This window comes from Mya arenaria, chromosome 8 (genome assembly GCF_026914265.1).
Source record: "Mya arenaria isolate MELC-2E11 chromosome 8, ASM2691426v1".
Lineage (NCBI taxonomy): Eukaryota > Metazoa > Mollusca > Bivalvia > Myida > Myidae > Mya > Mya arenaria.
In genome coordinates this window covers 3,017,923-3,090,011 of record NC_069129.1, presented here as the reverse complement: position 1 = coordinate 3,090,011, position 72,089 = coordinate 3,017,923, and the positions used below count along the sequence as shown (strand labels likewise).

The 72,089-nt window shown below is 36.8% G+C and overlaps 2 protein-coding genes across 2 annotated transcripts; one reads left to right on the top strand and one right to left on the bottom strand.

Moving 5' to 3' along the window:
• Nucleotides 1–15,447: 15,447 nt before the first annotated feature.
• LOC128242984 (uncharacterized) lies at nucleotides 15,448–15,900 on the bottom strand. The gene has a single exon (XM_052960442.1). The coding sequence runs from the start codon at nucleotides 15,898–15,900 to the stop codon at nucleotides 15,448–15,450; it is 453 nt and encodes a 150-aa protein (XP_052816402.1).
• Nucleotides 15,901–61,978: 46,078 nt separating this feature from the next.
• Nucleotides 61,979–65,327, top strand: LOC128242973 (uncharacterized). The gene is made up of 2 exons (XM_052960433.1): nucleotides 61,979–62,752; nucleotides 65,274–65,327. Exons 1-2 carry the CDS (start codon nucleotides 61,979–61,981, stop codon nucleotides 65,325–65,327), a joined length of 828 nt encoding a protein of 275 aa, XP_052816393.1.
• Nucleotides 65,328–72,089: the final 6,762 nt, after the last annotated feature.

The following is a 72,089-nucleotide window of genomic DNA, read 5'->3' as shown; positions in this document are numbered from 1 at the left end:
ATCATGACATATATTTCATACTGAATTCTGAAAATCAATGATTTCTGAGTTCATTTACCATAAAAAAATTCACACATTAGGATGTTGATAATGAACTGGAACAGGTAAAAAGAATTTCAAAATAAATAAATATTGGGATTATTTTCTGAAGATTGGGAAAAATATCTTATATTTTGCTTTGGGAATGGGTCTGAGAGTTGATAATCTGATATATAGGTACTAAAGAAAAAGCCCTGTACATTTAATATAAATATAAATTCTCTTTGTAAGTCCAAAGAATCATGAACAAGTTTGTTTATAAGAACAAATGACCCAAAGGTCAAATTAAGAAAGGAATATTTGATAATGGCAGCATTTTGTTTTTCAAGAGGACTACCTAGCAAGTAAAAACGGATTTTTTTATCATGTAATTTATCTCCATTTGTTCCCAAAATTAGGTTAAAACTTTTATTTTGTCATCACAAGCATATATAAGAACACTTACGGGTAACTTCGATTTCAATTTTTTTTTGGCTGCCAAATGTTGACCTATGTTTCAGGAAACATATTAGCTTAACAATCTCAGCAACATGTTATATATTACCTTTTGGGACGTGTTTAATGTGTAGTAAACATCAATTTTGTTTTTAATTATCTCCTGAATTGTCAAAAAAATGTAATGGCTGGCTAGATAGAGAGGTAATATTTTATATTGAGGCCATTTACAGTTAACCAAAAATGAAAATACTTTTTTTAAGGATGGTATATTCAAGGATAGTCTTTTTATATATAACCAAAATCAATGGAACTTGAAAAATATTTGTTCCCAGAGACTTCTATATATATGCACGTATCTAAAAACTATGGTAAGAATTATTCAGTCATGCTCTTTTTTCAAATTATGAAATGTAGTTCTGCTTTCCATAACCATAATGTAGATGTTCACTGCCCTAAAAACATTTCCCAGAAGTAAAAATATAACATGTTTGCAAAACTTCCTTAGCTCAAAGAAAGCATCGGCTTACTGTTACAGTGCTTCTGTTTTTGTTAACAAATGATGAGTGAGAAAATGAAATAAATATATTCCTTCTCATGAAATTTATTACATAAGTGTTAATTTGAAAAAATAAAACTACATTGAACCCACCTACCTTCACTTTTCTAGGGGTACTGCTTTTCCTTGGCGAAAAACATTTTTTTTTATGCAGGTGAGGGTGTTAAGAATTTTCCATCCCTGATAAATCCTGTCAACTTTCGTGTATGGCTAGCTAACTCGGCCTCATCACTTTTCACTTTAGATGACAACACTGTCACCCTACTTATTGTTTTAAAACACACATCGCATACATTTCGTCCAGGTGTAACATCTACTTTCAAAGCCTTCTTTACACCTTCTTTTACAGAACACTTTATTCCATGCCCATGCACTTTGCTTTCAACTGTTCTTTTCTTTTTACTCCAACACCCTGTGAAACTACACCCACATGCTCTACATACATCCATTACTTCTGGATGTGGGATTTGTCATAAGTCCAAGATTACTTTAGAATACCTTATTATTAAATGAAGAAAAAAAATCTACTCACCTTTTTATATACCTCTGTAATGTGCTTGACAGATGTCATGACAGTTGACAGTCTTTGACATCTGTCAATGTCAATTGACACTTAGACACTTAGAATGCCTTACTTAATAAAGAAAAAAAACGGCTACTCACCCGTATATATCCTTATTTAGTCTGTGATTGACAGTTGTTAGTCTGTGACATCGTGTCATGCACAAAAGCGACACGACTGACACATTCTTTGTATCACTTCAAACATCCATTTCCGAGTTGTTGTCCTGTTTTGTGTTTACATGTATCACGTGTTACCAAGTCATGTGATTCGTCATGTGACATTCAAGTCTCGCGTTATTTAATTCAAGATGGCGGCTGTTGGTACCGAAGATCGCGAAATGTCTTAATAAAAGGGTATTTTTCGATGTTTAATTGCCGTATTAGTTTACTTTTTTTTGTTTTTTTTTAAGAGAAAAACTATTTATGTGTACAATCATGTTGATTATCTTGTCACGATTTACTTATAACACCTTATTCGGTCTGCTGACGTAAGGCTGGTTGACGTTCATAGTAGGCTTCCGCCATAACTTTACGTCGCGCAAATGTCAAAAAATTAAAAAAGCGACTTTTAAAGTTATGGAAGCCAGAACTAGTAATTTGTCTCCCAATTGATTTATTGCCATATTGAGTACCTAACCAAACATCTCCAGGGACTATTTTTCCTATGTATTCCTTCATTATATTTTCTTTTTAAATTTCCATTAGATTGATATCATTTTGTTTCTTAACATATACTGGACGTAACTGTAACTCTATAGTGGCCTGCATTGTCATATCGTTTTCTGTCATAGGTTGATCTCTAGAGTCGAATTCACATGCTGATAAAACATTAAGAATTCCCTTAATCAATATAGGTCCATGTCCAGTCCATGCATTTCTACAATTGACCAGTCCTGGTTCGTTGGTACCTTGTATGTTACATGATGCATTTCTGATGTTTTCTATGAAATCAGGTTTGTCATTCAATTGGAAACATATGAATGCATTTTCCTGATCTTGATATGGCCAAATGCCATCCTTTTGAGATATCTGGAATTGTATATGTTCCTGTCTACCATTCTTACATAGGACATAGTCTATGGGCATTGGATCTCCATATTCTTTGGACTTCTGCCAGTCTTCCAAGAATTTTCTTTCTGATCTGATACTATACAATGGACAGAACTTGTTAGACAATGCAAGTACCCACGAGAATTTTGAATTCTTATATGAACATGGACTGAAACGAAGTCTAAATGATATCAATTCCCATTCAATACCATAGCCTTTTTTCTGGTATATCATCTGGTTTATACAACTCATGTGTTACATTACAATACTCCTGATTGGGAAACATTACTGTAGCATATTTTACCATGTATTGATCTGTGTCTGTGTTTTTGACTGGTACATATGTGTATACTTGATGATTTTGTATACTTGTAGCTTCCCCTGATTTGAAGATTTTAACATCTTCAAATGAGTCAAATAATGATGTATCATTTAATAGAGCGTTCAACTCCATTTGTTTCTGTATTGTTTCTAATGTAGCTTCTGGTATATATTGTAATGGGTCTAGTCCCTGTTCAAATAGGAATGAGGTAGCCTGTTCATGTAAAGATGAACTACTTCCACCAGCAACATAATCATTATTATTTTGAAATGACATATTTATGTTTTTTGATATAATATGTTTGGTAGGATACAATGTATTATAAACCTTATCTAATACTTCCTTTACTTGTACTGGATTGCCACTTCTTACGAAATTGACAACTTCTAATAAACCAAATTTATAGGTAATAAACTTATTATGAATATTACCAGATAATTGTGCAGTATCTATTTCGTTCTTATGAACAAAATGTGGTATTTGATGATCTATAAATACCTTTCTATATAAATGTTGATGATTTACTAAATATTTAGTAAATTTAGATATTTGATGATCTGTATATGTATATGTATTTTTATTCAATGAATAATTGTTATTTATAGGATCCCACCTATATCTATCAGGTCTGTTTATGTGGTCTTTATGAAATGCCCATCTAAAATCAAATGGCCATTTGTTTTCCATTTACATCATCATATCCCATGCCAGAAATCTTCCACATCTAATAAAATGTATCAGTTTATGTCTAATTAATGTTGTAGGAGGTGGTGTAGCTGGCGGTGTTGTTGCTGCTACTTTTTTGTATGACTGTAATAATAATACAATATATATATATATTACAAAAATATATTCAATTTAGCTTGTACATTAACATTCTTTGCTTTACTAATTATAGTACCAACAGTTTTACCTGATGGTACATTTTTATTTAACATCATTTCTCCAGCTGCCATTACTAGATTATTAGTTGATCCACCAACAGATAACCAATTAGATTTTGAATATTGTCCATCACTGGACTTACAATTGACATTCCTGTTTGATTATTATTATCATCACTGCCAGCAATTGATTCTCCTATACCAAAACCAGCACCAATAGCAGTTGCAGCTACAGATGATAATACTTGAATTAATGTTGCAGTAGAAACAGAAGCAGCACCACCAGCGGCAGTTGCAAAAAACCTAATGTAACAGCTTCAGTTGTGGCTTCATATACAGCACCTGGAGCTGCACCTGCTGATGTTGCTCCCTATAATATATATGAATTTAAAGTTGGGAATGAAGATAAATATGATGCTGTTGTAGCAGCAGATGTTGTTCCCGCAGCCGTAACACCTCCTACTTCACCTACTGTGAAAGCTGCTGCATCTTCTGCTGCTATTAATGCATTGACATTGGCTAGTCCTGCTTGCATTGCAGATACTTCTGCTGTTGTTGGTGTCATACTTGATACACCTGTTAATGCTGTTTCGCCTACTTCACCAAGAGCTGCTATTGAACTAGTAGATGATAATCCGGCAATATCTAGACCCCCTGTTGTAACTAGAGTAGATGTTTCAGCCGCTGCACCAGTATCTATTAATGCTGCTGCAGCACTTCCAGCTGCTACAGTTGTTGTTTCAGCAGCTACACTTGCTGCAGCTGTAGCAGCACTTCCAGCCACTGCTAATTCAGATGTAGCACCAACTGCAGCTACTGTTCCAGCTACTGCTTCAGTTGGGGCAACTGTTCCTGCAACTGCTGTGGCTCCTTCTGTTACTGCCGCAACAACCCCAGCTACTATTAATTATGCCATTATTGTGTCTTTGTTATTTTTATTATTTTATAATAGTCAGTTATATGTTTGATAATATACCTTCTTGTATTTATCTGAACTGATGCTGAATGTCTGGACTTTTTAGATGGACCTGCTACTGACTGTGAGTTGCTCTTCCTTTTTTTTGAAGGCATTATCATGAGGGGTCATTACATCATCAACGACCTATAAACGGTTAAAAACATTTATTTAACAATAACAATAACATAACGTATGACACAATTATATTAGCATATAACAACTAATATAATGGTATTATATTAGCATCTCACTAATATAATAAATATTGCACGTATTGGCAATGATATAAAAGTTATTGATAAGTATTATAAAGGGTTTAGACGTCCGATGTGTTTGTAATATATTTAATCCTGATGACGATTTCCTCCTGCTACATCTCCAGACGGGCCTGCCAGATCACCATGTTCAGACATTGTATGTCCCATGTGGTCATCTTCATCTATGTGGACAGGTGGTCCATTTGGTAGGACTCCAGTTTCTTCCTCTTTCAGCAAATCAACATACTCAGTATTACGGGCAGCCAGATAATATACCATCTGAGGGTGATGGTCAAATAGACCCATGATGAACTGGTTACACTTTGTTTTCAATCTATTAATGGCAAAAATTAGTGGACCCAATTTTTGCCTAGGATATGTCTGCAAGAGACTGTACAGCTGGCAATCCATCAACTGCGTAATGAAAGGCAGTTGAAAGATTGCCATTGTATTCCCTTCAGTCATTAAATGAGGTGATGATGATGATCTAGCAGACATTCTGTATAATATAAAAAATTAAATATCTTACTACACAATCCAACTCATCTTCGTATACATCATCCTCGGGTTTATCATTGTTGGCAGCTATCCGTACTGTCCCAATTTTTTTTGGCAACATTAATGTAGGTCCTCTACACATTATTCCAATTGTTAGCCATATTATTGTGTCATACAATTCAGGGCTTTCACCATTCATTTTTTGAATCACGGAAAAGATAAATAATGCAAGAAAAAAATAATAATTCGCATAAGTAAATTAAAACATGTAAATACGAAGTATTTACCGTTTTTTTTTTTGGTATATATTTATTATATCTATCCATTATTATAATTTATAATAAAAATATTTATTTATAAAATGATATAAAGCAATTATTGACCTTTTTGTTCTTCTATAATTGGTGATAACAGCACCTGTATCGTAAATCTGTTGTTGATATGATTTTAATTGAAGGAAATGACGTAGTAGTATACGTCATCAAGCGCGCGCTATTCACGCGCGCGTTACCGATGGCGCGAAACTTTTGGGTAATTCTATTATAGAGGGTATACAGGTAAAGTTTAAGTTTTTTAGTATTTAAAATGCTTTAAATATAAAAAGTGCATTAAATGACTCTTATTTTTATTAAAATAAAACAGTTTTCAGATTTAAAATCGGATAAAAAATAAAAAAGTTATAAATATTTGATAGTAGTTAAACTATGACCTCGTACTCGTAGATCTCGTAGAGTTACAATTACGTCCAGTATACGTTAAGAAACAAAATGATATCAATCTAATGGAAATTAAAAAAAAGAAAAATATAATGAAGGAATACATAGGAAAAAAAGTTTTATAGCCGGTATTCGGTCATGTTTCCAATGGCAAAAAGTATATTTTTTCCCAATTTCCAAATAAAAATTCCCAATCTGGAGTTCCAAAAAAGACGAAAGAAAAAAAGAGAAAATTGACGATGAAAATATAAACAACACAGTTATTTCCCCTACATGAAAGCGTCTTTTCACAGAGACATAATGATCAGTGGTGTAAGGTGAAGTCTTTATGAAGATGCCACCTATAATCAAACGGCCACTTTTTGTCTTCCATTTACATCATCATATCCCATGCTAGAAATCGTCCACATCTAACTAAGTGTATCAGTTTATGTCTAATTAATGTGTAGGGAGGTGGCGTTGCTGGTGGTGTTGTTGCTGCTACATTTTTGGTTTGACTGTAACAATAATGAAATATATATTATAAAAATACGTTCATTTTAGCTTGTATATTGACTGAGGTTTCTCTGCTCGTTATGGTACCAACAGTTTTACCAGCTGGTTTATTTTTGTTTGACATCATAGCTCCAGCTGTCATTACAAGGGTATTATTTGATGTACCAGCAGATAACCAATTAGATTTTGTATATTGACCGTCACCTTGACCTACAATTGTCATTCCTTTTTGGTTGTCATTATCATCACTACCAGCAATTGCTTCTCCTGCATGTGTGGTTGAATGAAAAGAAAACGGAACATGTGAACAATAAGCAGATTTTGAGAAAATGTAAAGTTAAAAATATTAGTTGATACTTACAGGTGAAAAAAGATACAATATAAATGCTGTGCAATCTAAAGAAGGACCCGGTACAACCTAAGGTATGCTTAGGTGTTTCTCACTGTATAACGATTGCTTGTTTATTGTTATCGTATAGATGTTAAAATATTGTTATTTTTATTGCGTAAATAAATAAAAAAAAAGATTTTTTCATAGTATTGAATGCGTCATGTTGCGAACTGTACGATGTGTGTTCGGTTACTATGTTCAATAAAAACTCTTCTCTAGCGGAGATAACGTAGCAAGTAACAAACGAGGTAAACAGGACTTTCTTTAACGAATCAAAGAAATATTCGCATTCAGTAAATAATCCCGCTAGGTTCGATATTTTCGAGGCTCGAAGTATTTTGGCCGGTCACTGAAATATCAAGCAACCGGGTTTCGACTGTATTACAATTAATATGTAACATTTTTCTGGTTGCCAATTAAGTAAACACGAATATCATCTGCTATGTAACTCATGTAACTTGTATTTAAGTGAAAATTAATGTTTTTGTTTTTTTAAAGAATGCTCCTATTTTATAATAATTTTTTTTGTGTTTGAAAGTCTAAAAAATAACCATATATTTTAGAATTTTTTTTTTCGTTTACGATTTTCATTGTCACGTGGTACATTTACAAACAAAATAGCTGTCATTTGACATTTCAAAAGAAGTAAGGAGCGAATTCAATTATTTTATGTGCCTTCTCTTGCAATCCGTCTAGGCCACAATCTGTTGAAAAGTGCAGTGATAGAGGGTTTGCCACAAGGAATAGAGATGAGGTTGTGAGAACAAATAGTGGTGAATAGCCATTGACAGAAGATACGATGTAACTGTGTTATTTTCTATACAAGAAACTAGCATTTATCATGAACAAAGTAACTGAGAGCATGCTGACTGAATTACGGAATTATACGAAGCGGAGTGGTTGCTGAAATCTTGTTCTATTGAAGTTACCTACATTTACAGACCAGACTAGACGAAGACAGTTAACGAGGAATTTGAGCCTAACGCCAGTTGAGAATAAACTTCTTTATAGGTATTTTCATCAAATATATACTGTTAATTTATCACAAACAGGAAAAGTATAAATAATGTTGCAGAGGATCTAAATACAAATAAGCAAACAAGGAATTAACAGGAAGTTATGCTTAAGTCCTCAGAAAACTCCAATATATGCAAATGTTGTCAAACTTGTGGTCTTAACAGTAGATCGACAGTTCCTTATTGTATTAAAGACAACCGAAAATGCAGCGGCAAAAACAGAGTCTAATTTCAACAGAATCCCATTTGATGTACAGGCACAACCTATAAAATATGTAGTATGTCTGTATATTGGTTTATGACATATCAACAAAAACATGTCAGACGTTTACAGTAGCTCACCTCGGGTTAAGATGAGCAAAGATTGAAACCCTTTTTTCTTGAATTAACTGTATCATGCATCATTTTACAATAAATCAACTCACAATAAAAAGAATAGCCATACAAGAATAGCGATGTCACAAAGTGGCACAAATAACCTTTATTAGCAATATTTATGCCAAGAACATGTATGAAGATTAAGAAAAAGTTACTATATGAACCAATCTTGCTTGTTTCAGACTTCAGCTAGTAGAAACATTTGGAAAACAAAACAAAAGAGTTCCAATCTTGCTGACACCTATAAAGGTAGTCTCTAGACAGTCTTTTGAGCAATTTCCTTTTAGCAAGTATTGGTATACAATTCAGATATAACTTTCTATATTAAGTAAGAAATAAGCTTACAAATTAATATTTCATTATTTACTTTTTAAAACATGTCTTTGTTAAAATATGTTAAATGGGACAGTTTCGCGGCCAAATTGGAAAAATAAAATCAATTTCACAGCGAAACTGTACCAATTAATTTCTTTTTTGAGGTTAATGAATAGTTTGTATATGTTAACATCATCAATAGTTAAGGGCATGTTCATATGTGCATTTTTCAGATACTTGTCAGTTAGAACTCTTTCGCAGTTTAAGAATTATAAAAAAAATCTAACTGCGAAACTGTACTATACATTTTTTAAGATACATTATTCAATATATAGCTCTAATTTTAGATGAAATAAAGCGATATAGGTGTCCACCTCTCACTCAGAGGTTGCAGATTTAATCTCCTACAGGAGTACTGTCTCATGGCCTTTCAAATGTACACCTGAGTGCTGGTCAGAAATCATTCTTCCTATGAAAACGGACAAGAGCAGCATGACTTTATTAAGCTGTCATCTTCCATCACTTTCAAACAAAAAATTAAATTATAACAAAGTTTGCAAGAACTTCTATTCAATATTTCATTGGGCAGTCTTGTCACTGTTTTTAAAATGGCTTAAGTCATGGAATACAATTGGATCAATTTCGATTCAATGAAAACGCGGGATACATTGTAAATAAAGAATGAAGCTGCTCTGAACTGTAAAGTTTATTCTCCATGTATGTGCAGTGGAAATATCATATCCTTATGACACACTCATTGTAGAAACAATACTGGACTGATAATTTAAGTAATGTTATTAAATATACAATACAAAACACAGCTTACACAACATTCCACAATAAAATAATTTGATTGCATAAAACGTTATACAACGCTCAAAAAAGCTTCTGAGCATTCCCTATTACTTATTAACACTGCGGCCATCTGAAGAATCAATTGAGGATCATTTTGTATAAAAAACAAATCATCTGTTTAAGCTTGATAATAGCGCTTAATAGGTTGGCTGGAAAAGTAACACTATATGTTTTAAGAATATGTATGTTATTTCATACATGATTATTCTTTTGTGAATTTCGCCATGCATTCTGAAAAAATCTTTTGATACTTAATCATAGGCACATTGGTAAGATGGCTTCACAATCGTAATGAATCGGGAAAGATCAGAAGCATAATTTTCCTGAGCAACATGGTAATATAACAGTACATGATTATCATTTTGCTTACAATATTGTCTCACATTGATCCTTTTCGTTACATTCAACAATGACCAAATTATAACAAATGCCATTAAGCAGCAACAACTCTTTTGTGTAAATATTTTTCTACTAAATTTGAAATTTCAGCGAACCTAACATAATCATAAACTATTAGCAAAAATGTTTTTTATAAATAATTGACAAACTTTTTTTTGAACATCATTATATTATTATATATCAAGGGGATAATAGAATATGCATTAAGTATTAATTATGGCTTTTTTGATATCTGAATTCTAGTACATAAAATAAGCATATAATATGCTGTTATATACAAACAAAATATTAATTAGAATTCATGGTGAAAGTCTTAAAACAAACACTAAAAACATGAATGATATAGTTGAAATATTGATATACTGTATAATTTTAATATTACCCAGATTGCCTTTATCAGCCATTGTTTTACTTTCAGTGAAACTTCATTATAAAGCATTATTATTATACATGCATAACATACAATAGGGACAAAACACTCTCTAAGATAAATAGATTGTACCTTTATTACCTCCCAAAACTCTTTAGGATAACACCAACATCATTAAATGGGACAAAGACTAGAACAATCCAAGTCATAGAATATCATTGAACAGTATCACTTTGAAATTTGATAATTGTTTATATATATTTCACTAGCTGCCAGAACAGTTCTGTGATTTTCCAGACCTGTAACATTTTATTTTTTGTAAATTTATGTGCAATACTTTGGAAAGAAATTCAATAGCTATGACATTACTTCACAAGGCCTTGAAGAGTTTGTTTCAACCAGAGGATAGTGTTAATGTGATAATAGAACACACTTTAATGATTATATCTCCAGAATCAGTATTAGTCTCGTGTTAAAATAATTATAACACAATAAATTATACACACATTAATAAATGCATTAAAACCAATCTCCAAATAATTATATTTACACATCAACTTCCATTTGTTTAAGGAACTGCATTTCAGTAATAATATTGCGAATATTTTCTGATGATTGTAACATCCTTGAAAATGTTATGATTGCAAATCATCAGATATTGATAAGCATGTAAATTGAAAGTGTTTATCTTAACGTTATTGTGACATAATCTGATAAACAGTTTCTGGTAACAGTCTGGTCGTTCAATTATATTGGTGAGAAAGAACTACTGTAAGTTATCCTAAATGAAATGAAGCATTTCTTAAAACAAATATTGAAGTATTGATGTAAAAATGAGTGATGAATAGTGGGATCCATATCATTATAAGGGATATGAAAACACTTGGGCTCGTAAAAGTATGTGCGTAGTCCAAAACAAGCCCAACAGTTACTGTGTTAATACCCTTATGATAACATCAATCCAAAATCAATTCCTTTACTTAAATGAGCAACCAACATGTTCCAACACATTTAAACCAATGTCCAAACAATATCAACATCAGTAACTAAATTTCTACTCAAATCAAATGGCATTTTCTGGTTTTACCATTATATGCTTTTATCCTACCACAGTCATAATACTTGTGTGGGGCAATAGTGCAAAAAACACATGGTTTGGCTTTGGAACAACACCTGATACACAAAGTGATATTAGGTCATTGTACTTGTCCAGAGTGATTGGAATTAGACTTGATCTTAGTTGACGAAGGTCTATCTCCTTTGGGTTTGGGCAACAGTCTACTGACCTTCTCAGACGGCTACGAAGATTCACAGAGCCAACCTCTTCACTGCCATGATCATATTTGAAGCAGTACTTGAATGGGTAATCTGAGCTCATTGAGAAACTTTTCATTTCACTGATATAAACTTTACATCTATTATCATTAAGGTCAAAATTTCTTAAATGACTCGACAGTTGTTTGAAATCAAAAAAGTCCTCAATAGACATTTCATGTACTATGTATGTTTTTTTTGACCTTGCAGCTCTGATAATGGCTGCCCACTGGGCTGTTGTGTAGACTGAAAGGTGTCGTGAAGTAGTTTCAATGCCGGCATGAACACTGTCATTTTTATTGAATGTATGTCCTTTTTCAAGGTATTTGTGTACAATTGATGCCAAGTTAAATTTTTGCAAACAATACCAAATCATCGTAATATAAAAGCGATTCTTGTTTTGAGATGCACAATTGTCTGAGTAGAAAATAAATTTCTTGTATCCTTTTTCACTTCTTTGTTTTTTGAAACTGTATACAGCAGAGGCAATTTCAGAGGCACCTCTGCTGGCTACAGTTTCATTCCATAAATAAGAATGAACTTCTGAATTTCCCAAGTTATATATGGTGAAGTTGAAAGTGTTGAGACGGCGTTTGTAATAGACAGAAGATTCAAAAGCCTTTGGCGTTGCCAGAACCTCTTCCAGGTCAAAACAGGCAACAACAATATTGTCTGTCTTTGCAAGACTTTTATCCGATTCCTTTTGGTTTCTGGCAAGATCCTTGTTTCTTATGTGTTTTTCATACTCATCTAACTTCTTTGCTTGTTCAATATTTGTTGCATGTTTAAAGAAGTTACAGATATCACATTGGTCCTTACGCGGTTGGTGAAAACCAATGTTAAAATCTGTATTGAAAATTGTCCTGTAAACCTTTTCAGATACCTTTTCTTGATTCTTTGTTTCACATTCCTTGGAATAGAGGTTGTACATTTTTACCAAACTAAGCCCAGACTGTAAATATTGTCTTTTTGAATTTTTTCTACAGTAGTGGGACTAAATAATTGGGAATGAGGTGATGTGATGTCTAACATCTTGTATACGATCTGAAGATGTTGAATTCCATCGACTGGAATCTGATTTACCTCTCAGGTCGTCTGAAATTACCCCAGGTAATCCATTTGAGGTCGCCTTGGTATGTGCTGTGTTTATAGATGTTTGAGAAATACCAAATGTGTTAAGGAAGTTTGCAAACACGCGTTGAGCCTGAAGAAGTTGGCACTGTGTATCTCATTGAACATTTTCGTTTCAGATTAAACTTGTTTCGTGATTTCATTTTTTTTATTGAGTACTTCGCAAGAAATTGCCTTTGTTTTGATAAATTGCCAATGTTCCAGAAATTATGGAAAATCTTTTGTCTTTCATTCTCTTGCACATGAGTAGTACATTTGAATTTGCATTTCAAACCACATGCTGGTTTAATTTCGCGCTGGCGCATTTCTTTTCAATATCTGTTGATGTAACTCTTTCCTTCATTTCTTCTTTGCTTTCTCTTATTTCTTTTCCATTCCTCTTCATTTCTTGTCCGCTTCCTTCCTCTTCCATGCGTCACTAATTTGGGGTATTTGTCTGTTTGTCTAGTTATGGTAGGCTCTGACTCTATATTAACATTAATCCTATCAGCAAAAATACTTCTTTGACTTTTCCTTTTTTGACTGAATTTTGATTGTTTTGAAATGAAGCTTAATGGCATATCATCATCGGTGCTTACCTCATTTTCAACTTGATGAAGTTTTTCAGGCACATCATACTTAATTGTAACATAACTGTCATCTGACTGTTCTAGTGCATCTAGATGAATTCACTGCTAAAATGTGGACGAGTCATTAAATGTAGATATCAAATCATCTATCCCATCTAGTGCTTCACATTCTCTATTTTCAAAAGTCCCTGTCTCATTACCATATTCAACTCCACTGTTTTGAAATGCCCCATTTTCATTTAAAGATTGACCTTTGCTATTTTCATTAGCCGCGGACTCATTTTGAGAAAAGCCTACTCTGCACCCTACAACCCTAGTCTCATTCAGAAATAGACCTTCACTCTTTTCAATAACCTTTGACTCAAGATAATTATCTTCTCCAGCCCTAGCCTCAAATAGATCATCTTTATCTGTCCCACTTATCACATCATTAATATCCCTGGTTAAATCAAATTCCTGCATTGAATTATTTTCCTGGTCAGTTTTAGACAAATCACATGAAGAACAGTCACTGGACAGCGATTTTTGCAATTGTTTTTCTAACTCATTTTCCCTCTCTTTCAACAAAAACAATGTACAAGAATACTCACCATCACTTATCTCTGAGAATCCTGAGAATTCACTACTTGAATTTGAAGACTCCCAATCTACAAGTTTTTCACATCTAATGTCATTGATGGAGACATGGGTAACCTCAAAACAGACATTTTTGTTCTTATCTTGAAAAAGGCTTGCACATAAATGCATGAAAAAATGACATACGTTTCTAAGACAAGTATGCCTGGTCATGACTGCTGTACCATTTGGAAAAGGCATACCACAGTCTTTACGACTGTGAGGATCAAATACATAAAAGAAACCATTGTAATGCATAACAGCCACAGTATAACATTCAGCTGATATAAAACAAAATGTGTCAATGTCTTGAACAGCATCAATTAGGGAGTAAAAAGGGCGTTCAGTAACTTTTCTATTCATTGTGCCACAATATGTCCTATTAACCTTAATATTAAAGTGTTCAAACTGTTCTGGTAAGTCACTGATAAGGAGGAAGCTTGATGATCCAATTTTCTGATATAAACAGTCACCATTCCTTAATATTGTGTCTTAATCATTAAATTGCCATTCAACTGGTGACTTTTCTAAAGAGAAAAGCATGGCACATAAACTGTTTGCAGTGCACTGTTTTCCTGCATTTTGGAAGTGGCTGGCGCCCTGATGTGAAGAAGCTTGTAAACACTGCATCCTTGAAAATGAAAAAAAATGTATGAACAATTTGTCAAATGACTACTTCTGGATACAATTAGTTGATGTACCTTATTTGCCTCGTTCAGAACAGCCACTTTCACTCACACTCCAACCAAATTCACGTAAGGGACACTCAAGTGATCACTTGAGGGGCACAAGGAGAATGACACTCAAATGATCAGTTTATTATCAGACATTCACATGCCTCCTAAAAGTACTTCAATTCATCAAGTGACCAATATGTACAATTTCATGTATATTAATGATCAAATTGGATTTTCTGTTTAATAGTGGGGTTGTTTATAGTATATTATGTAAACATAATTATGTTAATATGAGATTTGAGTACCTTATTGTTATAAATGGCGACAAACTAACGACAATTTTATTCTAAAACTGAAATTAACTAATGAATATTATGCACCAGTCAATTGTAGCCATGCCCCCAATCCGGCCCCCCCCCCCCCGGTCCGGGGAATAGCGGGGACTTTGACTTTCAGTCAAGCCAACCCCGGGTATTTTGGTACTACAAACCTCAAATGACGTTTTGGAAAAACTCATCGCCTCCTCTTTCGATAACTTCTCCTATTCCTGCAAACTCTCCGTTTAAATGCAGCCTTTCTACACTTCCTTCCATACTTTTTCCGTGCATAAAAGCGTTTTCTAGCAGCATAAGCTCTAAGCTTAGTGGTGGACCGCCCAATCCTGCCAAGTTTTCAGCTCTACGTTGCCCTCGCTCATGGCTGTCTTCAGTCTCTTCTTTTCCTGACATTGTTTTATTGCTCCCACTGCTTCGTCGATTTTTCTTTTATGTGCGACGTAGCACCCTCCGTCTTGATCATACAGATCCTCAGCGTTATGGCCTTTCAATGCCATGTCAGTTAAGTTCTGTAACTGTCCAACACCTTCTTGTGACATGAACCCTCTCTCGTACCAAGTCTCCTCGTCATCTTTTGCCGTGTAATCTCTTGCTTCGGGAGCAGTTCCTCGCCTTTTCTCAAGATGAGCGCGGTCGAATGGCTTTATTTTCTTAAGAGCAGTCATCCTGATTCTCTTCTTAAATTGGACGAATCCCTGGAGGTGGGGGGTCCCACTAGCGCCTACCTCTCTTCCCCAGCAGATATATCCAACATCCATCTCACACAAAATGTCAATATCCGTTTGTGAATAATTATTTATTGTAAAACACCAGTCTTTTGCCGGAGCAGCTTGAACTACACGTCTACATAAGCTACATAAGCATAAGTCCTCCTAGCATAAGAGCTAACGCCCTTAGAAAATGATTAATTAGCGGCAGGGACACAGCAAACCAAAAGGACGACGGACTAGAACAACCACCCGTCAGTACCACCATCCTTGCCGCATAGGGCCGGAGAGGCAACATTGATTATCTCAAGGGATGTGCAACAACAAATAAATCGTTTAACTGTACAATCATACTATATGAACCAATCTTGCTTGTTTCAGACTTCAGCTAGTAGAAACATTTGGAAAACAAAACAAAAGAGTTCCAATCTTGCTGACACCTATAAAGGTAGTCTCTAGATAGTCTTTTGAGCAATTTCCTTTTTTTTTCCTTTTAGCAAGTATTGGTATACAATTCAGATATAACTTTCTATATTAAGTAAGAAATAAGCTTACAAATTAATATTTCATTATTTACTTTTTAAAACATGTCTTTGTTAAAATATGTTAAATGGGACAGTTTCGCGGCCAAATTGGAAAAATAAAATCAAATTCATTTGACAGCGAAACTGTACCAATTAATTTCTTTTTTGAGGTTGATGAATAGTTTGTATATTTTAACATCATCAATAGTTAAGGGCATGTTCATATGTGCATTTTTCAGATACTTGTCAGTTAGAACTCTTTCGCAGTTTAAGAATTATAAAAAAAAAATCTAACTGCGAAACTGTACTATACATTTTTTAAGATACATTATTCAATATATAACTCTAATTTTAGATGAAATAAAGCGATATAGGTGTCCACCTCTCACTCAGAGGTTGCAGATTTAATCTCCTACAGGAGTACTGTCTCATGGCCTTTCAAATGTACACCTGAGTGCTGGTCAGAAATCATTCTTCCTATGAAAACGGACAAGAGCAGCATGACTTTATTAAGCTGTCATCTTCCATCACTTTCAAACAAAAAATGAAATTATAACAAAGTTTGCAAGAACTTCTATTCAATATTTCATTGGGCAGTCTTGTTACTGTTTTTAAAATGGCTTAAGTCATGGAATACAATTGGATCAATTTTGATTCAATGAAAACGCGGGATACATTGTAAATAAAGAATGAAGCTGCTCTGAACTGTAAAGTTTATTCTCCATGTATGTGCAGTGGAAATATCATATCCTTATGACACACTCATTGTAGAAACAATACTGGACTGATAATTTAAGTAATGCTATTAAATATACAATACAAAACACAGCTTACACAACATTCCACAATAAAATAATTTGATTGCATAAAACGTTATACAACGCTCAAAAAAACCTTCTGAGCATTCCCTATTACTTATAAACACTGCGGCCATCTGAAGAATCAATTGAGGATCATTTTGTATAATAAACAAATCATCTGTTTAAGCTTGATAATAGCGCTTAATAGGTTGGCTGGAAAGGTAACACTATATGTTTTAAGAATATGTATGTTATTTCATACATGATTATTCTTATGTGAATTTCGCCATGCATTCTGAAAAAATCTTTTGATACTTAATCATAGGCACATTGGTAAGATGGCTTCACAATCGTAATGAATCGGGAAAGATCAGAAGCATAATTTTCCTGAGCAACATGGTAATATAACAGTACATGATTATCATTTTGCTTACAATATTGTCTCACATTGATCCTTTTCGTTACATTCAACAATGACCAAATTATAACAAATGCCATTAAGCAGCAACAACTCTTTTGTGTAAATATTTTTCTACTAAATTTGAAATTTCAGCGAACCTAACATAATCATAAACTATTAGCAAAAATATTTTTTATAAATAATTGACAAACTGCTTTTTGAACATCATTATATACAACATTATATATATAAGTATACTACTTAAAAATATTAAATTCCTTACCAAAGGAAATTATTTAAGCATATTTTTTTTATTTCAATAAGTATGTTTTTTTTTTTTTTTTTTATAAGAATTTGTCCATACAGAGGAGTGAGACTTTGAATATGCTTAAATTACCCCTCTTCTTTCTGATTTGTCATTGCTATGCAACTTTTTCAATTGACAGTTTTGTTTAATTATTTGAAGAAAAAAAAGTTTACTGTTGTTAGTATTTTTATCCCAAAAACTCACTTGTAGAATCTGAGAATTCAGGAACTTAAAAAAAAATATGGTTTCTGGTTCAAAAATTATTTTCTGCATATAATCGCAGTAAATTAGGAGACTCCTGATAAGACCGATGAGAGGGGAAATAGCGTTGTTCGCTTAAAGTAGGTGTCGGATGTTCCTTGTTAGCTAGATGTAAATCACCACAACCATCAAGTTGGGGAGGTATTGTTTATTCCTTCTATTTTAAACTTGTAATTTCTTTCTTTAAACAATAAAGAAACAAAATAAATTCCATCAGCGCGAAGGTAAATGACTTGAATATTCGATAAAGTCCAAGATTTACCTTTCACGTTTTTACCTTATTCGAGAATATTGGGATACGATTAAGCTTGCGCTAACTAGTTGATAAGCTCAAAGTAAATTATCATTTAACTGACCGACTATGGCGTATTACAACACTTTATTAACACGCCTATTTGTTTAACTTAGTATATGTGTAAGGTGTTGTTTGTGTATTTTTGAGCTGTTATACCATGTTTCTTGTACGTGATTGTGTGTGTTCAATGGCTCTGGCGTTATTCCTTTTCATTAAATGCCACCCCTGTGTGTATTTCTCGGCAAGAGTGCCAGAATCAAAAGAGGACATACAGAAAAAAAATGGTTAAATGTCACCGGCTTTCATCGCCAAAAGTTTAATGAGAACAAAGCAAAGCTGGCGAGGTCAGGAAGCACGCCAGAAGGCTTTGAGTGATTTGCACTTCTGCCTACCAATAAAATCTACTCCATACTTTTTTTCTAATAACAACCACCATCGTACTTAAACTGTGATAAAACAAACAAAATAATAATAAAAGTAAAAACACGACATGTACAGTATCAACTTTCTGTTACCTACGTGTATTTTTAAAAGACAGAGACTTCACACGGGAATCATTCTAGCTAGCCAAAAACGGTTTTAAAGAAAACTCAATTCTGCAGAAGTTTCATAAAATTAAAGGGCTGAAAGTTTAGTTATGTAAGGACGCTTTATTAATTTATCTATCGTTTATTTATGAGAAAATCCGAATGATAACCTTTCGCAAAAAAATTAAATTGACAAAACGCCTTTGTTGCTGAAACATTAAACACGGTTTTAAAGATAACACGATTCCACGTATTTGTATTTAATAATAGGATAGATAGATATCTTAGATATTATGAAGGACGAAATAGTAAACTATATATTTTTATGAGGAAGTAATCATCAAAGTAGTTGCTAGATGTCAATAAGTTAATTCTAAATTAATAATTATGGGCGGAGTAAGCGTAGTTTCCGTTACACGAGATTGAACTTCTACTGCACTAGTTGAACTACATAACCCTATTGTAAAAAATGATTGTTCCTTGTCCGATTGTCCGAAGTCCATGTTAAGGAAGAATTTATGCAAGCACTTTCAGAGTGCATATAAACTGACAAAAACAACAGGCGAAGACTGTGTTTAATCAGTTTAAGACGACTTTGTGCCAAAGGGCTACAAAGGGCGGCCATGTATATTATACATGCATAGTAGAAAGGTGCATATAGTTAATTTGGTTAAGGCTGTGTATATCATAAGCAAGAAAACCATACAACATCATTCATTTGATGCCCTTAGTACTGTGTTTAATCAGTTTAAGACGACTTTGTGCTAAAGGGCTACAAAGACCGGCGTTGTATATTACTAATGCATAGTAGAAAGGTGCATATAGTTAATTTGATTAAGGTTGTGTATATCATAAGCAAGAAAACCATACAACATCACTCATTTGATGCCCTTAGTAGTTATAAATACAAACTCGCGAGCTTTGTCATCCGCTCCGAGGCACACCATTAACGTTCTTTTATTCTTCATTATAACAGCATGAAGGCCAATACAAAAATAATGGCAATTTATTTTAAATGGTCATCAGGTTAGTTATTAAGAGTAAGTGAATTCTAACAACTGACTTATAGTTCCATTTCATCGATGGACGTTCGAACGCTTCATCTTTTTTCTTAACTTAGCCAATTCACATTAAATCTGTAACAGCACCAGTTTGTACAATCCGTAGCGCAAGCCATTAACCGAAGTTCTTGAGCATCGGAACCATTGCTTACTCATATCGACAATTAAGCAAGATCGGAGATTTAATCGGGTATTTTCATACATGTTTAAAGGCTTCCTTTAAACCCTTATTGCCAACAAAATCGAGAACATATCCAAAAGGAAAATTATTTTAATGTATTCGTCTCTTTTCTTTTTAAAACCGAAAATGTGACAAATAAGCAATTCAATGTAATTTCAGGGAGAAGACCTAATCTAGTATGAACTAACTATCAATGTTGTTGTTGTTTTTTTAAAAAAAGAGGCAAGTTGGTCCCTTTTTCAGAGAATTTTAAGTGCAAGGGTTGTCTTCGAAAACAAATAAATCTTGCAACATAAAACCTTTTCGTGTTGCTCCCCCGTCTCCGATTAGGAAAATTAGTGGTATGTAACCTTGATGATTACGATCTTTACATTCCGAGTAATTATCGCCGAGCTTGGTCAGCACACACAATCCTCTAAGTTTACATTGTGCGTAAAAAGAAACAGAAATTGAGGGGGAAATCGCCATAGTTATGATGGACAGCAAGTGTGCCGCAAACTATTTTGCTTCGCATATTCGGAAAGAAAATACTTATAAACATCCAGCAGGCATTATAATAAAATGACCTGACTGCCTGCACCATGGTCTAAGTAAGCAGCCATCAAATTATGGAAAAGGTCTAACATATCAGGACAGGGAAAGAGTGCGAACTTTTATTGTGAAATATGCTCTTTTATTGCCTGGCAATCTATTGCAGATACTTATTCTTCTTTTGCAAAAACAATGGTTGAAGCGGCATATAAGGACGTGAGTTGAAGATCTTTCCAGTGGGTATGGTATGGCAGGAGTTTTGTCCACACATTATACTGCCAAACCAAAGATAGATCTATGCCATAAATGGCAAACCTCAGCAATTTCCACATCTTCATGTGGTCAAGATGAAGATGAAAAGGCAAGGCTTTTAGAAGCATATACAAACCATATATAAAAAGCAAAAACACAAAATGATCACTACAGAAATCAATGAGCTCAAAGTAAAATGTGTTTTTGGAGCTCAATGATGAGGAAAAGGCTGGAGGTACTGGTAGTTGAACTTAAATTGGGTTTGTTTCAACTCACTTTGTATACAAGTTAATACTTTAAACTAGTTTTGCCTAAAACTGATTCTTTTTTCTAAATAGTATTAGAATGCATAACAGGCAATCTGTTATGAACTGTCAGAATGTATATATGTACTCTTCATATTGCTGTCTTATTTCAGGACATTCTCCTGCCTTGCCAGACACCCTCAAATGCAGTTGGGATTTCGCACAGCAGGTCTTCTTCCCCCATCATGCCCAACAGACTGGCCCTATTTTCTTCGAAATCCCACGGAAATGTGCTGTCTTTGGAGTGTGTGCAGAAGGCTCAGGTACATGTAGATTGTATTTATAATCAACTCAGTTCATATATTATTAAACAGTGGCTTATTCCTGAATAGTTTTTTTCAATCAATGTCTGCGTGTCAGTTTACTTGCTTTTTTCTTGTTATTTTCAATTTTGCAAAAAATATTTTTATACGAAATACACGTAAATGGGTATCTCAACGAAAGTATACAAGTTTCGATATTTCATGTTTCAGACAGGGGGCAGACACAGTTGTTAGCCTTGTTCACCACTATTTCCAGTACCATGGTATCGGAGAAGAAAATGCAGAAACTCATTTCGATAACTGTTCCGGCCATAATAAGAATCGTACCGTTTCGTAAAACTGAAAAATATTTGTCATAAATCAAAAAAAAAAAGTAAAACAATGTAGTTAAATGGATATATTCTTAACTGCAGATCCTTAGTTGCTTTATAATTAATCTTTCCCCAAATTTTGAAATTAAACGTTCCCCCGGGTACTGAGTATTGAATCATGAAATACATTCTAAGCTATAAGTAAATTTATGTAATGTATCTTTTCAATTTGTACATTTTTTGATTGTTACCTTCAAAATTAATCCTTTTCTTTCTTTACGAAATAAGAATGATAAATGACTTTGACAATTTTTTTGTTAATAATTAAGATTTATTAAACTGTTTGAAGAAATTAGTAGAATCGTCCTGAAAGAAAACATATTGTTATGCAATGCAACTAAAGTTGTGGTTCAAAATACAAACAAACGTGTAGTGTCAGTTCATTCGCCTCTTATAGGGAAAACGAAAAGAAGAATATGTTCATGTTGTGATTTCAGTAAATGCTTATTTATATTTAACAATTTTCATGCAATTTAAGGTAAACTTCTTTCTTTCAACCTATCGGTTTGGGCGTTAAGCACTGCTCAAATCCATTCGTCCGGGGTGAATACATCATTTGACGCAAGTCATATGGAATACCTGTTGTGCAAACAATAAATAGATGTTTATTAAATTCGAATGCTGTAAAGAGTTTTTAAGAAGATATTTTATTTTTATTTTATAAATAGATGTTATCTTCATACTACAAATGAAATAGTTCAGAATTAATTATGAATGGAATCATATCTCACCTAGAAAACATTTGGTCTATGTCTTCATGTGTGTGTCCTACCATTAGGAATGACAGCTCAATCTCCCGGAACACACCCAGTTCAACCAACATTGCCAGGAAGCCCTTCATGTACCTTAATACATAATTGCATATCCAATGAGTAAAAAAAATACTAAATTATGTGGTGCACATTTTGATTGAAATAACAGTGCCATTTTCCAAGTATAACCAGTGAAAGAAAAAGTTCATTTATAGTAATTGTTCAGAATTTACCTGTTCGTGTTTTGACCTGGACAGTTTTCTAGCTGCAGGTTTAATGACACAGGGTAAACGCGAAAGACAAAGAACACAAAAACAAAAATAAAACACAAACAAGAAACACGGCTCAAACTCCACAAAGACAGTCTGCGAAATATTTTGCCCAGCATTTGGGCCTATAAATATATCAAATCCATAGGCCCGAATCATAAAACAACAACAACAGCATCAAAAAAATTACATAAATAACAAATTTGACCACTTCATAGATTTTTTAATCTCTTATATAAAAAGACAACGAAGAAAGCACATGGTCCACAACCATCTCAACATCATCAGCATCGGAGTCCTCAGAGTCTGAGCGGTCAACGTTCTTACATATTATTTACTTTCATTATTCTGGGTTAGGGCTTCACGTTTGAAGTTGATCGAGCCGCCCTTCACAAGTGAAGATTATTTAAGCACGTGACATGACTTCGTCTTCAATCCAACTGGTGGCAGGGATGATTGGCGTACTTGCTATTTTGGGCGCGAACCTCTTACTATGCTTCTCATGAGCTTCTTGAATTCGGCTAATCATCTGCACCATTTCTTTAATGGATTGTTTGACTGGGTAACCGTCTTTCTGGATTAAGGTCAGCTTTTCTTTCTCAAAGATCTTATACACCCTAACCAGTCTGATCTTATGGTACTTTAGTTTGGCCATAATGTGAGCGGGGATGTCTGCCACTCGTTACCGTTCCTCTCTACAGTTGAGTAAGACGCAGCTATCGTTGTCCCATTTTACAGAATAATCTCCCGCTTGCTGTTTCCATTATACGAAATGTTGCTTCATTTCGCGAATAGTGCATGACAATGGGTAGCCTCTCTCTAGTCTGTCTGGCTCTAAAGTGAGATATCTGTCCGTCCTTGTGGGGTCCACGTGAACATCATTATACAACCGGATGAACTCGTCTTCCTCTTTATCCCAAAACTCTTCCAAAGACACATAGTCATGCAACTCTTTCTTCAGGAACACATCTATTGCTTCTTCTACCTCAGAGCGTTTATCAGGGTCGGACTGCATGTCATAGCCGAAGTCAGGGCCACTATCTAGTTCGTCCTTGATATACTTGAAGGCGTGGGGGAAAAACCGCAAGTTTGGATTCCCAGCATTAGGCAGTATCTGGGATTCCAAAAGGTCCTCGTACATTACCATACGATTTCTCAACCCCTCCTCTTCTTCTGAGTAATTTGCCCACGGCTTGGTGTTGCAAGTGAGCAATAGAGGGGTCCTCTCCAGGAACTGTGGAGCCTTGTTTTTGATACCAACCTTCTTCTTTTGACCCTCAAAGACACACTTCGCCTCTTCCACCTGCTCAGGCTTGGTCAGGTTCAACTCTGGGACCATGATTACTTGCTTCCCTGGACAGTCCATCCAAGCGAAATCTGCCGATGGGACTGTTTGGCCAACAATGTTTGGTATGGGTATGAGACAATTCATCCAATAAGTTTTGCCCGCATTACTTCGGCCATGGAGCATGAAAGTGTTAATTTTCTTCAGTTTCATACCCAGTATCAGATATAAGTCCAAGATGAACTGTGCAGGAGTGATATTCTGTTCTTGGCACCAGTCGATGAACGTTCTGGTTGTTTCTTGTGTTGACATCATATCACTTTCATCACCAAAGTTCGCTTCTATGAGGGTGTCAATGTATGTACTCCGTGTCTGTTTCCGGTCGATCTCCATCTCTGCTTGGGCTTGCTGGAGCATCCTCATGCTGTTCATTGACGTCATTATTGTGCGCCACCTGGCGATCTCTTCTAGGGGTTGAGGTGTAAGGCCCTTGAGGTGTTCTAGGACCTCTTCGTAAGTTGTGGCGGAACACTCTTTCAGACGAGCTAATATGTGTTCGATCTTCCGGGCTGTTGCGGAGATCGTCACTTTCTGGCGTGGCTGGGGTGTACAGTCCCTCATACTCTGCTGAAAGGTCGCTGATGGTTGACTGATCGTCGGAGTCGTCTGGTCTGTCTGGGGTGTCTTGGACGCTAGTAATTGTAGCTGTTGGCCGAACGGGCTGATGCCTATTCCCGAACACTGCCCGCTCGTACTCGCTTGCTCGTCGTCCTCCCAAATGTCGGCGAATGGCGCCTCCTCCGATTCTTCTTCGGTCCGCCACATCGTCTCCACGGTACCTGGTTCTGATGGCTGTGAGTGTTTCTGTATTTCTTTGAGCATCATTTCGTTGTTGCAGCCTATCAGAATGCGGGGCTCTTTGAGGAGATAAGCTGTCAAGCCACTGAAGTTCGCGCATTTCTGATAACGTGCCTTCAATCCATTGAAGAAGGTGTTCGTCTCCTTCATCACTGTCGTCAACCGAGTGTACGCGTAGTGGCCGTGCGGAAATGAGTTGACATGGCTGTGGAGGAGTAAGTGCATGTGGAGGCCCTTGAACGTGCAAGATTCGTCTGAACGGCCGTCGTGCCAGCAGGCAAGACATGGCGAGTTGTTGAACATGTGCTTGACTGCATCGACAACCTTCTTCTCTAACTCTGGTATGGCCCCGTAAATGCTGGTGGGGGTTGACAACGCAACAGTGGGTGAACAATATTGGCGTCTCGCAGAGATGTCTTCTGACGTAAAGTACGTTTTGCATACTTCGTTTTGTTTGTTGCGGACGTAGTCACCGTCTTTTTTGAGTGATGGCTTTTGAGGCTGTAGAGCATCAACAATGGATGCTAACTCGTTGGGGAATTCTAGTACAAGTGAGTATAGTGGACCGCCGGAAGTGATATCAGCTTTAAATATGTCTGTTTCCCAGTTTTTTTTCTGATAATTTGTGTATTTTTTTTGTTGGTAGCGAGGAACTCTAAATCCACCGCTAGACCCGGAACTGTAGTTTGTGTATGGTACGGCAGGCCTGAAATGTTATGAAAGTGTATTAAAAGGACGTTTGCCAGATGTATATGTAGCACGTAATGGACATGGACACCCCCCCCCCCTCCATACCTTCATTCTGTTTTACTACTTCTAGAGTATCTACTTTTTCTTTGAGAGCATTAAATAGGTCTGAATAACGTTGCATTTCACGTACAAGATCCTCTACACGACCAGTGATTGCATTAACCCTATTTAATAGATCATTTGATTTTTGATGATGCGGATCATCACCACCAGTTGCTTTTGGTATAGGACCGTCATATGGTGTAAAGGGTCTTTTGACAATGGTATTATCACGATAATTAGTCATTTGATTGAGTATGCCATCCACCCTATCTGTCAATATTGTGATACGTTTACGACTAATTGCGTCATTAATCATATCAAGAGGCTCGGGGATTTTTGCGATATCAATCTTGTGCTGATCTTCTATGGCTTTAATTCTAATACTTAATGTTTGAATTTCATTAGGTATAAGTGTCTTATCAACACGTTCGATTTCTGTTTCTATGGTCGCAATTGCTGTTTGCATGGCCTTTTCTTTTGATAAATACTCGATTCTTTCGGATTGCATTGTCTCTAATTGTTTACCTACAGCAATTACTTTATCTTTTACATCTAATACTGCTGTTTGAATTGTAGTTACATCATCTAATGCTTTTATCAGTTTAGGCAGTTGTGGAATAGGCATTTGATTTTGAAGCATGTATATTGCTATGCTATATTTGTTTTTACTAGTCTTAGGATCATCATCATATTGACAGACTAGATTGCCTTCTAGATCAAAGTAGATATCATCTCCAGCATCAACTATTTTTATTTTAAAGATATCAGTATCAGGCATAGTAACAACTATTCTATAAAAACTAAATCTAGTCCAATCTATCCCTTCACCCCAGTTATGTTCAGTGGGAGTCATAAGTTCACCATTAAATACACCTCTAGCTGTCCCTGCATACGATGGATAACATACTCTATCATTACTTTTAGGATCCACACAGACATTACGTTGAATTACCTCAGTCAATTTGGTAGGTGGTGCCACATTTTCAACTCCAAGATGAATTAATGCATTTCTAAGATAACGAGTAACTAATTGCCATTGAAAACCTGTAGTGAGATGAGTTTTTGTCCAAAGATTTTCTACACCAGTTTGTATAGCATTAATGAATAAATTCAAGCCATAAAAAGTAAGTGGCTTAAAACTTTTTACAATATCAGTAGTATCTGACCTGTCTGCCATTTAGTTTCTCTTTGGTTTCTTGCGTGGTGGGTCTGAGAAGATGTCTGCTTGTGAGTCTTGTTCGTAGCTCATAGGTGTCTGCTTGACCAGTGTCTGTTCGTCCTCTGGGGTCAACGAAAGTTTGAGTTCAGGAAACGAGTCAGTCGCGGGCATAATCTGTTGGATTGAAGTTTGGCCGACAACCTGCAAAGGAGTTGTAAGCGTACTCTCTTGCAGCTGACTAGCAGGTTTTTCAAACATTTGTTTATTATCTTTAGTACCCCCCTCATCAAATTCCATATCTTGGACAATATTTGCCCTGTTAACTACTCTCATTTTTTTGAGAATACCAGCCTCATTAAGGCGACGGACGGCTTGGACATCACGTATGTCACATAGATTCTTATTAACAGTGCCGTACTGATCAAGTCTGGGCCACGGTACATAACTAAAGTTATAAACATGTCTTTTGCGAGTCCATACAGGGTAGTCCTCCACCCCGATGGCTCGCCATGCCTCTGCTGGCCTGAGATTACGAGTGTTTGTGACTCGTACGTCGCCATCAATTTGTGGGATGGCTTGGACAGGAAGGAGAGGACCGACCACTTGGGTTTTGTCGTCCGCTGATGTCTGGGTCAAGATACCGTCTTTCATGACATAGTCTTTGGCTGCGCTTTCACTGTCAGCTTCGAGGTCGAGTACGTCGCCAAATAAATCAATTTCATCTTGACTGAACCCCATGCCCTCCAGAGCGGAAGCATAGAACTCAGGGTTACGTAAGTCATGTCCAACGTCACGTTCGTCTGTCTTTATGTTGCCGTCACCGGCCTCTGACGTAATGTTTTTGACCACGGGTATGTCATTGATGACAGTATCAGTGACAACGAAACCTTTCTTGACAAACTCACTTTCAACATTGTTTTGCATAGTTATGTCCTCGTCAAGTACGACAGGTTTGGGGACAAGAGCGTCGTTTCCGGTTCTGAGGGCCGTCTCTTGGAGAATGTAAGCGGTTAAGGGCATGACAAAATTTTCAGCATGGACACCGGGATTGTACCGTAGTACATCAGCTGCAGCATTGTCCCAGGGGTCAACATAGGATTCATTCATTCGTTTACTATGGTTACCTAGCATTAACATCTCAACCCCCATGCGTGGTGAGAAGTAGAACTCAATGGTGGACGTATAAGTACATTTAAATTGAGCTCTACGTTGGGCACGGCCCCTAGCTGTAAAGAAAGGGGCAAACCGGAAGAAGACAGGCATGGGGGGGATAATGGGGGAGCGGTTCTGTTGGGTCGCCATGTTAGCCTGAATGCCCCACACTGTGTCAAGCATTTTATTGGCTAGATTGAGCGTTGTTTTATTACATGGCAAGTCGTGCATTTCAGCGAAAGAGCCTACGGGGATGCGGCCTGAGTCAAGTTCAGCACTAAATGATAACTCATTGCCAGTATTCCAAGTAAACATAGCAAAAAGACCATTGTATACATCAAATGCCCTAAGTCTGAAGTCACGTTGGGGCTCGTTACGGGTGCTCTGATACATTTCACTGGGAAACTGGACCTTAACCCGGGGTAGTAACCCCTCCTCCCATGTCTCTGGTTCGACACGACGAAACCCTTTATTGATTTCGAAGATAGTTTTAGTGCCTATTGGCACTATGTTACTGGGTCGAAGTAATCTATTTTTATCTGAGAATACTTCTATAGAGTCTGGCATAGGGGTGGTCACTATGCGACCATCCGCCTGAATTTCGTCGCAGGAGGTTATGAGATCATGTATACGTACGCCATGACCAGTGATACGATAGCTGTTACACCTTGACATATAAGGTAACAGCTAAGACGGGGTACATGCGGCCTTAGTCGTATTATAAGGTAGAATACTAGCACCCCAATCATATGAGTAGCAGAGCTCTCCTTCTGCGTTGCTTTCGACCTTGGCTCCTCCTTTTTCAACGCCTGGGCCAAGGAAGTGTACAAATGTACGTGAAAATGTTACAGTCTTCTTACCACCTGAAGCTACATCTTGACTAAACTGTTGGTAGATACCATTGCTTGCACTCACACCTTCGCCAACTCCAAGGTCTGCCTGCTTCTCAGTGTTCTTCTTGTTATCTGGTGAAATAGAAGAAGACATAATGCAATAAATACAAAGAGTAATAAATTATGCTTACTGTATCCACTGTATGTTTGGTAGTGTACAGGTCTACGTCTAGAACATCAATGATACGTCACACAATAACAACTTCTTTTATATGTCCTGGACTATGAACACAAGAATTCATCCGATGAAAACAAATGAGTTCTACCCTTCGGGCCAATGAAAATACAAGAAATAAAAATAGTGCGCGGATGATGACAAAATTTACGGTTGAGAGAGACACTCGTCTATGGGCTGTAGCTGTATGTCGTGTTTCCCTACGGGATCGCGAAGCGGGCGAAGCCATAAACAACGACTAATATAAATATTATTGCACGTATTGTCGGCAAATATATTATTTTTATATGCTAATTTTTGTAAGCAAGCATATATTGCTTATATAAAAGTTTTTTGTGTGTGAGATAAAATATAATATAGTAACTATGAGTATGTGTTCATAGTTCAACTATATAAATGTTCTGGGGGCAATGTCAATTAGTCACTGCTGCGACGGTCTGCATCTCCAGAGCTGCCTGGCATGTCACCATGATGATCGGACATTGTATGTCCCATATGGTCATCGTCATCAATGTGTACAGGTGGGCCATTTGGAAGTACTCCAGTGTCCTCGGACTTGAGAAGGTCTACATAGTCTGTATTTTGAGCTGCCAGAAAGTATTCCATTTGGGGATGATGATCAAAAAGACCCATTATAAATTGGTTAGACTTTGTTTTAAGTCTATTGACAGCGTATATCAGTGGCCCCAATTTGTGCCTAGGGTAAGTCTGTAGTAGACTATACAACTGATAATCCATCAACTGCGTCAGTATCGGCAGTTGAAAGATTGCCATAGTATTACCCTCTGGCATTATATGAGGGTATGATGGTGTTCTAGTAGTAGTCATTCTGTATAATAAAGAAAAATAAAATATCTTACTACACAATCCAATTCATCCTCGTATAGTTGATCAGCTGGATTATCATTGGTAGCTATCCTTACTGTTCCTATCTTTTTCGGCAACATTAATGTAGGACCTTTACACATTATGCCTATGGTCAGCCATATTATTGTGTCATACAATTCTTCAGGGCGTGCACCATTCAATTTTTGACAAACAGCAAAGATAAATAATGCCAAGAAAAATAAAAGCTCACTTAAATAAATTAAAACATGTAAATTAGTTGTATTTACAGGTTTTTTTTGCATATATTTATTAATTCTATCCATTATTATAATATGTGATAAAAATATTAAGGTATAAACGTATATAAAGCAATTATTTACCTTTTTTATTGTCGATAAATTGGTATACGCAGCACCTGTATCTTAAATCTGTAGTTGATATGATTATAATTGAAGGAAATGACGTAGTGGTATACGTCATCAAGCGCGCGCTATTCACGCGCGCGTTATCTATGGCGCGAAACTTTTGGGTAAGTCTATTATAGAGGGTATACAGGTAAAGTTTAAGTTTTTTATTATTTAAAATGCTTTAAATATGAAAAGTGCATTAAATTACTCTTATTTTTATTAAAATAAAACAGTTTTAATTTTTAAAATCGGATAAAAAGTAAAAAAGTTATAAATATTTGAAATTGGTAAACTTTATAGTAGTTAACCTATGAACTCGTACTCGTAGTTCGATGCTCCGCGTCAGGTTCTAAGCAAGGCTAGAGAACCTGACGCTACGACAAGTACGAGTCGGCCATCTTGAGTAGTAGAAAAAAATATCATGTCGAAGAAATTTATGTTAAAGAACTTTGTTTTGTCAGAAAGTATTGATGAGGAATTAGAGAAAGACACAAAGAACAACAGAAATAAAAAAAGAAAAGGTATTTATTATATATTTAATATTTTATATTGTTTTTTTTATGATTTTATATGTATATATGATGGGTGGGGGGATGTAAACAATACATATTATGTTGTTATATTTTATATTTATAGCTGAGGAAACTATGATCAACCAGATTGAGGAGGAGGAAAAGAGGGAGTCTCGGTATTTTATAGATGATAGAAGTCTGGATACCGACGAAATACATGACGAACTCCCACCAAACCCCTACATGGAGAGAAGCAATATATTAAATTCCTTACCAAAGGAAATTATTTAAGCATATTTTTTTTATTTCAATAAGTATGTTTTGGTTGTTTTTTTTTATAAGAATTTGTCCATACAGAGGAGTGAGACTTTGAATATGCTTAAATTACCCCTCTTCTTTCTGATTTGTCATTGCTATGCAACTTTTTCAATTGACAGTTTTGTTTAATTATTTGAAGAAAAAAAAGTTTACTGTTGTTAGTATTTTTATCCCAAAAACTCACTTGTAGAATCTGAGAATTCAGGAACTTAAAAAAAAATATGGTTTCTGGTTCAAAAATTATTTTCTGCATATAATCGCAGTAAATTAGGAGACTCCTGATAAGACCGATGAGAGGGGAAATAGCGTTGTTCGCTTAAAGTAGGTGTCGGATGTTCCTTGTTAGCTAGATGTAAATCACCACAACCATCAAGTTGGGGAGGTATTGTTTATTCCTTCTATTTTAAACTTGTAATTTCTTTCTTTAAACAATAAAGAAACAAAATAAATTCCATCAGCGCGAAGGTAAATGACTTGAATATTCGATAAAGTCCAAGATTTACCTTTCACGTTTTTACCTTATTCGAGAATATTGGGATACGATTAAGCTTGCGCTAACTAGTTGATAAGCTCAAAGTAAATTATCATTTAACTGACCGACCATGGCGTATTACAACACTTTATTAACACGCCTATTTGTTTAACTTAGTATATGTGTAAGGTGTTGTTTGTGTATTTTTGAGCTGTTATACCATGTTTCTTGTACGTGATTGTGTGTGTTCAATGGCTCTGGCGTTATTCCTTTTCATTAAATGCCACCCCTGTGTGTATTTCTCGGCAAGAGTGCCAGAATCAAAAGAGGACATACAGAAAAAAAATGGTTAAATGTCACCGGCTTTCATCGCCAAAAGTTTAATGAGAACAAAGCAAAGCTGGCGAGGTCAGGAAGCACGCCAGAAGGCTTTGAGTGATTTGCACTTCTGCCTACCAATAAAATCTACTCCATACTTTTTTTCTAATAACAACCACCATCGTACTTAAACTGTGATAAAACAAACAAAATAATAATAAAAGTAAAAACACGACATGTACAGTATCAACTTTCTGTTACCTACGTGTATTTTTAAAAGACAGAGACTTCACACGGGAATCATTCTAGCTAGCCAAAAACGGTTTTAAAGAAAACTCAATTCTGCAGAAGTTTCATAAAATTAAAGGGCTGAAAGTTTAGTTATGTAAGGACGCTTTATTAATTTATCTATCGTTTATTTATGAGAAAATCCGAATGATAACCTTTCGCAAAAAAATTAAATTGACAAAACGCCTTTGTTGCTGAAACATTAAACATAGATAGATGTCTTAGATATTATGAAGGACGAAATAGTAAACTATATATTTTTATGAGGAAGTAATCATCAAAGTAGTTGCTAGATGTCAATAAGTTAATTCTAAATTAATAATTATGGGCGGAGTAAGCGTAGTTTCCGTTACACGAGATTGAACTTCTACTGCACTAGTTGAACTACATAACCCTATTGTAAAAAATGATTGTTCCTTGTCCGATTGTCCGAAGTCCATGTTAAGGAAGAATTTATGCAAGCACTTTCAGAGTGCATATAAACTGACAAAAACAACAGGCGAAGACTGTGTTTAATCAGTTTAAGACGACTTTGTGCCAAAGGGCTACAAAGGGCGGCCATGTATATTACACATGCATAGTAGAAAGGTGCATATAGTTAATTTGGTTAAGGCTGTGTATATCATAAGCAAGAAAACCATACAACATCATTCATTTGATGCCCTTAGTACTGTGTTTAATCAGTTTAAGACGACTTTGTGCTAAAGGGCTACAAAGACCGGCCTTGTATATTACTAATGCATAGTAGAAAGGTGCATATAGTTAATTTGATTAAGGTTGTGTATATCATAAGCAAGAAAACCATACAACATCACTCATTTGATGCCCTTAGTAGTTATAAATACAAACTCGCGAGCTTTGTCATCCGCTCCGAGGCACACCGTTAACGTTCTTTTATTCTTCATTATAACAGCATGAAGGCCAATACAAAAATAATGGCAATTTATTTTAAATGGTCATCAGGTTAGTTATTAAGAGTAAGTGAATTCTAACAACTGACTTATAGTTCCATTTCATCGATGGACGTTCGAACGCTTCATCTTTTTTCTTAACTTAGCCAATTCACATTAAATCTGTAACAGCACCAGTTTGTACAATCCGTAGCGCAAGCCATTAACCGAAGTTCTTGAGCATCGGAACCATTGCTTACTCATATCGACAATTAAGCAAGATCGGAGATTTAATCGGGTATTTTCATACATGTTTAAAGGCTTCCTTTAAACCCTTATTGCCAACAAAATCGAGAACATATCCAAAAGGAAAATTATTTTAATGTATTCGTCTCTTTTCTTTTTAAAACCGAAAATGTGACAAATAAGCAATTCAATGTAATTTCAGGGAGAAGACCTAATCTAGTATGAACTAACTATCAATGTTGTTGTTGTTTTTTAAAAAAAGAGGCAAGTTGGTCCCTTTTTCAGAGAATTTTAAGTGCAAGGGTTGTCTTCGAAAACAAATAAATCTTGCAACATAAAACCTTTTCGTGTTGCTCCCCCGTCTCCGATTAGGAAAATTAGTGGTATGTAACCTTGATGATTACGATCTTTACATTCCGAGTAATTATCGCCGAGCTTGGTCAGCACACACAATCCTCTAAGTTTACATTGTGCGTAAAAAGAAACAGAAATTGAGGGGGAAATCGCCATAGTTATGATGGACAGCAAGTGTGCCGCAAACTATTTTGCTTCGCATATTCGGAAAGAAAATACTTATAAACATCCAGCAGGCATTATAATAAAATGACCTGACTGCCTGCACCATGGTCTAAGTAAGCAGCCATCAAATTATGGAAAAGGTCTAACATATCAGGACAGGGAAAGAGTGCGAACTTTTATTGTGAAATATGCTCTTTTATTGCCTGGCAATCTATTGCAGATACTTATTCTTCTTTTGCAAAAACAATGGTTGAAGCGGCATATAAGGACGTGAGTTGAAGATCTTTCCAGTGGGTATGGTATGGCAGGAGTTTTGTCCACACATTATACTGCCAAACCAAAGACAGATCTATGCCATAAATGGCAAACCTCAGCAATTTCCACATCTTCATGTGGTCAAGATGAAGATGAAAAGGCAAGGCTTTTAGAAGCATATACAAACCATATATAAAAAGCAAAAACACAAAATGATCACTACAGAAATCAATGAGCTCAAAGTAAAATGTGTTTTTGGAGCTCAATGATGAGGAAAAGGCTGGAGGTACTGGTAGTTGAACTTAAATTGGGTTTGTTTCAACTCACTTTGTATACAAGTTAATACTTTAAACTAGTTTTGCCTAAAACTGATTCTTTTTTCTAAATAGTATTAGAATGCATAACAGGCAATCTGTTATGAAAAGTTTGAGTAAATATGTAAACTGTCAGAATGTATATATGTACTCTTCATATTGCTGTCTTATTTCAGGACATTCTCCTGCCTTGCCAGACACCCTCAAATACAGTTGGGATTTTGCACAGCAGGTCTTCTTCCCCCATCATGCCCAACAGACTGGCCCTATTTTCTTCGAAATCCCACGGAAATGTGCTGTCTTTGGAGTGTGTGCAGAAGGCTCAGGTACATGTAGATTGTATTTATAATCAACTCAGTTCATATATTATTAAACAGTGGCTTATTCCTGAATAGTTTTTTTCAATCAATGTCTGCGTGTCAGTTTACTTGCTTTTTTCTTGTTGTTTTCAATTTTGCAAAAAATATTTTTATACGAAATACACGTAAATGGGTATCTCAACGAAAGTATACAAGTTTCGATATTTCATGTTTCAGACAGGGGGCAGACACAGTTGTTAGCCTTGTTCACCACTATTTCCAGTACCATGGTATCGGAGAAGAAAATGCAGAAACTCATTTCGATAACTGTTCCGGCCATAATAAGAATCGTACCGTTTCGTAAAACTGAAAAATATTTGTCATAAATCAAAAAAAAATGTAAAACAATGTAGTTAAATGGATATATTCTTAACTGCAGATCCTTAGTTGCTTTATAATTAATCTTTTCCCAAATTTTGAAATTAAACGTTCCCCCGGGTACTGAGTATTGAATCATGAAATAAATTCTAAGCTATAAGTAAATTTCTGTAATGTATCTTTTCAATTTGTACATTTTTTGATTGTTACCTTCAAAATTAATCCTTTTCTTTCTTTACGAAATAAGAATGATAAATGACTTTGACAATTTTTTTGTTAATAATTAAGATTTATTAAACTGTTTGAAGAAATTAGTAGAATCGTCCTGAAAGAAAACATATTGTTATGCAATGCAACTAAAGTTGTGGTTCAAAATACAAACAAACGTGTAGTGTCAGTTCATTCGCCTCTTATAGGGAAAACGAAAAGAAGAATATGTTCATGTTGTGATTTCAGTAAATGCTTATTTATATTTAACAATTTTCATGCAATTTAAGGTAAACTTATTTCTTTCAACCTATCGGTTTGGGCGTTAAGCACTGCTCAAATCCATTCGTCCGGGGTGAATACATCATTTGACGCAAGTCATATGGAATACCTGTTGTGCAAACAATAAATAGATGTTTATTAAATTCGAATGCTGTAAAGAGTTTTTAAGAAGATATTTTATTTTTATTTTATAAATAGATGTTATCTTCATACTACAAATGAAATAGTTCAGAATTAATTATGAATGGAATCATATCTCACCTAGAAAACATTTGGTCTATGTCTTCATGTGTGTGTCCTACCATTAGGAATGACAGCTCAATCTCCCGGAACACACCCAGTTCAACCAACATTGCCAGGAAGCCCTACATGTACCTTAATACATAATTGCATATCCAATGAGTAAAAAAAAATACTAAATTATGTGGTGCACATTTTGATTGAAATAACAGTGCCATTTTCCAAGTATAACCAGTGAAAGAAAAAGTTCATTTATAGTAATTGTTCAGAATTTACCTGTTCGTGTTTTGACCTGGACAGTTTTCTAGCTGCAGGTTTAATGACACAGGGTAAACGCGAAAGACAAAGAACACAAAAACAAAAATAAAACACAAACAAGAAACACGGCTCAAACTCCACAAAGACAGTCTGCGAAATATTTTGCCCAGCATTTGGGCCTATAAATATATCAAATCCATAGGCCCGAATCATAAAACAACAACAACAGCATCAAAAAAATTACATAAATAACAAATTTGACCACTTCATAGATTTTTTAATCTCTTATATAAAAAGACAACGAAGAAAGAACATGGTCCACAACCATCTCAACATCATCAGCATCGGAGTCCTCAGAGTCTGAGCGGTCAACGTTCTTACATATTATTTACTTTCATTATTCTGGGTTAGGGCTTCACGTTTGAAGTTGATCGAGCCGCCCTTCACAAGTGAAGATTATTTAAGCACGTGACATGACTTCGTCTTCAATCCAACTGGTGGCAGGGATGATTGGCGTACTTGCTATTTTGGGCGCGAACCTCTTACTATGCTTCTCATGAGCTTCTTGAATTCGGCTAATCATCTGCACCATTTCTTTAATGGATTGTTTGACTGGGTAACCGTCTTTCTGGATTAAGGTCAGCTTTTCTTTCTCAAAGATCTTATACACCCTAACCAGTCTGATCTTATGGTACTTTAGTTTGGCCATAATGTGAGCGGGGATGTCTGCCACTCGATACCGTTCCTCTCTACAGTTGAGTAAGACGCAGCTATCGTTGTCCCATTTTACAGAATAATCTCCCGCTTGCTGTTTCCATTGTACGAAATGTTGCTTCATTTCGCGAATAGTGCATGACAATGGGTAGCCTCTCTCTAGTCTGTCTGGCTCTAAAGTGAGATATCTGTCCGTCCTTGTGGGGTCCACGTGAACATCATTATACAACCGGATGAACTGGTCTTCCTCTTTATCCCAAAACTCTTCCAAAGACACATAGTCATGCAACTCTTTCTTCAGGAACACATCTATTGCTTCTTCTACCTCAGAGCGTTTATCAGGGTCGGACTGCATGTCATAGCCGAAGTCAGGGCCACTATCTAGTTCGTCCTTGATATACTTGAAGGCGTGGGGGAAAAACCGCAAGTTTGGATTCCCAGCATTAGGCAGTATCTGGGATTCCAAAAGGTCCTCGTACATTACCATACGATTTCTCAACCCCTCCTCTTCTTCTGAGTAATTTGCCCACGGCTTGGTGTTGCACGTGAGCAATAGAGGGGTCCTCTCCAGGAACTGTGGAGCCTTGTTTTTGATACCAACCTTCTTCTTTTGACCCTCAAAGACACACTTCGCCTCTTCCACCTGCTCAGGCTTGGTCAGGTTCAACTCTGGGACCATGATTACTTGCTTCCCTGGACAGTCCATCCAAGCGAAATCTGCCGATGGGACTGTTTGGCCAACAATGTTTGGTATGGGTATGAGACAATTCATCCAATAAGTTTTGCCCGCATTACTTCGGCCATGGAGCATGAAAGTGTTAATTTTCTTCAGTTTCATACCCAGTATCAGATATAAGTCCAAGATGAACTGTGCAGGAGTGATATTCTGTTCTTGGCACCAGTCGATGAACGTTCTGGTTGTTTCTTGTGTTGACATCATATCACTTTCATCACCAAAGTTCGCTTCTATGAGGGTGTCAATGTATGTACTCCGTGTCTGTTTCCGGTCGATCTCCATCTCTGCTTGGGCTTGCTGGAGCATCCTCATGCTGTTCATTGACGTCATTATTGTGCGCCACCTGGCGATCTCTTCTAGGGGTTGAGGTGTAAGGCCCTTGAGGTGTTCTAGGACCTCTTCGTAAGTTGTGGCGGAACACTCTTTCAGACGAGCTAATATGTGTTCGATCTTCCGGGCTGTTGCGGAGATCGTCACTTTCTGGCGTGGCTGGGGTGTACAGTCCCTCATACTCTGCTGAAAGGTCGCTGATGGTTGACTGATCGTCGGAGTCGTCTGGTCTGTCTGGGGTGTCTTGGACGCTAGTAATTGTAGCTGTTGGCCGAACGGGCTGATGCCTATTCCCGAACACTGCCCGCTCGTACTCGCTTGCTCGTCGTCCTCCCAAATGTCGGCGAATGGCGCCTCCTCCGATTCTTCTTCGGTCCGCCACATCGTCTCCACGGTACCTGGTTCTGATGGCTGTGAGTGTTTCTGTATTTCTTTGAGCATCATTTCGTTGTTGCAGCCTATCAGAATGCGGGGCTCTTTGAGGAGATAAGCTGTCAAGCCACTGAAGTTCGCGCATTTCTGATAACGTGCCTTCAATCCATTGAAGAAGGTGTTCGTCTCCTTCATCACTGTCGTCAACCGAGTGTACGCGTAGTGGCCGTGCGGAAATGAGTTGACATGGCTGTGGAGGAGTAAGTGCATGTGGAGGCCCTTGAACGTGCAAGATTCGTCTGAACGGCCGTCGTGCCAGCAGGCAAGACATGGCGAGTTGTTGAACATGTGCTTGACTGCATCGACAACCTTCTTCTCTAACTCTGGTATGGCCCCGTAAATGCTGGTGGGGGTTGACAACGCAACAGTGGGTGAACAATATTGGCGTCTCGCAGAGATGTCTTCTGACGTAAAGTACGTTTTGCATACTTCGTTTTGTTTGTTGCGGACGTAGTCACCGTCTTTTTTGAGTGATGGCTTTTGAGGCTGTAGAGCATCAACAATGGATGCTAACTCGTTGGGGAATTCTAGTACAAGTGAGTATAGTGGACCGCCGGAAGTGATATCAGCTTTAAATATGTCTGTTTCCCAGTTTTTTTTCTGATAATTTGTGTATTTTTTTGTTGGTAGCGAGGAACTCTAAATCCACCGCTAGACCCGGAACTGTAGTTTGTGTATGGTACGGCAGGCCTGAAATGTTATGAAAGTGTATTAAAAGGACGTTTGCCAGATGTATATGTAGCACGTAATGGACATGGACACCCCCCCCCCCCCTCCATACCTTCATTCTGTTTTACTACTTCTAGAGTATCTACTTTTTCTTTGAGAGCATTAAATAGGTCTGAATAACGTTGCATTTCACGTACAAGATCCTCTACACGACCAATGATTGCATTAACCCTATTTAATAGATCATTTGATTTTTGATGATGCGGATCATCACCACCAGTTGCTTTTGGTATAGGACCGTCATATGGTGTAAAGGGTCTTTTGACAATGGTATTATCACGATAATTAGTCATTTGATTGAGTATGCCATCCACCCTATCTGTCAATATTGTGATACGTTTACGACTAATTGCGTCATTAATCATATCAAGAGGCTCGGGGATTTTTGCGATATCAATCTTGTGCTGATCTTCTATGGCTTTAATTCTAATACTTAATGTTTGAATTTCATTAGGTATAAGTGTCTTATCAACACGTTCGATTTCTGTTTCTATGGTCGCAATTGCTGTTTGCATGGCCTTTTCTTTTGATAAATACTCGATTCTTTCGGATTGCATTGTCTCTAATTGTTTACCTACAGCAATTACTTTATCTTTTACATCTAATACTGCTGTTTGAATTGTAGTTACATCATCTAATGCTTTTATCAGTTTAGGCAGTTGTGGAATAGGCATTTGATTTTGAAGCATGTATATTGCTATGCTATATTTGTTTTTACTAGTCTTAGGATCATCATCATATTGACAGACTAGATTGCCTTCTAGATCAAAGTAGATATCATCTCCAGCATCAACTATTTTTATTTTAAAGATATCAGTATCAGGCATAGTAACAACTATTCTATAAAAACTAAATCTAGTCCAATCTATCCCTTCACCCCAGTTATGTTCAGTGGGAGTCATAAGTTCACCATTAAATACACCTCTAGCTGTCCCTGCATACGATGGATAACATACTCTATCATTACTTTTAGGATCCACACAGACATTACGTTGAATTACCTCAGTCAATTTGGTAGGTGGTGCCACATTTTCAACTCCAAGATGAATTAATGCATTTCTAAGATAACGAGTAACTAATTGCCATTGAAAACCTGTAGTGAGATGAGTTTTTGTCCAAAGATTTTCTACACCAGTTTGTATAGCATTAATGAATAAATTCAAGCCATAAAAAGTAAGTGGCTTAAAACTTTTTACAATATCAGTAGTATCTGACCTGTCTGCCATTTAGTTTCTCTTTGGTTTCTTGCGTGGTGGGTCTGAGAAGATGTCTGCTTGTGAGTCTTGTTCGTAGCTCATAGGTGTCTGCTTGACCAGTGTCTGTTCGTCCTCTGGGGTCAACGAAAGTTTGAGTTCAGGAAACGAGTCAGTCGCGGGCATAATCTGTTGGATTGAAGTTTGGCCGACAACCTGCAAAGGAGTTGTAAGCGTACTCTCTTGCAGCTGACTAGCAGGTTTTTCAAACATTTGTTTATTATCTTTAGTACCCCCCTCATCAAATTCCATATCTTGGACAATATTTGCCCTGTTAACTACTCTCATTTTTTTGAGAATACCAGCCTCATTAAGGCGACGGACGGCTTGGACATCACGTATGTCACATAGATTCTTATTAACAGTGCCGTACTGATCAAGTCTGGGCCACGGTACATAACTAAAGTTATAAACATGTCTTTTGCGAGTCCATACAGGGTAGTCCTCCACCCCGATGGCTCGCCATGCCTCTGCTGGCCTGAGATTACGAGTGTTTGTGACTCGTACGTCGCCATCAATTTGTGGGATGGCTTGGACAGGAAGGAGAGGACCGACCACTTGGGTTTTGTCGTCCGCTGATGTCTGGGTCAAGATACCGTCTTTCATGACATAGTCTTTGGCTGCGCTTTCACTGTCAGCTTCGAGGTCGAGTACGTCGCCAAATAAATCAATTTCATCTTGACTGAACCCCATGCCCTCCAGAGCGGAAGCATAGAACTCAGGGTTACGTAAGTCATGTCCAACGTCACGTTCGTCTGTCTTTATGTTGCCGTCACCGGCCTCTGACGTAATGTTTTTGACCACGGGTATGTCATTGATGACAGTATCAGTGACAACGAAACCTTTCTTGACAAACTCACTTTCAACATTGTTTTGCATAGTTATGTCCTCGTCAAGTACGACAGGTTTGGGGACAAGAGCGTCGTTTCCGGTTCTGAGGGCCGTCTCTTGGAGAATGTAAGCGGTTAAGGGCATGACAAAATTTTCAGCATGGACACCGGGATTGTACCGTAGTACATCAGCTGCAGCATTGTCCCAGGGGTCAACATAGGATTCATTCATTCGTTTACCTTGGTTACCTAGCATTAACATCTCAACCCCCATGCGTGGTGAGAAGTAGAACTCAATGGTGGACGTATAAGTACATTTAAATTGAGCTCTACGTTGGGCACGGCCCCTAGCTGTAAAGAAAGGGGCAAACCGGAAGAAGACAGGCATGGGGGGGATAATGGGGGAGCGGTTCTGTTGGGTCGCCATGTTAGCCTGAATGCCCCACACTGTGTCAAGCATTTTATTGGCTAGATTGAGCGTTGTTTTATTACATGGCAAGTCGTGCATTTCAGCGAAAGAGCCTACGGGGATGCGGCCTGAGTCAAGTTCAGCACTAAATGATAACTCATTGCCAGTATTCCAAGTAAACATAGCAAAAAGACCATTGTATACATCAAATGCCCTAAGTCTGAAGTCACGTTGGGGCTCGTTACGGGTGCTCTGATACATTTCACTGGGAAACTGGACCTTAACCCGGGGTAGTAACCCCTCCTCCCATGTCTCTGGTTCGACACGACGAAACCCTTTATTGATTTCGAAGATAGTTTTAGTGCCTATTGGCACTATGTTACTGGGTCGAAGTAATCTATTTTTATCTGAGAATACTTCTATAGAGTCTGGCATAGGGGTGGTCACTATGCGACCATCCGCCTGAATTTCGTCGCAGGCGGTTATGAGATCATGTATACGTACGCCATGACCAGTGATACGATAGCTGTTACACCTTGACATATAAGGTAACAACTAAGACGGGGTACATGCGGCCTTAGTCGTATTATAAGGTAGAATACTAGCACCCCAATCATATGAGTAGCAGAGCTCTCCTTCTGCGTTGCTTTCGACCTTGGCTCCTCCTTTTTCAACGCCTGGGCCAAGGAAGTGTACAAATGTACGTGAAAATGTTACAGTCTTCTTACCACCTGAAGCTACATCTTGACTAAACTGTTGGTAGATACCATTGCTTGCACTCACACCTTCGCCAACTCCAAGGTCTGCCTGCTTCTCAGTGTTCTTCTTGTTATCTGGTGAAATAGAAGAAGACATAATGCAATAAATACAAAGAGTAATAAATTATGCTTACTGTATCCACTGTATGTTTGGTAGTGTACAGGTCTACGTCTAGAACATCAATGATACGTCACACAATAACAACTTCTTTTATATGTCCTGGACTATGAACACAAGAATTCATCCGATGAAAACAAATGAGTTCTACCCTTCGGGCCAATGAAAATACAAGAAATAAAAATAGTGCGCGGATGATGACAAAATTTACGGTTGAGAGAGACACTCGTCTATGGGCTGTAGCTGTATGTCGTGTTTCCCTACGGGATCGCGAAGCGGGCGAAGCCATAAACAACGACTAATATAAATATTATTGCACGTATTGTCGGCAAATATATTATTTTTATATGCTAATTTTTGTAAGCAAGCATATATTGCTTATATAAAAGTTTTTTGTGTGTTAGATAAAATATAATATAGTAACTATGAGTATGTGTTCATAGTTCAACTATATAAATGTTCTGGGGGCAATGTCAATTAGTCACTGCTGCGACGGTCTGCATCTCCAGAGCTGCCTGGCATGTCACCATGATGATCGGACATTGTATGTCCCATATGGTCATCGTCATCAATGTGTACAGGTGGGCCATTCGGAAGTACTCCAGTGTCCTCGGACTTGAGAAGGTCTACATAGTCTGTATTTTGAGCTGCCAGAAAGTATTCCATTTGGGGATGATGATCAAAAAGACCCATTATAAATTGGTTAGACTTTGTTTTAAGTCTATTGACAGCGTATATCAGTGGCCCCAATTTGTGCCTAGGGTAAGTCTGTAGTAGACTATACAACTGATAATCCATCAACTGCGTCAGTATCGGCAGTTGAAAGATTGCCATAGTATTACCCTCTGGCATTATATGAGGGTATGATGGTGTTCTAGTAGTAGTCATTCTGTATAATAAAGAAAAATAAAATATCTTACTACACAATCCAATTCATCCTCGTATAGTTGATCAGCTGGATTATCATTGGTAGCTATCCTTACTGTTCCTATCTTTTTCGGCAACATTAATGTAGGACCTTTACACATTATGCCTATGGTCAGCCATATTATTGTGTCATACAATTCTTCAGGGCGTGCACCATTCAATTTTTGACAAACAGCAAAGATAAATAATGCCAAGAAAAATAACAGCTCACTTAAATAAATTAAAACATGTAAATTAGTTGTATTTACAGGTTTTTTTTGCATATATTTATTAATTGTATCCATTATTATAATATGTGATAAAAATATTAAGGTATAAACGTACATAAAGCAATTATTTACCTTTTTTATTGTCGATAAATTGGTATACGCAGCACCTGTATCTTAAATCTGTAGTTGATATGATTATAATTGAAGGAAATGACGTAGTGGTATACGTCATCAAGCGCGCGCTATTCACGCGCGCGTTATCTATGGCGCGAAACTTTTGGGTAAGTCTATTATAGAGGGTATACAGGTAAAGTTTAAGTTTTTTATTATTTAAAATGCTTTAAATATGAAAAGTGCATTAAATTACTCTTATTTTTATTAAAATAAAACAGTTTTAATTTTTAAAATCGGATAAAAAATAAAAAAGTTATAAATATTTGAAATTGGTAAACTTTATAGTAGTTAACCTATGAACTCGTACTCGTAGTTCGATGCTCCACGTCAGGTTCTAAGCAAGGCTAGAGAACCTGACGCTACGACAAGTACGAGTCGGCCATCTTGAGTAGTAGAAAAAAATATCATGTCGAAGAAATTTATGTTAAAGAACTTTGTTTTGTCAGAAAGTATTGATGAGGAATTAGAGAAAGACACAAAGAACAACAGAAATAAAAAAAGAAAAGGTATTTATTATATATTTAATATTTTATATTGTTTTTTTTATGATTTTATATGTATATATGATGGGTGGGGGGATGTAAACAATACATATTATGTTGTTATATTTTATATTTATAGCTGAGGAAACTATGATCAACCAGATTGAGGAGGAGGAAAAGAGGGAGTCTCGGTATTTTATAGATGATAGAAGTCTGGATACCGACGAAATACATGACGAACTCCCACCAAACCCCTACATGGAGAGAAGCACATCATCATCCAGCAGCATGAGGAAGAGGGTTAGGATGAACGAGGACGTTACATCACAGCAGGCGGTCATGAGGAGGTTTATTGACGCCTACTGTTCACCACCGGCAGTGACATCAACTGGTAAGTTATATTTATTATTATTATTATTATTATTATTATTATTATATATTTTATATATAATATATATAAAAATATATAAGTATTTATTATTAATAATATTATTTATTTTATATAGTGTCATCCTCCTCATTGGGCTCCTTTCATCTAGTACCACCACCAGCAACAACAACTACGGATGATGAGGCAGCATATACAGTGATGAAAGAGGAGAAAGTGCAACACGCCAAGAATCATGCGAAGAGTTAGTTGTTTATTATTATACATTTTATTTAATAAGTAGTATAGTCGAATGCAGATAAAAGGGTAAGATATATATGTTATAATATATATAAATAATAATTTTACAATTTATTGTATATTTTAATAATATATATTTTTTTTTTTTAAATAGTTATAACGGTCAATGCTGGTACTCCCCTAACAACCAACAACAGCACTGCGGCACAGAATCAGCAGCCAACACAACAGCAATCATCATCTCTTGCGGCTGCGGCAGGCCCTTCCAGATGGAGTGATAAGGACATCAGGTGGACGCACCAGAAACAATCTCCAACATTAGTCAACGGCAAGAGAGTAGTCGACATGGAGGATGATCGGGTAATGCCACAAATCAAGATATACCATTTCAGAAATCGCAACATTATATCATTAGATCCTAAGTCTAAAGTGAGTGTCAAACAATCTGAGGAGAATGTGTTTGTTGTGAGGTTCGATGATAAGCCTGATAGTTTAGCACAACTGAGATCCTCCTCAACACAAACACCGACAATACCATCACCCATCTATCATGCGACGCCAAACTCACCTGATGTGGTGTCAACAGCACCACCTGTACAACGTAGAGTAGTTGTTGTGGCAAATGAAAAACCACCAAATGGAACATCTAACAGTTATTATAGTTGGTGTGCGATGTGCCATAGGCACCACGCCAGGGCTTTGGGAGCTGGACTTATTAAGAAATGAGTTGATAATAGACTGAAAGACAATATTTGTTGTTATATTGTTTAGTAGTTATTTGTTTGTAAACAAAAAGTTTGTATATAAAATAGTTATGTTGTATATTGAATAAAGTATTGTTTAACTTTACACTGTATTATTTCATTTATTTATTAAGGTGGTTAAGAAAGTAAGACGATTAGATCCAACACCCCCACCAACACCATCCCCACCCCCACTGATGTCATTCTGTAGGACTTGCAGTAAATTTCATCGTAAAGGACAAACGTGCAAGAAAAGTGATAACAACAATACAGATACACAGACAACTTCACCACAAGAACTGACTGTTTTATCAGCAAAAGTTTATAGACAAACTGTAGATAAGATAAAACCGAATAATATATGTACACATGAATTTTTTGAAAATACCTGTCCGTCATGCATTTATAAATTAGATAATGATAATGTTTTCAACAACAGTCCGATTAAAATGGTAAAAAGAGTACTGGTTTCCCAAAAGGAATTAGAACGTATACAAGATGAAAGGGATGAGCAGGAGGCTCAAAAACTTGTTGATAAATTAATAATACCCTCTATAATAGACTTACCCAAAGTTTCGCGCCATAGATAACGCGCGCGTGAATAGCGCGCGCTTGATGACGTCTACTACTACGTCATTTCCTTCAATTATAATCATATCAACTACAGATTTAATACACAGGTGCTGCGTATACCAATTTGTCGACAATAAAAAAGGTAAATAATTGCTTTATATACATTTATACATTAATATTTTTATCACATATTATAATAATGGATACAATTAATAAATATATGAAAAAAAACCCAGTAAATACAACTAATTTACATGTTTTAATTTATTTAACTGAGCTGTTATTTTTCTTGGCATTATTTATCTTTGCTGTATGTCAAAAATTGAATGGCGCACGCCCTGAAGAATTGTATGACACAATAATATGGCTGACCATAGGCATAATGTGTAAAGGTCCTACCTTAATGTTGCCGAAAAAGATAGGAACCGTAAGGATCTCTACCAAAGATAACCCAGCTGATCAACTATATGAGGATGAATTGGATTGTGTAGTAAGATATTTTATTTTTCTTTATTATACAGAATGACTACTACTGGAACATCATCATCCCCTCATATAATGCCAGAGGGTAACACTATGGCAATCTTTCAACTGCCGATATTGACGCAGTTGATGGATTTCCAATTGTATAGTCTGCTACAGACTTACCCTAGGCAGAAATTGGGGCCCCTGATTTACGCTGTCAATAGGCTTAAAACAAAATGTAACCAATTTATAATGGGCCTTTTTGATCATCATCCCCAAATGGAATACTTTCTGGCAGCTCAAAATACCGACTATGTAGACCTTCTCAAGTCCGAGGATACTGGAGTACTTCCGAATGGCCCACCTGTACATAATGATGAAGATGACCATATGGGACATTCAATGTCCGATCATCATGATGACCTGCCAGGCAGCTCTGGAGATGCAGACCGTGACCGTCGCAGTAGCAGTGTCTAATCTATCACATATATCACATCATTATATACAACATCATATATATAAGTATACTACTTAAAAATATTAAATTCCTTACCAAAGGAAATTATTTAAGCATATTTTTTTTATTTCAATAAGTATGTTTTGGTGTTTTTTTTTATAAGAATTTGTCCATACAGAGGAGTGAGACTTTGAATATGCTTAAATTACCCCTCTTCTTTCTGATTTGTCATTGCTATGCAACTTTTTCAATTGACAGTTTTGTTTAATTATTTGAAGAAAAAAAAGTTTACTGTTGTTAGTATTTTTATCCCAAAAACTCACTTGTAGAATCTGAGAATTCAGGAACTTAAAAAAAAATATGGTTTCTGGTTCAAAAATTATTTTCTGCATATAATCGCAGTAAATTAGGAGACTCCTGATAAGACCGATGAGAGGGGAAATAGCGTTGTTCGCTTAAAGTAGGTGTCGGATGTTCCTTGTTAGCTAGATGTAAATCACCACAACCATCAAGTTGGGGAGGTATTGTTTATTCCTTCTATTTTAAACTTGTAATTTCTTTCTTTAAACAATAAAGAAACAAAATAAATTCCATCAGCGCGAAGGTAAATGACTTGAATATTCGATAAAGTCCAAGATTTACCTTTCACGTTTTTACCTTATTCGAGAATATTGGGATACGATTAAGCTTGCGCTAACTAGTTGATAAGCTCAAAGTAAATTATCATTTAACTGACCGACCATGGCGTATTACAACACTTTATTAACACGCCTATTTGTTTAACTTAGTATATGTGTAAGGTGTTGTTTGTGTATTTTTGAGCTGTTATACCATGTTTCTTGTACGTGATTGTGTGTGTTCAATGGCTCTGGCGTTATTCCTTTTCATTAAATGCCACCCCTGTGTGTATTTCTCGGCAAGAGTGCCAGAATCAAAATAGGACATACAGAAAAAAAATGGTTAAATGTCACCGGCTTTCATCGCCAAAAGTTTAATGAGAACAAAGCAAAGCTGGCGAGGTCAGGAAGCACGCCAGAAGGCTTTGAGTGATTTGCACTTCTGCCTACCAATAAAATCTACTCCATACTTTTTTTCTAATAACAACCACCATCGTACTTAAACTGTGATAAAACAAACAAAATAATAATAAAAGTAAAAACACGACATGTACAGTATCAACTTTCTGTTACCTACGTGTATTTTTAAAAGACAGAGACTTCACACGGGAATCATTCTAGCTAGCCAAAAACGGTTTTAAAGAAAACTCAATTCTGCAGAAGTTTCATAAAATTAAAGGGCTGAAAGTTTAGTTATGTAAGGACGCTTTATTAATTTATCTATCGTTTATTTATGAGAAAATCCGAATGATAACCTTTCGCAAAAAAATTAAATTGACAAAACGCCTTTGTTGCTGAAACATTAAACATAGATAGATGTCTTAGATATTATGAAGGACGAAATAGTAAACTATATATTTTTATGAGGAAGTAATCATCAAAGTAGTTGCTAGATGTCAATAAGTTAATTCTAAATTAATAATTATGGGCGGAGTAAGCGTAGTTTCCGTTACACGAGATTGAACTTCTACTGCACTAGTTGAACTACATAACCCTATTGTAAAAAATGATTGTTCCTTGTCCGATTGTCCGAAGTCCATGTTAAGGAAGAATTTATGCAAGCACTTTCAGAGTGCATATAAACTGACAAAAACAACAGGCGAAGACTGTGTTTAATCAGTTTAAGACGACTTTGTGCCAAAGGGCTACAAAGGGCGGCCATGTATATTACACATGCATAGTAGAAAGGTGCATATAGTTAATTTGGTTAAGGCTGTGTATATCATAAGCAAGAAAACCATACAACATCATTCATTTGATGCCCTTAGTACTGTGTTTAATCAGTTTAAGACGACTTTGTGCTAAAGGGCTACAAAGACCGGCGTTGTATATTACTAATGCATAGTAGAAAGGTGCATATAGTTAATTTGATTAAGGTTGTGTATATCATAAGCAAGAAAACCATACAACATCACTCATTTGATGCCCTTAGTAGTTATAAATACAAACTCGCGAGCTTTGTCATCCGCTCCGAGGCACACCATTAACGTTCTTTTATTCTTCATTATAACAGCATGAAGGCCAATACAAAAATAATGGCAATTTATTTTAAATGGTCATCAGGTTAGTTATTAAGAGTAAGTGAATTCTAACAACTGACTTATAGTTCCATTTCATCGATGGACGTTCGAACGCTTCATCTTTTTTCTTAACTTAGCCAATTCACATTAAATCTGTAACAGCACCAGTTTGTACAATCCGTAGCGCAAGCCATTAACCGAAGTTCTTGAGCATCGGAACCATTGCTTACTCATATCGACAATTAAGCAAGATCGGAGATTTAATCGGGTATTTTCATACATGTTTAAAGGCTTCCTTTAAACCCTTATTGCCAACAAAATCGAGAACATATCCAAAAGGAAAATTATTTTAATGTATTCGTCTCTTTTCTTTTTAAAACCGAAAATGTGACAAATAAGCAATTCAATGTAATTTCAGGGAGAAGACCTAATCTAGTATGAACTAACTATCAATGTTGTTGTTGTTTTTTAAAAAAAGAGGCAAGTTGGTCCCTTTTTCAGAGAATTTTAAGTGCAAGGGTTGTCTTCGAAAACAAATAAATCTTGCAACATAAAACCTTTTCGTGTTGCTCCCCCGTCTCCGATTAGGAAAATTAGTGGTATGTAACCTTGATGATTACGATCTTTACATTCCGAGTAATTATCGCCGAGCTTGGTCAGCACACACAATCCTCTAAGTTTACATTGTGCGTAAAAAGAAACAGAAATTGAGGGGGAAATCGCCATAGTTATGATGGACAGCAAGTGTGCCGCAAACTATTTTGCTTCGCATATTCGGAAAGAAAATACTTATAAACATCCAGCAGGCATTATAATAAAATGACCTGACTGCCTGCACCATGGTCTAAGTAAGCAGCCATCAAATTATTGAAAAGGTCTAACATATCAGGACAGGGAAAGAGTGCGAACTTTTATTGTGAAATATGCTCTTTTATTGCCTGGCAATCTATTGCAGATACTTATTCTTCTTGTGCAAAAACAATGGTTGAAGCGGCATATAAGGACGTGAGTTGAAGATCTTTCCAGTGGGTATGGTATGGCAGGAGTTTTGTCCACACATTATACTGCCAAACCAAAGACAGATCTATGCCATAAATGGCAAACCTCAGCAATTTCCACATCTTCATGTGGTCAAGATGAAGATGAAAAGGCAAGGCTTTTAGAAGCATATACAAACCATATATAAAAAGCAAAAACACAAAATGATCACTACAGAAATCAATGAGCTCAAAGTAAAATGTGTTTTTGGAGCTCAATGATGAGGAAAAGGCTGGAGGTACTGGTAGTTGAACTTAAATTGGGTTTGTTTCAACTCACTTTGTATACAAGTTAATACTTTAAACTAGTTTTGCCTAAAACTGATTCTTTTTTCTAAATAGTATTAGAATGCATAACAGGCAATCTGTTATGAAAAGTTTGAGTAAATATGTAAACTGTCAGAATGTATATATGTACTCTTCATATTGCTGTCTTATTTCAGGACATTCTCCTGCCTTGCCAGACACCCTCAAATACAGTTGGGATTTCGCACAGCAGGTCTTCTTCCCCCATCATGCCCAACAGACTGGCCCTATTTTCTTCGAAATCCCACGGAAATGTGCTGTCTTTGGAGTGTGTGCAGAAGGCTCAGGTACATGTAGATTGTATTTATAATCAACTCAGTTCATATATTATTAAACAGTGGCTTATTCCTGAATAGTTTTTTTCAATCAATGTCTGCGTGTCAGTTTACTTGCTTTTTTCTTGTTGTTTTCAATTTTGCAAAAAATATTTTTATACGAAATACACGTAAATGGGTATCTCAACGAAAGTATACAAGTTTCGATATTTCATGTTTCAGACAGGGGGCAGACACAGTTGTTAGCCTTGTTCACCACTATTTCCAGTACCATGGTATCGGAGAAGAAAATGCAGAAACTCATTTCGATAACTGTTCCGGCCATAATAAGAATCGTACCGTTTCGTAAAACTGAAAAATATTTGTCATAAATCAAAAAAAAATGTAAAACAATGTAGTTAAATGGATATATTCTTAACTGCAGATCCTTAGTTGCTTTATAATTAATCTTTCCCCAAATTTTGAAATTAAACGTTCCCCCGGGTACTGAGTATTGAATCATGAAATAAATTCTAAGCTATAAGTAAATTTCTGTAATGTATCTTTTCAATTTGTACATTTTTTGATTGTTACCTTCAAAATTAATCCTTTTCTTTCTTTACGAAATAAGAATGATAAATGACTTTGACAATTTTTTTGTTAATAATTAAGATTTATTAAACTGTTTGAAGAAATTAGTAGAATCGTCCTGAAAGAAAACATATTGTTATGCAATGCAACTAAAGTTGTGGTTCAAAATACAAACAAACGTGTAGTGTCAGTTCATTCGCCTCTTATAGGGAAAACGAAAAGAAGAATATGTTCATGTTGTGATTTCAGTAAATGCTTATTTATATTTAACAATTTTCATGCAATTTAAGGTAAACTTATTTCTTTCAACCTATCGGTTTGGGCGTTAAGCACTGCTCAAATCCATTCGTCCGGGGTGAATACATCATTTGACGCAAGTCATATGGAATACCTGTTGTGCAAACAATAAATAGATGTTTATTAAATTCGAATGCTGTAAAGAGTTTTTAAGAAGATATTTTATTTTTATTTTATAAATAGATGTTATCTTCATACTACAAATGAAATAGTTCAGAATTAATTATGAATGGAATCATATCTCACCTAGAAAACATTTGGTCTATGTCTTCATGTGTGTGTCCTACCATTAGGAATGACAGCTCAATCTCCCGGAACACACCCAGTTCAACCAACATTGCCAGGAAGCCCTACATGTACCTTAATACATAATTGCATATCCAATGAGTAAAAAAAATACTAAATTATGTGGTGCACATTTTGATTGAAATAACAGTGCCATTTTCCAAGTATAACCAGTGAAAGAAAAAGTTCATTTATAGTAATTGTTCAGAATTTACCTGTTCGTGTTTTGACCTGGACAGTTTTCTAGCTGCAGGTTTAATGACACAGGGTAAACGCGAAAGACAAAGAACACAAAAACAAAAATAAAACACAAACAAGAAACACGGCTCAAACTCCACAAAGACAGTCTGCGAAATATTTTGCCCAGCATTTGGGCCTATAAATATATCAAATCCATAGGCCCGAATCATAAAACAACAACAACAGCATCAAAAAAATTACATAAATAACAAATTTGACCACTTCATAGATTTTTTAATCTCTTATATAAAAAGACAACGAAGAAAGCACATGGTCCACAACCATCTCAACATCATCAGCATCGGAGTCCTCAGAGTCTGAGCGGTCAACGTTCTTACATATTATTTACTTTCATTATTCTGGGTTAGGGCTTCACGTTTGAAGTTGATCGAGCCGCCCTTCACAAGTGAAGATTATTTAAGCACGTGACATGACTTCGTCTTCAATCCAACTGGTGGCAGGGATGATTGGCGTACTTGCTATTTTGGGCGCGAACCTCTTACTATGCTTCTCATGAGCTTCTTGAATTCGGCTAATCATCTGCACCATTTCTTTAATGGATTGTTTGACTGGGTAACCGTCTTTCTGGATTAAGGTCAGCTTTTCTTTCTCAAAGATCTTATACACCCTAACCAGTCTGATCTTATGGTACTTTAGTTTGGCCATAATGTGAGCGGGGATGTCTGCCACTCGATACCGTTCCTCTCTACAGTTGAGTAAGACGCAGCTATCGTTGTCCCATTTTACAGAATAATCTCCCGCTTGCTGTTTCCATTGTACGAAATGTTGCTTCATTTCGCGAATAGTGCATGACAATGGGTAGCCTCTCTCTAGTCTGTCTGGCTCTAAAGTGAGATATCTGTCCGTCCTTGTGGGGTCCACGTGAACATCATTATACAACCGGATGAACTCGTCTTCCTCTTTATCCCAAAACTCTTCCAAAGACACATAGTCATGCAACTCTTTCTTCAGGAACACATCTATTGCTTCTTCTACCTCAGAGCGTTTATCAGGGTCGGACTGCATGTCATAGCCGAAGTCAGGGCCACTATCTAGTTCGTCCTTGATATACTTGAAGGCGTGGGGGAAAAACCGCAAGTTTGGATTCCCAGCATTAGGCAGTATCTGGGATTCCAAAAGGTCCTCGTACATTACCATACGATTTCTCAACCCCTCCTCTTCTTCTGAGTAATTTGCCCACGGCTTGGTGTTGCACGTGAGCAATAGAGGGGTCCTCTCCAGGAACTGTGGAGCCTTGTTTTTGATACCAACCTTCTTCTTTTGACCCTCAAAGACACACTTCGCCTCTTCCACCTGCTCAGGCTTGGTCAGGTTCAACTCTGGGACCATGATTACTTGCTTCCCTGGACAGTCCATCCAAGCGAAATCTGCCGATGGGACTGTTTGGCCAACAATGTTTGGTATGGGTATGAGACAATTCATCCAATAAGTTTTGCCCGCATTACTTCGGCCATGGAGCATGAAAGTGTTAATTTTCTTCAGTTTCATACCCAGTATCAGATATAAGTCCAAGATGAACTGTGCAGGAGTGATATTCTGTTCTTGGCACCAGTCGATGAACGTTCTGGTTGTTTCTTGTGTTGACATCATATCACTTTCATCACCAAAGTTCGCTTCTATGAGGGTGTCAATGTATGTACTCCGTGTCTGTTTCCGGTCGATCTCCATCTCTGCTTGGGCTTGCTGGAGCATCCTCATGCTGTTCATTGACGTCATTATTGTGCGCCACCTGGCGATCTCTTCTAGGGGTTGAGGTGTAAGGCCCTTGAGGTGTTCTAGGACCTCTTCGTAAGTTGTGGCGGAACACTCTTTCAGACGAGCTAATATGTGTTCGATCTTCCGGGCTGTTGCGGAGATCGTCACTTTCTGGCGTGGCTGGGGTGTACAGTCCCTCATACTCTGCTGAAAGGTCGCTGATGGTTGACTGATCGTCGGAGTCGTCTGGTCTGTCTGGGGTGTCTTGGACGCTAGTAATTGTAGCTGTTGGCCGAACGGGCTGATGCCTATTGCCGAACACTGCCCGCTCGTACTCGCTTGCTCGTCGTCCTCCCAAATGTCGGCGAATGGCGCCTCCTCCGATTCTTCTTCGGTCCGCCACATCGTCTCCACGGTACCTGGTTCTGATGGCTGTGAGTGTTTCTGTATTTCTTTGAGCATCATTTCGTTGTTGCAGCCTATCAGAATGCGGGGCTCTTTGAGGAGATAAGCTGTCAAGCCACTGAAGTTCGCGCATTTCTGATAACGTGCCTTCAATCCATTGAAGAAGGTGTTCGTCTCCTTCATCACTGTCGTCAACCGAGTGTACGCGTAGTGGCCGTGCGGAAATGAGTTGACATGGCTGTGGAGGAGTAAGTGCATGTGGAGGCCCTTGAACGTGCAAGATTCGTCTGAACGGCCGTCGTGCCAGCAGGCAAGACATGGCGAGTTGTTGAACATGTGCTTGACTGCATCGACAACCTTCTTCTCTAACTCTGGTATGGCCCCGTAAATGCTGGTGGGGGTTGACAACGCAACAGTGGGTGAACAATATTGGCGTCTCGCAGAGATGTCTTCTGACGTAAAGTACGTTTTGCATACTTCGTTTTGTTTGTTGCGGACGTAGTCACCGTCTTTTTTGAGTGATGGCTTTTGAGGCTGTAGAGCATCAACAATGGATGCTAACTCGTTGGGGAATTCTAGTACAAGTGAGTATAGTGGACCGCCGGAAGTGATATCAGCTTTAAATATGTCTGTTTCCCAGTTTTTTTTCTGATAATTTGTGTATTTTTTTTGTTGGTAGCGAGGAACTCTAAATCCACCGCTAGACCCGGAACTGTAGTTTGTGTATGGTACGGCAGGCCTGAAATGTTATGAAAGTGTATTAAAAGGACGTTTGCCAGATGTATATGTAGCACGTAATGGACATGGACACCCCCCCCCCCCTCCATACCTTCATTCTGTTTTACTACTTCTAGAGTATCTACTTTTTCTTTGAGAGCATTAAATAGGTCTGAATAACGTTGCATTTCACGTACAAGATCCTCTACACGACCAATGATTGCATTAACCCTATTTAATAGATCATTTGATTTTTGATGATGCGGATCATCACCACCAGTTGCTTTTGGTATAGGACCGTCATATGGTGTAAAGGGTCTTTTGACAATGGTATTATCACGATAATTAGTCATTTGATTGAGTATGCCATCCACCCTATCTGTCAATATTGTGATACGTTTACGACTAATTGCGTCATTAATCATATCAAGAGGCTCGGGGATTTTTGCGATATCAATCTTGTGCTGATCTTCTATGGCTTTAATTCTAATACTTAATGTTTGAATTTCATTAGGTATAAGTGTCTTATCAACACGTTCGATTTCTGTTTCTATGGTCGCAATTGCTGTTTGCATGGCCTTTTCTTTTGATAAATACTCGATTCTTTCGGATTGCATTGTCTCTAATTGTTTACCTACAGCAATTACTTTATCTTTTACATCTAATACTGCTGTTTGAATTGTAGTTACATCATCTAATGCTTTTATCAGTTTAGGCAGTTGTGGAATAGGCATATGATTTTGAAGCATGTATATTGCTATGCTATATTTGTTTTTACTAGTCTTAGGATCATCATCATATTGACAGACTAGATTGCCTTCTAGATCAAAGTAGATATCATCTCCAGCATCAACTATTTTTATTTTAAAGATATCAGTATCAGGCATAGTAACAACTATTCTATAAAAACTAAATCTAGTCCAATCTATCCCTTCACCCCAGTTATGTTCAGTGGGAGTCATAAGTTCACCATTAAATACACCTCTAGCTGTCCCTGCATACGATGGATAACATACTCTATCATTACTTTTAGGATCCACACAGACATTACGTTGAATTACCTCAGTCAATTTGGTAGGTGGTGCCACATTTTCAACTCCAAGATGAATTAATGCATTTCTAAGATAACGAGTAACTAATTGCCATTGAAAACCTGTAGTGAGATGAGTTTTTGTCCAAAGATTTTCTACACCAGTTTGTATAGCATTAATGAATAAATTCAAGCCATAAAAAGTAAGTGGCTTAAAACTTTTTACAATATCAGTAGTATCTGACCTGTCTGCCATTTAGTTTCTCTTTGGTTTCTTGCGTGGTGGGTCTGAGAAGATGTCTGCTTGTGAGTCTTGTTCGTAGCTCATAGGTGTCTGCTTGACCAGTGTCTGTTCGTCCTCTGGGGTCAACGAAAGTTTGAGTTCAGGAAACGAGTCAGTCGCGGGCATAATCTGTTGGATTGAAGTTTGGCCGACAACCTGCAAAGGAGTTGTAAGCGTACTCTCTTGCAGCTGACTAGCAGGTTTTTCAAACATTTGTTTATTATCTTTAGTACCCCCCTCATCAAATTCCATATCTTGGACAATATTTGCCCTGTTAACTACTCTCATTTTTTTGAGAATACCAGCCTCATTAAGGCGACGGACGGCTTGGACATCACGTATGTCACATAGATTCTTATTAACAGTGCCGTACTGATCAAGTCTGGGCCACGGTACATAACTAAAGTTATAAACATGTCTTTTGCGAGTCCATACAGGGTAGTCCTCCACCCCGATGGCTCGCCATGCCTCTGCTGGCCTGAGATTACGAGTGTTTGTGACTCGTACGTCGCCATCAATTTGTGGGATGGCTTGGACAGGAAGGAGAGGACCGACCACTTGGGTTTTGTCGTCCGCTGATGTCTGGGTCAAGATACCGTCTTTCATGACATAGTCTTTGGCTGCGCTTTCACTGTCAGCTTCGAGGTCGAGTACGTCGCCAAATAAATCAATTTCATCTTGACTGAACCCCATGCCCTCCAGAGCGGAAGCATAGAACTCAGGGTTACGTAAGTCATGTCCAACGTCACGTTCGTCTGTCTTTATGTTGCCGTCACCGGCCTCTGACGTAATGTTTTTGACCACGGGTATGTCATTGATGACAGTATCAGTGACAACGAAACCTTTCTTGACAAACTCACTTTCAACATTGTTTTGCATAGTTATGTCCTCGTCAAGTACGACAGGTTTGGGGACAAGAGCGTCGTTTCCGGTTCTGAGGGCCGTCTCTTGGAGAATGTAAGCGGTTAAGGGCATGACAAAATTTTCAGCATGGACACCGGGATTGTACCGTAGTACATCAGCTGCAGCATTGTCCCAGGGGTCAACATAGGATTCATTCATTCGTTTACCTTGGTTACCTAGCATTAACATCTCAACCCCCATGCGTGGTGAGAAGTAGAACTCAATGGTGGACGTATAAGTACATTTAAATTGAGCTCTACGTTGGGCACGGCCCCTAGCTGTAAAGAAAGGGGCAAACCGGAAGAAGACAGGCATGGGGGGGATAATGGGGGAGCGGTTCTGTTGGGTCGCCATGTTAGCCTGAATGCCCCACACTGTGTCAAGCATTTTATTGGCTAGATTGAGCGTTGTTTTATTACATGGCAAGTCGTGCATTTCAGCGAAAGAGCCTACGGGGATGCGGCCTGAGTCAAGTTCAGCACTAAATGATAACTCATTGCCAGTATTCCAAGTAAACATAGCAAAAAGACCATTGTATACATCAAATGCCCTAAGTCTGAAGTCACGTTGGGGCTCGTTACGGGTGCTCTGATACATTTCACTGGGAAACTGGACCTTAACCCGGGGTAGTAACCCCTCCTCCCATGTCTCTGGTTCGACACGACGAAACCCTTTATTGATTTCGAAGATAGTTTTAGTGCCTATTGGCACTATGTTACTGGGTCGAAGTAATCTATTTTTATCTGAGAATACTTCTATAGAGTCTGGCATAGGGGTGGTCACTATGCGACCATCCGCCTGAATTTCGTCGCAGGAGGTTATGAGATCATGTATACGTACGCCATGACCAGTGATACGATAGCTGTTACACCTTGACATATAAGGTAACAACTAAGACGGGGTACATGCGGCCTTAGTCGTATTATAAGGTAGAATACTAGCACCCCAATCATATGAGTAGCAGAGCTCTCCTTCTGCGTTGCTTTCGACCTTGGCTCCTCCTTTTTCAACGCCTGGGCCAAGGAAGTGTACAAATGTACGTGAAAATGTTACAGTCTTCTTACCACCTGAAGCTACATCTTGACTAAACTGTTGGTAGATACCATTGCTTGCACTCACACCTTCGCCAACTCCAAGGTCTGCCTGCTTCTCAGTGTTCTTCTTGTTATCTGGTGAAATAGAAGAAGACATAATGCAATAAATACAAAGAGTAATAAATTATGCTTACTGTATCCACTGTATGTTTGGTAGTGTACAGGTCTACGTCTAGAACATCAATGATACGTCACACAATAACAACTTCTTTTATATGTCCTGGACTATGAACACAAGAATTCATCCGATGAAAACAAATGAGTTCTACCCTTCGGGCCAATGAAAATACAAGAAATAAAAATAGTGCGCGGATGATGACAAAATTTACGGTTGAGAGAGACACTCGTCTATGGGCTGTAGCTGTATGTCGTGTTTCCCTACGGGATCGCGAAGCGGGCGAAGCCATAAACAACGACTAATATAAATATTATTGCACGTATTGTCGGCAAATATATTATTTTTATATGCTAATTTTTGTAAGCAAGCATATATTGCTTATATAAAAGTTTTTTGTGTGTGAGATAAAATATAATATAGTAACTATGAGTATGTGTTCATAGTTCAACTATATAAATGTTCTGGGGGCAATGTCAATTAGTCACTGCTGCGACGGTCTGCATCTCCAGAGCTGCCTGGCATGTCACCATGATGATCGGACATTGTATGTCCCATATGGTCATCGTCATCAATGTGTACAGGTGGGCCATTCGGAAGTACTCCAGTGTCCTCGGACTTGAGAAGGTCTACATAGTCTGTATTTTGAGCTGCCAGAAAGTATTCCATTTGGGGATGATGATCAAAAAGACCCATTATAAATTGGTTAGACTTTGTTTTAAGTCTATTGACAGCGTATATCAGTGGCCCCAATTTGTGCCTAGGGTAAGTCTGTAGTAGACTATACAACTGATAATCCATCAACTGCGTCAGTATCGGCAGTTGAAAGATTGCCATAGTATTACCCTCTGGCATTATATGAGGGTATGATGGTGTTCTAGTAGTAGTCATTCTGTATAATAAAGAAAAATAAAATATCTTACTACACAATCCAATTCATCCTCGTATAGTTGATCAGCTGGATTATCATTGGTAGCTATCCTTACTGTTCCTATCTTTTTCGGCAACATTAATGTAGGACCTTTACCCATTATGCCTATGGTCAGCCATATTATTGTGTCATACAATTCTTCAGGGCGTGCACCATTCAATTTTTGACAAACAGCAAAGATAAATAATGCCAAGAAAAATAACAGCTCACTTAAATAAATTAAAACATGTAAATTAGTTGTATTTACAGGGTTTTTTTGCATATATTTATTAATTCTATCCATTATTATAATATGTGATAAAAATATTAAGGTATAAACGTATATAAAGCAATTATTTACCTTTTTTATTGTCGATAAATTGGTATACGCAGCACCTGTATCTTAAATCTGTAGTTGATATGATTATAATTGAAGGAAATGACGTAGTGGTATACGTCATCAAGCGCGCGCTATTCACGCGCGCGTTATCGATGGCGCGAAACTTTTGGGTAAGTCTATTATAGAGGGTATACAGGTAAAGTTTATGTTTTTTATTATTTAAAATGCTTTAAATATGAAAAGTGCATTAAAGTACTCTTATTTTTATTAAAATAAAACAGTTTTCATAATTAAAATCGGATAAAAAATAAAAAAGTTATAAATATTTGAAATTGGTAAACTTTATAGTAGTTAAACTATGAACTCGTACTCGTAGTTCGATGCTCCGCGTCAGGTTCTAAGCAAGGCTAGAGAACCTGACGCTACGACATCTACGAGTCGGCCATCTTGGGTATAACTTAGAGAAAAAAATAATGTCGAAGAAATTAATGTTAAAACACTTTGTATTATCTGAAAGTGTAGATGAGGATGTAGAAAAAAGAAGCAAGAATAAAAGAAACAAGAAAAGAAAAGGTATTTATTATTTATTTAATATTTTATATTTTTTTTATGATTTTATATGTATATATATGATGGGTGGGGGATGTAAACAATACATATTATGTTGTTACGAGTACGAGCTCATAGTTTAACTTTACCTGTATACACTCTATAATAGACTAACCCAAAAGTTTCGCGCCATCGATAACGCTCGCGTGAATAGCGCGCGCTTGATGACGTATACTACTACGTCATTTCCTTCAATTATAATCATATTAATACCGGATTTACAATACAGGTGCTGCTATCACCAATTTATCGACCAACAAAAAGGTAAATAATTGCTTTATATAAGTTTATACCTAAATATTTTTATTCTATATTATAATAATGGATAGAATTAATAAATATATGCAAAAAAAAACCCTGTAAATACAACTAATTGACATGTTTTAATTTATTTATGCGAGTTGCTATTTTTCGTAGCATTATTTATCTTTGCTGTTTGTCAAAAATTGAATGGTGAAAGCCCTGAACTGTATGACACAATCATATGGCTGACCATAGGCATCATGTGTAGAGGACCGACATTAATGTTGCCAAAAAAAATAGGAACAGTACGGATAGCGGCCAACAATGATAAGCCAGATGATGATCTATACGAGGATGAATTGGATTGTGTAGTAAGATATTTTATTTTTCTTTATTATACAGAATGACTTCTAGACCACCATCATCGTCACCTCATTTAATGCCAGAGGGTAATACAATGGCAATCTTTCAACTGCCGATACTTACGCAGTTGATGGAATATCAGTTGTACAGTGTACTACAGACGTACCCAAGGCAAAAACTGGGGCCACTTATATTCGCTGTAAATAGACTTAAAACAAAGTCTAACCAGTTCATAATGGGTCTATTTGATCACCACCCCCAAATGGAATACTATCTGGCAGCTCGTAATACAGACTATGTAGACCTTCTCAAGTCTGAGGACACTGGAGTACTTCCGAATGGCCCACCTGTACACTTCGACGAAGATGACCACATGGGACATACAATGTCCGATCATTATGGTGACATGCCAGGCCCATCTGGAGATGCCGACCGCAGTGACTAATTGACATTGCCCGAACCATATTATATTATCTCAAACACAAAAAAACTTTTATATAAGCAATATATGCTTGCTTCAAATTAGCATATAAAAATAATATCATTGCCAACAATACGTGCAATAATATTTATATTAGTGACATGCTAATATAATTGTGTCATACGTTATGTGTTATTATTGTTATTGTTAAATAAATGTTTTTAACCGTTTATAGGTTGTTGAAGATGTAATGCCCTCACATAATAATGCCTTCAAAAAAAAAGGAAGAACAACTCACAAACAGTAGCAGGTCCATCTAAAAAGTCAAGACAATCGGCACCAGTTCATATAAATACAAGAAGGTATATTATCAAGTATATAACGGACTCTTATAAAATAATAAAAATAACAAAGACATAATAATGGCATCATTAATAGTAGCTGGTGTTGTTGCGGCAGTAACGGAAGGAGCCACTGCAGTTGCAGGAACAGTAGCCACAACTGAAGCAGTAGCTGGAACAGTAGCTGCTGTTGGTGCTACATCTGAATTAGCAATAGCTGGAAGTGCTGCTACAGCTGCAGCCAGTGTAGCTGCTGAAACAACAACTGTAGCAGCTGGAAGTGCTGCAGCAGCATTAATAGATATTGGTGCAGCTGCTGAAACATGTACTATAGCAACATCAGGAGGTTTAGATATTGCCGGATTATCATCTACTAGTTCAATAGCAGCTCTTGGTGAAGTAGGCGAAACAGCATTAACAGGCGTATCAAGTATGACACCAACAATAGCAGAAGTAGCTGCATTGCAAGCAGGACTAGCCAATGTCAATGCATTAATAGCAGCTGAAGATGCAGCAGCTTTCACAATAGGTGAAGTAGGAGGTGTTACTGCTGCTGGAACATCAGTTGGTGGTGCTACAACAGCATCATATTTATCTTCATTCCAAACTTTAAATTCATATTTACTATGGGGAGCAACTTCAGCTGGTGCAGCTCCAGGTGCTGTATATGAGGCAACAACAGAAGCCATTACATTGGGATTTTCTGCAACTGTTGGTGGAACTGCTTCTGTTTCTACTGCAACATTAATTCAAGTATTATCATCTGTAGCTGCAACTGCTATTGGTGCTGGTTTTGGTATAGGAGAATCAATTGCTGGCAGTGATGATAATAATAATCAAACAGGAATGTCAATTGTAAGTCCAGGTGATGGACAATATTCAAAATCTAATTGGTTATCTGTTGGTGGATCAACTAATAATCTAGTAATGACAGCTGGAGAAATGATGTTAAATAAAAATATACCATCAGGTAAAACTGTTGGTACTATAATTAGTCAAGAAAAAATGTTAATGTACAAGCTAAATTGAATATATTTTTGTAATATATATATATTGTCTTATTATTACAGTAATACAAAAAAAGTAGCAGCAACAACACCGCCAGCTACACCACTTCCTACAACATTAATTAGACATAAACTTATACATTTTGTTAGAAGTGGACGATTTCTTGCATGGGATATGATGATGTAGATGGCAAATACCAAATTGCCTTATGGATATATGTACCATCTTCATAACCATTTTATCAACGAACCTGAAAAATACTTTTGGAATCAAAAAGAAAAAAATTACGGAAGTACTCCATTACAACCACCACATATATACGACAGTACAGACTTATCTATATTTACTAAATATTTAGTACAACATAAAAAGTTGTATGAACAGTTATTTATAGATAAACAAATACCATATTTTGTTCATAAGTCAGACAGTTTACCTGATAATATTCAAGATAAATTGATTGTAAAAAGATTTGGTGTATTAGTAGACATTGTCAATTTCGTAAGAAGTTGGCAATAAAGATCAAGTAAATCAAGTATTATCTACTGTTAATAATATATTATATCCTCCTAAAAAGGAAAAATTATCAAAAATAAATATGTCATTTAAAAATAATAATGATGATGCTGGTGGAAGTAGTTCATCTTTACATGAACAGTCTACCTCATTCCTATTTGAACAGGGACTAGACCCATTACAATATATACCAGAATCTACATTAGAAACAATACAGAAAAAAATGGAGTTAAACGCTCTATTAAATGATACAACATCATTTGATTCATTTGAAGATGTTAAAATCTTCAAATCAGGAGAAGCTACAAGTATACAAAATCATCAAGTATACACATATGTACCAGTAAAAAACACAGACACAGATCAATACATGGTAAAATATGCTACAGTAATGTTTCCAAACCAGGAGTATTGTAATGTAACACATGAGTTGTATAAACCAGATGATATACCAGAAAAAAAAGGTTATGATATTGAATGGGAATTGATATCATTTAGACTTCGTTTCAGTCCATGTTCATATAAGAATTCAAAATTCTCGTGGGTACTTGCATTGTCTAACAAGTTCTGTCCATTGTATAGTATAAGATCAGAAAGAAAATTCTTGGAGGACTGGCAGGAAGCCAACGAATATGGAGATCCAATGCCCATAGACTATGTCCTCTGTAAGAATGGAAGACAGGAACATATACAATTCCAGATATCTCAAAAGGATGGCTTTTGGCCATATCAAGATCAGGAAAATGCATTCATATGTTTTCAATTAAACGACAAACCTGATTTCATAGAAAACATAAGAAATGCATCATGTAACATACAAGGTACCAACGAACCAGGACTGGTCAATTGTAGGAATGCATGGACTGGACATGGACCTATATTGATTAAGGGAATTCTTAATATTTTATCAGCATGTGAATTCGATTCTAGAGATCAACCTATGACAGAAAATGATATGGCAATGCAGGCCACTATAGAGTTACAGTTACGTCCAGTATATGTTAAGAAACAAAATGATATCAATCTAATGGAAATTTTAAAATAAAATATAATGAAGGAATACATAGGAAAAATAGTTCCTGGAGATGTTTGGTTAGGTACTCAATATGGCAATAGATCAATTGGGAGACAGATTACAAACCTCAATCGTATATCACAAGATGCACAACCACAAAGGTCAGACCTACATGTTGGAGGAGATGGTATTTTTACCACTGGTGGGCAGTCAGAGTCCGAACGTGGTCCTATGATATTATCACAACCAGAAGAAGATATAAATCTGGGTGAAACTCCAACCACAATGAACAATATATTCAAAACATCATCTGTAATGATGTTTAAAAAGAAAGGACTTAGTAAAAAGAGTAGTATGAATATATTGACAGACTTCTTACAAGTTGGACCTTTTGATGCAGTAACCACATTGGCTGCATGTATAGAGCATAACCATGGTGATTTCCAAACAGATATTAATCCCATATTTCAATATCAACCATCAGATATTGATAGCATTTACACTAAATTGCAATCAAAACAATATAAAAGTTCAAAGAATGTATACAATGGATTCATATGGAAACGACAGTGGAAAAAAGCCTTTGATAGAGGATATTGGAGTATACATCATAAAATGGAATATTTCATGAAGAAAGTATACAACAAAGGAGGTCCAATACCTGGTGGTACAACACAAGTTACCGCAGCTCAAACAATTGGTAGTAATCCAATTGATGAACCATTCGAAGACTTCGTTCAGCACCCAAAATAGCAGGGTCTTTCAATAGGGTCATTGAAGATATGCAACAATGGGCAATGTCATTACATGACCAATTTGATAATTTACTACCTACAGACAGAGGCTGGAAATCATTATCAAAGGACTTCAATTGGGAAAGAGATAACCTGACAAAACTGTATAATAATTACGGTTTACTCCATATGTATTTAGAAATTATAATGGATATAACTCTGTTATATCTATTTACCACACAGGCTGCAGAAGGTCATTCCGGTATACACAATATGAGTGATTTCGTATTGTATGTTAACAGCAATAAAAACTGGCAGTTAATAAAAACACTTAACGAAGAACAAACAAATGCACAATGTCTGTCAGATTTGACAGATGCATGGCCTGATGATGACAATGTTACACATTATCCACCCAGATTGGCATTACGTCATGCCCAAATTGCAAACGATAACACGGTGCACTTTTACAGATACTATGAAGGTGGTACAGCTGGTTTTTACTCTCATTTGATTGCCGATGGTCAGTTCATGAAAGATATGATGATATATTCATCAGATACCAAACTATTTGACAGTCAAGATCCTGATCAAACTACTTTGGACACTACATTTCCAGATGTAAAAGGGTCTAAAGATGTTAAAGCTGGTAAAAGGTTGTGTATGTCACCGTTCAATAGCTTATGGGGTGTAGTCATAAATCATTCCACCAGCATTAAACAATTAGGATTCACAGAAAATCAAGTACCAGTATCCGATTACGACAAATATTCTTGTTTCTATTATTCAACACTGGTTAAACCATCAGATGATGGTGCAGAATTATCTCTACCACCAATACAGTCTTCTTAATACAAAAAAAAGACAAACACATAGTATATTTACTATACTATATAGACATTATTGTTGTTATTGTCTATAATGTATGTTTTATTGATTTGTTCTTGTTATAAAATTGAATAATATATATATGTACAATGTACTTGTTTATAAAATATTGAATACAATATATATGTACAATGTTACTTGTTATAAAAGTCAATAAACAGTTATAAGTTCATTATATATTGTTATTATCCTCCCCCTTCCCCCTCCCACATGATAATCCTCCCCCCTCTCCCCTCCCCCCTCCCTCCATTTGTTTACCTGCTCCTATTATTACAATTATGGCCAGTATTATTCTTACAGTCCAAGATATCATTAAAACAGCTCAGTCTGTCTAATGTGTAGTCTACAAGTATATTCGGACAAAAGTTAGAAAAAACGATCACCACAGGCTTGGCAAATGACTTTGTTCTCGACTCATACTTAGTCGAGAACACACGACCATTTCTAAAATTTTCTATACAAGTGTAATGTATCTTGGACATATCAGTTTGTCTAGCAAGATCAAAACATACAATAGGTTGGTTATGATATGCAAAGGCACAGTCACGTTCAGAAGTGTCATTAAAAATGATTGCACCAGAAGTAGCTTGAAGATAATCACACATAATTGTTTTTCCAGAATTACCAACTGTATCAGATATCCAAATAATTTCACGTTTAGTTTGACTATTTTTGTGTAAATTTATGCGGTCCATGACAACCTGTTGCCATGGACGTAAAGAAAAAGATGTATCAAAATGAGAAACTTCCATTGCTACTTGATTTTTAAAAACTTCATCTTTTACTATAGCTTCAAACACCTTCCTATCACAATGTGCTATAGTTGATGGTGTTGTATCTCCCCAATTGACCTCGTTGTGATTTTTTGCGTACATAGCAGCTCGAAATACACAACTGGTCAAGGATAAATCAAAACCATCAACTACAGCATATCGATCTTCTTTGGTGACATAACGAATTGCAGATCTTAAATTTCTAACAGACTGAATATCATCAATATTTATATGTGTAATTGAAAAAAAATTATCTTTAAAATCCGAAAATGTCATAGAATTTACAGTTTCAAAAACAGCATGTGTATGAGAATGGCTCTCAGTGACACCAAATTCATTACCAATAGCAATAGATTGAATAAATTGAGAATTTTTGAATGCCTGCATTCTTTGTAAAACAACTTCTGACTTGCCAATATTCTTATTAAATTTTCTGTGAGCTGTGCCTTTGCAATGTCTATTTAAATCAATTGACTTATAAAATTTCACATCACAACAAGGACAATAATAACATTTAAAAGATTTAGCAATTTTATATTTTACACAATCATTAAAACTACATAAAAACAATTTACTTCCCCTCCCTCCTTTATCCCCTTTTCCCTCCCCTTCCCCCCCCCCCCCCTATTACATCAACAGCAGATTCTCTATCTTTTTTTATATGTGCTTTAGACTTTAAATGTTTATCAAAATTAGACTCATTATTAAAATAAGAACCACAAATTTCACAATCAAAACGAATTCCACTAGCTAAATTAATATGTGAAGAAGTTTTACAATGGTGTGACCAATTATATTTTTTTATACATTTATTACAACAATCACAAAATTTCTCATTAAATGCTACTATATGTTCTGCTGGTGTTATAATATCCTCCCCTCCCCCCACCCTCTCAGACGGATCTTCCCTAAAAATATTATCTTCCCCCCCTTCATCACTTACACCCCCATCCCTACCCCCCTCATTAATTACCACCCCCTTCTTAACTTTTTTCATTAATTTTGACTTTCTTAAATTTTGTTTATGTTTGTTCCCCTTATAATGAGTTTCTATAAAATCTTTAGAATAACAAGTAACATCACATACATCACAATAAAAAGTTTTTTTCCCTATCGACATTGCTGTTTTTGCATTTTTAATTTTTTCTTTCATAATTAATATATCAACTCTCCTTTGAGCTTCTTGTTCATATCTTTCATCTTGTAAACGTTCTAATTCCTCTTTAGAAACCAGTACTCTTGGTACTATTTTAATGGGACTATTAAATACATTATCATTATCTAAAGTATATATACATGATGGACATGTACTATCCAAAAAATCATGATTACATTTGTTCTTAGGCTGAAGTTTGTTTACAGTTTTTTTATAAACTTTTGCTGCTAATACAGTCAATTGTTGCGGTGATGATGTTGTCGTCGTAGCAGGAGTAGTTGTTGTTGTATTATTCTCAGTTTTGCACTTATGTCCTTTACGATAAAATCCAACACATGTACTACAAAATGACATCAGATGAGGAGTTGGTTGTGGGGATGGTGGAGGGGTAGGCTCTAATGTTCGTACTCTTTTAACCACCTTAATAAAGAAATGAAATAATACAGTTTAAAGTTAAACAATACTTTATTAAACACATAACTATATTATATACACATTTTTATGGAACAAATAACAAAATAACAAATAAACAACAACTATTGTCTTTCATATATGATCATATCATCATAATCATTTTTTGATTAGTCCTGTGGCATGATGCCTTTTGCACATTGTACACCAGTTGTAGGCCATGTTGGATTTTCCCATTTCTGGGATTTCATTGCACAGGGGTGTTGGACACAACCACTGGCGAATCAGGAGTGGCGTGTAGAATCGGGGATGGTTGTTGAGCTGAAGACTTTAATTGAGCCAGATTTTCCTCTTTGTCATCAAACCTTACAACAAATAGGTTAGCCTCGGTCTGTCTAATGCTAACCTTAGCCATGGGGTCAATTGAAATTATATTTCTATTTCTAAAATGGTAGATTTTAATTTGAGGACTCACTCTCTCATCTTCCATTTCTACAGTTCTTTTCCCGTTGATCAGAGTGGGTGCCTGTTTGTTGTGGGACCAACGGATGTCCTCATCCCGCCACTTGGATGACCCTGCCGCTGCGGCCAGAGATGATCTCTTCACTGATGGTGGCTGATTCTGTGATGTGGTGGTGGGTGGTGTATCATTGATCCGTATAACTATTACAAAAAAAAAAATATTATTAAATTATACAATAAAGTTTAAAATTATTATTTATATATATCATAACATATATATCTTACCTTTTATCTGCATTCGACTATACTACTTATTAAATAACATATAAAATAATAATAAAAAAAAACACAAAAAAACTAACTCTTCAAGTGATCCCTTGCATGTTGTACTCGCTCTTCTCTCATCACCGTATACACATCCCCTCATCACTGGTGGTGGTTGCTGGTGGGTTTATGTGAAAGGACCCCACAGATGACGACACTAATATAAAATAAATAATATTATTAATAATAAATAATTATATATTTTTATATATATTATATATACAATATATAATAATAATAATAATTACAAAAAATATATATATTTATAACTTACCAGTTGATGTAACTGGTGGTAGTTGAGGCGGCGAGCAATATGTATCTATAAATCTCCTCATCAATGACTGTTGGGATGTCACATCTGCTTCGGTCATCTTTACTCGCTTTCTGGATGATGATGATGAAGTTGTTGGTCTGCCAGTACTGCTGCTGGGCATATCCATATATGGGTTCGGAGGTGGGGATGTCTCCTCTTCTTCTTCGTCCAAATGCCGATCGTCAATGAAATATCTAGCCTCCCTCCTCTCTTCTTCCTCTATGACATTTATCATAGCTTCTTCAGCTATAAATATAAAATATAACAACATAATATGTATTGTTTACATCCCCCACCCATCATATATATACATATAAAATCATAAAAAAAACTATAAAATATTAAATAAATAATAAATACCTTTTCTTTTCTTGTTCCTGGTGTTCTTACTTTCTTTTTCATCATCTTCATCAACACTTTCAGACATTATAAAGTTTAATAACATTAATTTCTTAGACATGTTTTTGTTTTTTTACATCCAATATGGCTGCTCGTATACCTCGTAGCGTCGATGTCAATGGGTGGATGATACTACGGATGAGACAAAAATTACTTTTTGTGTATACATGGTGGAAAATAAAGTGCCCTCAAGTCAATTAGCTACAATAACTAAAAAAATGGAGGAAGTAACTAAAATTCATACAGAAGTATTTGGGGTTGAAAAAAAATATGATGTAGGAAAGCAATGGCACCAAAACTAATTGAGTTAAAAAGCGTAACAGACAATTGGGATAAATACACTGATAAACTAGCGAACATTGAAACTTCCATTACCAATATCGAAACTGAACTAGAAAGTGTTGACAAAAAATTAATACCGACCGAAATACAGGACTTGGGGGCTATTATTGGTGCATCAGAATTAAAACATAGTACTGAAGTTGCCACAGTATATCCACTCATCAGACTTAGTATTGACAGAATAGGTAGAAGTAGGATAAAAATACTCACAGAAAGGGTAGATCAAATGTTAAATCAGTTAACTTACTATGCAGAAAATAGCATAGTCAAAGAACCAGCCGTAGACTTTGCCGTATGCCCCCCCCCCCCATTGACTGATGATGACCAACCCCCTAATGATCCACAACATCAAATTGCACCAAACATTGTTGATAAAGAAAAAGAAAGTACTGGTGGGGGGGGTTGTAACTGTCCATTGCGTGCTACTTATACATGCGGGAAACGACCATTTAGTACTATCAATTAATACATTTCAGATCTGCCAACTCATACAAAGCCAAACGTTCCTTCCAGCAGATCAGAGACACTCCTCTCAACCCCGGAAACCTATATTCTGTGGTGATCGAGGGCTTTGATAACATTTTGACCATTCCTGATCTCATTGCTGCACAACACACTAAACTAAACAAGAACGGCTCTGTCATCACCACTGCAAGAGGAGAACCATGTCTAGAGTACTTCTCACCCGAATCCATACGTGCGAAGAAACTTCACGACACACTAGTTGCGCGGTGGTCCACCCCACTGTCCAAGTACGACCCTCTGACAGACTCAGAAAAGAAAATTGTCAATGCCGTGAAGAGTATCTTCAACTCTATGCCAAGTGCTGTCTTTTGGCACGACAGCCGTTCAGACCCAACATGTCATTTCCATACTCTGCATCTCCATGCAATCGTCCACACCCACAACCAGTCATTTCATCGGGACATCTTCCAAGTCAACAGGGCCAAAGCCATTTTCAAGGAGATGAGTCCATTCTATCCTGGATTGAACATGCGGTCCATGAAATGCAAGACTGCCAGGTCTCCTGACGTACTGCCTCCAAGCCCCGAGACTATTTGGCGGGACGAACAGCCAGGCCCTTCTCGATACCATTCAACGCCTAGAAGACCCAGCGAACATCGGACGTCATCTCCAAGAGTCGGCCCCATCAGAATTCGTCGAAGATTGGGAGGCAACAGAGGGACAGAGTACGAGCGGGGAGTCTTCAGAGGAAGGGGTAATGACCGCCATCCTGACAGCCCAGACTCCTACTACATCTCAGACTCCTGACTTAGCCAGTTATCAAGCGTGTACGCAGAATCAGGCACCCCGACAACCGAGTCAAGTCGCCATCACCGCTACCGCACGGAAGGTACAAGTCGTCATAGACATGCTAGAGAAGTACAACGCCGTCAACATGTCAGAGGTCCTCGGACACCTTCTGAGAGAAGACCCTCACCAGAACAGTCTGATACAACAGTGGAGATCAATAATGACAGCTCCCAATCAGAAAGCAGTTCTCAGCCAAGCACTTGAAGAAATGCAAGTAATGAAAGATATGGCAGGTGATACTTACATAGACACTTTGGTAAATGGGAAGTACGGAAGCAATGATACCCCTGCCTTTGAGCAGACAATACTAGGTCGTTGGCCATTGGTCGAAGCCTAGGGGGACCAGATACCCTGATAACTTTAGACAACTTTAACCTCCTAGTTAAAATGGTTTGCAATTGGCCATTGGTCAAAGCCTAGATACGGACCTGTCGCCACTGAAATCCTTGTCAAGATCTTAAACACAAAACTTAAACGGACAACAACGCCTAGGGGGACCAGATAACCTAGTAAATTTAGACCACTCATACATCTCCA

Excerpts from the sequence above, each read along its gene's own strand:
- LOC128242984 (XM_052960442.1), bottom strand. The coding sequence starts at position 15,900 with ATGGATGTTGGATATATCTGCTGGGGAAGAGAGGTAGGCGCTAGTGGG.
- LOC128242973 (XM_052960433.1), top strand. The coding sequence starts at position 61,979 with ATGGCATCATTAATAGTAGCTGGTGTTGTTGCGGCAGTAACGGAAGGA. Across the intron at positions 62,753-65,273 it reads ATCAAACAGGAATGTCAATT|ACAGAGGCTGGAAATCATTA; the intron begins GTAAGTCCAGGT and ends TACTACCTACAG.